At 36.9% G+C, this 72089-nt stretch overlaps 2 protein-coding genes across 5 annotated transcripts in view; one reads left to right on the top strand and one right to left on the bottom strand.

Annotated features, from left to right (window-relative positions):
- The first annotated feature begins 25754 nt into the window (after positions 1-25754).
- adcyap1r1a (adenylate cyclase activating polypeptide 1a (pituitary) receptor type I) lies at positions 25755-66216 on the top strand. 4 transcript variants are annotated; one of them, XM_081374801.1, is made up of 15 exons: positions 25928-26271; positions 28649-28752; positions 33120-33225; positions 44911-45018; positions 45611-45711; positions 46426-46523; positions 47546-47678; positions 52735-52888; positions 53119-53179; positions 54451-54520; positions 54633-54724; positions 55690-55773; positions 60136-60265; positions 61296-61337; positions 62709-66216. In XM_081374801.1, exons 2-15 carry the CDS (start codon positions 28657-28659, stop codon positions 62910-62912), a joined length of 1479 nt encoding a protein of 492 aa, XP_081230927.1. In that variant the 5' UTR covers positions 25928-26271; positions 28649-28656; the 3' UTR covers positions 62913-66216. The 4 variants fall into 4 exon arrangements, with proteins under 4 accessions (XP_081230928.1, XP_081230929.1, XP_081230927.1 ...); XM_081374800.1 differs by having other exon boundaries at positions 62696-66216; XM_081374802.1 differs by lacking the exon at positions 55690-55773 and having other exon boundaries at positions 25755-26271; positions 62696-66216.
- A 2908-nt stretch (positions 66217-69124) lies between these two features.
- ghrhra (growth hormone releasing hormone receptor a) overlaps positions 69125-72089 on the bottom strand; it is a gene marked incomplete at both ends in the record, with an annotated part of 14425 nt that continues 11460 nt past the window's right edge. The window contains 4 exons of the mRNA XM_081373649.1: positions 69125-69280; positions 69773-69814; positions 69933-70062; positions 71933-72024. Of these exons, the coding sequence (XP_081229775.1) occupies positions 69125-69280; positions 69773-69814; positions 69933-70062; positions 71933-72024 (420 nt within the window). The remainder of the gene's footprint in view (positions 69281-69772; positions 69815-69932; positions 70063-71932; positions 72025-72089) is intronic.

The following is a 72089-nucleotide window of genomic DNA, read 5'->3' as shown; positions in this document are numbered from 1 at the left end:
AAATATACTATAACAGAGAGAGAGACCATGAGTCTTCATGGCCAAAGACAAAGCGATAAATTAGATTTGCTTGCATGCAGAGGTTGTGGCCCACTGCGTGTACAGCCATGTCGCAGGTTATTCTGACACATGGCCATGACAGTACGCATGATATCATATGTCACTTCACAGATGAGATGTTCTCACAGGCCAGAAGGACTTGATTTAGGTGGAATTTTAATCAGGTCATGCGTAGGCTGGTGTACTTACATGCGGATCCTTCAGACGGCCGTGATTACGACCATCACTGAGGTTTTTTTTCCCAAGCGCAGAATAAATGGCTCTGTAATTACAATATATCGCTGCAGGCACTGGGACGGACATGCTCTCCAGCTCAGGTTTCCATGGATACTCCGTCTGTTCTGGAACCTTTCTAATGCGAGTCATTGACTTCCATTAGACAGCCGAGCATCAGCCAACGAGAGCATGCTTTAACAGAGAGAATATACCTGTCTGCCTTCTTGTTACGTACACAACTGGGCATCCATACATCGCCACATAGAGCCAATCATGAAGCCAATCTTGATCAACAGCCTTCGTTGAACATCTAAATGAATTAAATTCTTTAAAGGAAGTATACACTTGATAAAAAAAAGCACCACAGAGATCATTGCTTGATATACCGTGCAAAAGTCTTAGGCACGTTAGCTGTAGTTTGTCAGTAGGAAATATCGGTTTACATTTCCAAGCATTCCTTTTTGCGATTAATTGTAATAATGCAGTGAGATTTTTTTTTTGCACAAGGAGTCTGACAACAGCCTGTATGACGATCTGATCTCACCATCATCGAGTCCGTCTGGTATTACATGAAGAAACAGAGACTATATCCAACGTCTCCAAGACACTTTGTGAAAATACTAACGTGCCTAAGACTTCTGCACAGTACTGGATCTCGTGATCAACAGTTTACACCAGCCATATTATACAGCATCTTATTTTCTAAAACGCTCTCTTCCCAGCTAACAGGGATGTTCTTAAAACTTCAGCTAATGTTCTGGCAAGGTTCTCTCAAAGTTATGAACAAACATTCTTCCAGTAATGATAATGGAGTGCAACAACGCAAAACAGCTTTAATGAAGGCTTTTTGAAATCCCTATTTCAAAAAAGTCTCTGTTAAAGCTTTATAAGCCATGAACCAAGCCAATCACGAGCCACGAGGTGAATCATTGTATTACACACTTTGATTTGAAGCAAAAAAGCATTTGAAAATCTGGCAAAAATACAAGGGTTCAAGACTGTGCACTTCACGGCTTTAGTGATAAAAAAAAACTACAATCCCATGAAGCTTTGTGAACAGCATAATGAATTAAAAACGGAGAAATATAAAATCTATGCATTTAAAAATTTTGATTTTTAAACAAAAATTTTATAGCTGAATATATAAACAAAATATTTTAAGTTTATTGCAAAATATGCATATATATTTCGATTATTAAAAAAATATTTTGAGAGTGTATAGAGTGATACTTCATGGGATTGGGCGGAGCTAAAGAGATCTTTTGGCGCTTGTTTCGACTCTCTGAATCTACAGCATCATGGGTAGTGTAGTTTTTCACAAAAAATGCTTGCTTTCCCCTGAGAAACGTTGCGTTTGCATTCATTTAGCATTACATTACTAATGTTTCACTGCTACATTTCATAGGCTACTTTTTGTATAGATTTTGTTAAGAAACTTTTGCATTGAGTTTGGCTTCCTCATGTGTCCCATTTTTGCTGTGTCCCTTTGAGCCATGGGTCCTAACAGCAGTGAACACATAAGTTGTGAACACAAAAATGTTATTCTATACTCTGTTCCAGTGAATGAAAAATTAAATGTATTAGTTTTTTTCCCTGTCTGTTGCAAGAGTTAACAGTCACATGACATTTACAGCTCAAATGACTGACTTGCATGTTTCTGGAACTGGATTCCCATGAAGCAAAGAGAGAAGCATCCAGCCAGTTCGCATAATTCTGAATGTGCCACCCAAGCAACTACCTTTGAGATGAATGAGAATTCTAACAAATAGTTATTTCCATGTATATTGGATTTACTTGAATTATGCACACAAAAAGGTCATGTAATACCAATATGGCATATACTATATGAAATGCTGCATATTGCATACTGCTTCACATACTATTTTTAATGTTTTTTTTTTATTTTTTTTTATTTTTTTTACCAGTATGTAGTGCTTCCATTCTGAACATTTTAATGAGTCTAACTTTGACATCTCGCCACTGCACTCCTACGTTCAGTTAGTGGAACAGGTGCATCACTCCCCACCTGCTCTCAGTAGAGTTAAAATATCTAATTGAGAAATTACAGTAGACATTAACCCTGATAATTACTGGGATTTAAACCTTGCAGATGGGGCACACATTATAATCATTTAATTTGTCTGACATACTGACTTAAGAGGAAAGCCATTTTACTTTCCCTGAACACTGTCGCCAGTTTTAATATGCTTTGATGCATCAGATATCGCATGCTGCTGTTTGATATTGCATGACTTTGTGTTAGATTGTCAATATAGGTACTTACAAAGTGGCTGAACTTTCTCACAGGGTTTCCTTCTCGATCTGTGCTGAAGACTGGAAAAGAAAAGATGTGGTTGGATCTCACAGTCCTGATTGAAACAAAAGTGGGGTAAGTAGTCAATTTAAACTGATGCACAGAAGTCAGATTGTTTCAAAGCAGCCTCCCAGTAATAAACAGGAAAATAACAGAATCAATAACGCAAACTTTATCAAATATGAGACAAATTCAAATTCTGCTGTTAAGCAGCTGTAGAGAACACAATAGTGTCATTATTCAGATCAGTGTTGGTTCAGTTCAGTTCAATATCTGTCAAGTTCATCAATTATGAAGCTCAATTTAGTTATAAGAAGCTTTACAGAAGACAACAGACTCTTCATTCAGCTCAAATCAGTTCAGTGTTGATTCAATTCAGTTCAGTGACAATGTCTGTATTACAAAATGAATCAATTCTCAAACAAATTCGATTCAGCCATAAAGCAGCTCGACAGAAGGCAATAGTATCATCATCCACCTCAATTCAGTTCAAGTTTTGTTCTCATCCGATATTGTGAGTGCAGTCAAATCAATAATATCGCTGAATATTAAGGCAGTGTCCGAAATCACCCCCTATACCCTTAAATTAAGAGGACAGCCATTTGTAGTGGTGTCCAAAACCATAGTGGACATTATCGAGTGCACTCATTCAATCCCATAATGCACCCCAATAACAAGTGTTCAAACGATATTCGCTCAACCAGAGATTGTCTTGTTATTGGGAGATGAGAGGGTCCGTGGCTCTGCCATTGGAGAAAGCGTAACGGCTAACTTGGATCACATGTGCCTTGATAACCAATCACATTACAGCCGTGACTTCATTGAATTTCATTCAGAGTTGTGCGACAGGCAATGTCCAGAGGTGGACAAAGTACACAACTTCCTTACTTGAGTGAAAGTACAGATACTACTAGTAAAATATTACTCTGTTATAAGTAAAAGTTGTAAAGACCGATTTTTACTTAAGTAAAAGTACAGAAGTACTTATTTTTAAAAGTACTTAAGTATCTAAAGTAAATGTCAATGCATTTTTTTTTTACTGTTGCATTGTTCTATGTAATAGGTACCTTATGCCTCTAAATCTATGCCTGCCTACCCTCATATCAATATCAAATTTATTTCTAGAACACAGTTCCATAGTGGGATTGAATGTGAGATTGAATAAGTCACTCAATAACGTCCACAATCGACACCCAAATGGCTGTTCCCTCAAATAGTGCCCTATTAAAAGTGTTTTGGCTTTTAGTATGAATATATCTTAGCCTTACTGTTATCTATAAGCTAGTGTGCTCCAAAACAATGACAAAATTCGCATTTACAAGACCAAACCCAACGTTGAAAATGAAAATCAGGTTGATGTCAGAATCCAACGTCAGATTGACGTTAAAGGATAACTGTCGCCAAAATGCAACCTAGGGTCTTTTTGTGAATCTACTGCAAACTTTCGTTTAAAAGCATAATTAGGATGGAAACGCCACTTTTAAGATTGACCGTATTTTCGTTTTTTGGTCAAATTGCCTGTTGAATGGGAGTGCTTGGGGCATTAATATGATAGCATCATAAATCGCTATTTTTAAAACACTAAGTAGGCTCGACACATACAAAAGGCAATTTGACCGAAAACGAAAATACGGTCAAACTAAAAAGTGGCATTTCCATTCTGATTATGCTTTTAAACGAAAGTTTGCCTCGGGTAGATTAACAAAAATACCCTAGGTTGCATTTTGGCGACAGCTATCCTTTAATCTCCAAAGTTGCAGACGTTGTATTGTGGTTGAAAATGAAAATCAGGTTGACGTCAGAAACAAACATCTGTCAGGTTCTGATGTCAACCCGACTTTCATTTCCAACCACAATGCAACCCCTGCAACCAAAATCATCCCCATTTAATCCCATCATTTAATGTTGATTCATTAAATGATAAGCCATTTTCCCACAAAAGCAGTTTATTCAGTGTAGTGAATCCATTGAAATACATAAAATAAAATAAAACACCTCTGGTCCAGTATCCACAAAAATCACCTCAGCGTTAGTTAGCTAGCATACGCTTTTTTCAGTAAAGGTTGCAGGCTTGCCTTCCAATGGCTTTGGCTCAAAGGCTAGAGAATTCCCATGATGCACTGTGAGAGTCGCATGCCAAATGAATACATCCATCCATTTTCCAAACCGCTGGTCCAATGTGGTTACAGCGTAATATCATTCAGGTATAAATTCCTTTTTACTTGATTATTAAATTGTTTAATTAAGGTTTATACATGCTAGTTTCCATGACAGAGTTCAAGATAAATTGTTTCATCTCACTCCTGGAGTTTGCTTTCAAATGATTATCAAACAGCCCTTCCTGCACACTCAGTGTCCGAATTCACTCACTCGTTTTCATTCACTCCCTCAAGTGGATTGTCTTAGTGGACTAATGTAGGGAATGGTGAATAGTGGGCGATTTCGGAGTTGTAATTGTGATGCTTTCTGTAGGACTTTTTACTGAAGAATAGATTGTCTGTAAAGCCACTGCTGGGATTCGGCTGGGAATCTAACAGGACCGATAGAGTTCTCAATGCAGACAGGTGTGTTTTGGATGAAGGGTCATTGAATCTCTCTTCACACTTTTCCGGAGTGAAGGGTCCTCACACAGATCTCACGCTCTCGGCAGGAGCACGACTCCCGCTGATCTCTGCCAGTCATCATTACTGTATGCCTGAATCTGACCGCTGAGGACCGCTGAGTTTATACAGCGGAACAGACCAACTCTAAGCGGAAAGAACAGCGTGTCCTCTTTTCCGTTGGTTTTCAGTGATATCTCAGTTTTTTGTTTGACATGTCACTCACAGCTCATGTTTTACAGCTGCAGAGCTCTTTTTGAACTTTCTCTTTTGGGTGCTTTCACGGTTACTGTTGATTTGTTCTCATGGTTATTTTGGGTCATGTTTGTTGATGTGATGTGTGCAACATCTTACACTCCTAAGAAAGGTTCACTGCAAGGAACTGTGTTCTTTTGCAATCATTTCACATAGAGAACTTTTTTGGCATACAGATCCCAATTGAACCTTTGTTTTCTATGGTGGCAAGTTTGCACAGGCAAGAAACACATTTATTAAATGTAAAAATCTAGTATGTTTCTCTCATGAGAAGATGGCATGTAATGTTTAGTTACAACCTTTATTTTTCCGTAAAATAGATATGATTCGTTTTAAAGTGTGTTGTATTGCTTCATGAACAATCAAGAAAAACCCGCATTCAAATTATGAAGCAGAAAATGGCAAAACATATTTTAAAAAGTAAAATGAATTATTTATTTATGTGTTCTGCCCACATATTATAATTAAATAAATATTAAAAGACACATTAATATGAATATTAAATAAATATTAAAAGAGAAAATAAATACAATTTAAATAAGTAATTGTTAAAATAAAAGATATGTATTTGTATTCTTTATTTTATATGATTAATAAATAATTAGAATTGTATATTTTGACATTATAAATACTATATATGTAACATGCAATTTGTAAAAAAATGCATGAGATGTTAACATGAAAAGTGTCAAAATATTCTAAACTTTTATTTGTAATTATAACTTTATTAACTATAATATTCTGCTCGCATATTATAATTATAAAAATAATTATAAAATGAAATATTTAAAACATGAACACATGTGTGAGGTGTGTGTGTAAGTGAGTGTATTAGTATTTATATATATATATATATATATATATATATATATATTAATATTATTATTATATTTTATGCACATAATAGCAAACTACATATGTGTATTAGTTTTATCATAATGGATCATGAAGTCATGAACCGTCTGTGCTGGAGGGGTTCGTCTGATCTGCATGAAGCTCTTTGGGTTTTTATCTGATGAATAGAGGATCTGGTCATAGTTACCATGGAAATTGTAACCATGAGACCTTTGTGATCTGTTGCTGAGACACAGGGGGCAGGTAAAACTTATTTTGGTCAACTGATGGCCGAAGAACAGTGAAGTGTTGACAGCTGGATGTGAAAACCCACATGAATCCATATTTTGCCTGTAGATTACGGCTTCTTGTTCCTTCCTCGCCTGCGCAAACAGATGGTTTTTATCTAAATGACAAATATCTGAGTTTGATTTTGCTGACAGAATGAGGCTGGGATGCGTGTGTGATTGTAATTAGTGATGTTTCTAACTACAAACACACATGATCCTAGATGCAGGAAATGATCTTGCTGACTGAAAAAGGGTACAGTAATAGCATTTACTTTATTCAAAGAATAGTGTCCATATTGTACTTCTCCTGTGCTATATACTCCAAGCCTTCTGAAGTCATACAATAGTGAACAGAGACATCAGGTTATTTAAGTTATTCAAAACTGGGCATGATTTGACCTCACTGTTAAACCCGTTTCTGGAATGCAGTGAATTTGGAACAACAATGATGAATTTAGTGTCTTAAATTGGGACTCTAGATTCGGGAGCTGACCGGGCCAAAATAACAAACGAAACTTTACTTTCCTAATCTCTAAACAAAAAATAAATCAAACATTAAAGGGCCCCTATTATGGATTTTTCAAAATGACATTTCATGTAGTGTGTAACAGCTCTAAGTGAATGAAAACATCCTGCAAAGTTTTAAATCTGAAAGTGCACCGTAGGCTATATAAAGTTATTGTTTTTCAAAAGTAAGAGTCGACTCTGAGTCAATTAAATGAATAGTTTTTCAAACGGGTCATAACAAGCCGTTTCGTTGTGACATCAAGACGAAACATTAGCATATTGCCCGCCCACTTATTGCGCACGCAGACACGAGGGAAAACTTGAACCTCAAACCAACAGTTGGCTCCTTTTGTCTCAAAATTGTGCCCCTCTCTGATAAATGTAAATAATAATTATTATTAAAATAAATATTATAATAAATAACAATACACTTATACACTATTGCCACGAACAATAATAATACAAATATTAAATATTATTTTTTTTGGCGGAAGCATTTGGCGGAGGTGAAGTGGCATAGGCGGAGTTCTTTTTTTTCAGCGCTATGTACGCAGCAGTTCGCCGCGAGTCTTCAAACTGCACGGGCAGCAGGTAATATTAAGCTAATATGGAAAATTTACATTTATCCTACCATGCTACTGTAAAAGTTGCGGCAGCATGTGAGATATGCTTAACAATCATAAAAATATAACTGAATTTCAGCCGCATTCTGAGTCTGACAATGTCATTCGTTTTTGTCCAGGCCATAGCAAGTGTAATTAGCTTGGGGAAATACATCTAGTGAAAGGAAATTTCATGTCCAAGGAAAAGTCCATGTCCAGCTCTAAATTGTAAGGAATTTATGTCTTTGATTTCATAGTAGGCCTACACTTTACAATGAGTTTTATTTGTTTATTATTCATATTAACTAACATTAACTAATTATGCAAAACAACTAAAAACATTACAGATCATGCACAAAGTAAAAAATCATCAATTGCCAGAAAGTATCCAAGGGTTGTTCACAGAAAGAGAATGCCAACATGACTCAAGGGGAACTTGTACAATTCAAAAAGAACATAGGACCAATGCAAAATACCATTGCATTTCAGTTAAAGGTGTAAATATATGGAATAGCTGTCATGAGGAACTAAAAAAAATATGTGGGGCACTTAATAAGTTAAAGAAACTATTTAAAAATAATGCACTGAAACTATATGAAACCATTTAAAGAATGTTAAATGAACAAGCTGCCTTTGTTGTATTTGGATTGTGCAATGGTATTGCATAGGAAATACTAATGTTTTTGTATTCTGTTTATATTTGTTTGTCAACATTATAATGATGTAAGACGATAATTATTTTTATTTTTTATTAAAATATGAGATGTTTTAAAAAGGTAGGCATTATAAGCAAGAGCTTCAGCCTACACCTGTTTCAGACTGTGCTGTTGTTTGTTAGCTCAACTGTGTCTGAAACTAAACTAAACATTTGTTAGGCTACTGTAGGCCTATTTGTTAATCTTAGTTAATAATAATACAACTTTTATTTGTTTGTTCATGTTATGTCACAGTCAGTGCATTAACTAATGTTAACAAATACAACTTTTGATTTTAATAATGTTTTAGTAAAGGCTGAATTTAATATTAATTAAATTAATAAATTGTGTAGAAGTGTAGTTCATTATTAGTTCATGTTAAAAAATTTAACTAATGAAACCTTATTGTAAAGAGTTACTGATTTCATGATAGCTAACACTTTATTGAATACATAGGCCTACAATTTATAACATCAACATAACTAAACATGAATCCCTTATAATTACCAACTTGATTCTCTGTTTTGTTTGGTAAAGTAAATAATATTTAGTAATATTATCATCATTTCCAAGAGAGGCTCTCTGACCTACTGCTGCTCTCCATCGAGTGAGATATTCCAAATAATTGTGAGGAAGTCATTAAAATATATAAAACACAACAGACAGACGGATACTGCTTTAAATACAGGTGATTTATTTTAAAAATAAATGTTTTTTTTTTTAAAAAGTGCCCTTTTTGGTCCTTGCGCCCCTGCCCCTGAGGAGGTCTGTGCACGCCACTGTGCACTGTTATTGATACAGTTTCCACGTGTTCACCGCAATATATTTGAAAAATACTCAGTAAATAAATTAGTACAAGTAAAATAATCGGTTTGTTGATGGACATGCACTTGTTAATGCTGATGGTGAGGAATTCCAGTTGCAACATCTCATAATGTACCTCAAACTGAGTAAAGTGTATCACTGAGAAACACTGAGTCCTGCTCGAGTCGTCTTTGCGATGGAGGTTCGGGATGAATTACAGTTCTTCCAATGTTTCATCATCGGACTCGCGCTCGCATTGATATGGTAAAATCGACGTCATTGTTCGTTACTGTGTTTAGTTTACAGTGTAGGAAGCCTCAGGACAAGCAGAGCTGACGTTGTTATGGCAATGTGCGGTTTTGTTTTCGATGCGCTGTACACGATAGACCAATCACAACAGACTGAGCTGTCTGGCCAATCAGAGCAGAGTATATCGCGAAAAGGGCGGGATTTAGAGAGATTGATTCATTTGACGAGTCGTTTGAGAGTCATGGAAAATGTGATGATGTGCAAATGTATATTATGAGGAAATTAATGAGTTGTTTTTTTTTACCTTTGATGTATGTAAATGTGTTTGGAGACTCCATAACAACATTAGGAAACTTTGAAATAGCATAATAGGGGCCCTTTAACTCCCTAACCAAAACAGAGACCAAACTGTTTACGATAAACAAAAGTTGATTAAAGTTTCCCACTTCCTCAATTTAGACTATATTTACAAATCTATTTACAAAGACAAACAAAATTGAAAGGGCAATCCAAAACCAGTATCAGAAAACAGGCAAAGGGGTCAAAAGCCCTAGTCACACGGGATTAGTGTTATCTGGGGACCTCGTGTGATTTAGAAATTACCCCCCCACATCTGAATTTCGTGTGGCGAATTCGCACGGGATAAGGGAAGCCTGGGACTTTACTCAAATTGACTGACTTATCTCCCGGATATGATGTCAGTTGGCTATTGCTTGGAAATGTCTTGTCGTTATTACAGGTCTAGCTGTATGATATATCATAAACAGAAGAATGTTCCTTACCGCATGCTGCTATATATGTAATTCATCTCCATCTAATCATGGTTTTCAGCTTTCTCTTTCTGCAAATTGTATAGTTGTATTGTGTATAGAGATATGACACTCAAACGCAGCCTCCATTCTTTGCGAAAGATGGATAAAAAAGCGCACAGGACTAATATTATCACAGGACCTCGGTGTTCGGCGAAATATGGTAGGTCATTTGCGGGGGAATTTTTACTTTACAAATTACAGACATGGCCGATTCGCACGGGATTAAGACCACAGACATCCTCCGCAATTATTACAAATGACTAGAGGTCACCAGGTAATACTTATTCCGTGCGAATAGGGCTAAATACACCAACACAGTTCCTCAGATGCAAGCAATTTTCACTTAAAACAAACAAGCAATTTCACAGTCTCTAATGCTCTACACACATTCAAACTCTCCTAACACACACAAACTCTGCACTATAGCCTACTCTCTCTCAGCTCAGACTTTACTATACTCTCTCTGCTCAGAACACATGACTCCAGATGAAGTGAAAAGTTCTGTGCACCAATCAGGCCATAGCATCAAACAGCCTGCAGGAACCAATCAGACGACGTTCCTAGACAGACTTGGGATGCGTCTGAAATCACATACTCTCTTAAATACGTGCTTTTTTGAATATAATTACTTATTGACCACTAAAAAAGTATGTTCTGTATAGTATGCATGTGTGGAGTATAAATGTAATCCCGGACGTACTACATCCACCATGTTGTCATTATCATGTGATCTACCAGCTTCAGTCACTGCCATTCATAAATCCTCTCCTGTGGCCTCATGGGATAGTAAAGTGTCCATCATATCACACTTCAGAATCTCTCCAGAAGTAGTAGGTCATCTGGGTACTTTTTGCCTACTTTTTTTATGAGTACAGTGAATTCGGACATACTACTTTTGTCACTTTTCTTTTTGCCTACTATATAGTAGGGAAGTATACAATTTCGGATGTAGCCTTACACTCACAAAACAACATAAATATAACAAAACAAACCATAGGGTAACAACCACTGATATAAAAACAAGTGTAATGCATCATGAGTCTCAAGGTGTGAAAGAAACGAATGAGATTTGAAAACTATGGTGACCTGGAAGATTTTCAGCTTTAACCCTTGTGTTATATTGGAATTCTGTGCACTCCCCTTATGGTCCGGGTCAAATTGACCCGCATTCAATATGCCTACAATTCCTCAATAATCACACTATGAAAAACAACAAAGATTCAGGTTCAAACTGTAAACTTTTAATATCAGCATTTGTCAAATATTCCAAAAAATATATATCTGAAGATATGATTTAATGAAAATGTTTTTTAACCATTTTTTAAAACTATTTAATATTTGAATATAATATATATTTTTTAACTATTTGCATATACATTTTTTTTACTTTTTTTTTTTTTTTTTGCTTAGAACATCATAACTGAGCAATTAATCAATTAATCTGAGCTAATTTTACCTGCTGTCTATGTCGAAGTCTCAATATATTTCAGATATCTTGAATATATAAATGAGAGCTTATTTTACTATCTGTGTCTGTCCAAAATTTTCATTTGTAATTTGCAATTAATTCTGAACACCATGATTTAGCTTTTTCAAGTGTGTTTGGTTTGGGTTAGAGCACTTTTAGATACACTTACACTTTAGAACTGGAGTTGATGCCCTGACATACATAAAATAAATGTTTTCATGTTGAAACTTTGCATGCATGTTCATGATGATAAATGTGAAAAAGTCACAAAATATCAAGAAAAAAAACATAGGTTAACCTGTATTTCCAGCAACTATAAAATCTAAACGGGTCAAATTGACCCACAACATAACATAAGAGTTAAAAGACTTAATAAATAGTGCATATAAAGTAGTATGAACTAATTGTATGGTTCTGCAAAATTTCTTCTTTAGTGCCATGATAAGAATAATTAAAAGATAATTTGTGTGTGTGTATTATATATTAACATTTTTATTCAGCAAGGGCATTAAATTGAACAAATATGACAAATAAATGTATAATGTTACAAATATACAAAGAATTTCTGTTTTAAATAGAAATGCTGTTCTTTTAAATTTTCTATTCATAAATGAATACTGATTTTTTTTGTTTATCATGGTCTCTACAAAAATATGAATCACAGTTTTCAACATTGATAATAATCAGAAATGTTTCTTGAGCAGCAAATCAGCATATTATAATGATTTCTGAAGGATCATGTGACTGAAGACTGGAGTAATGACGCTGAGTAAATTCAAATATATTCAAATATACAACAGTTTATACAACATTAATATGTTTTTCACATTATTACTGTTTTTTTTACTAAATAAATGCAGCTATTGTGAGCAGAAGAAATATTTGTTCTTTTAAAAATGAATTTGTCACACCACTGAAATACTAAATTGAACTGCAAAACGGTGTTAAAAAGTTGAAAAATAAATTGAAAATGGCGAGCACCTACAACAGTTTAAAGATATAAACTTCACCTTGATTTAAATCAGTTTTAACATGAAATCAGTGATATTGTTGTGTTATTTCAGCTGCAGGGATCCAGTCTGCAGGACTCCAGGGAAATGTGGGATTAAACGGAAGGAGACCCGAGGTGGCAGTCGGGTCATATCCTGGAAGGAGCTTGTCATGGTATTTTACAGGTACATAAATAATGCATAATAACTCAGAAGACAATCTGTGCAAGGGCTACATGCTTTTTTGCTGCTGACAGACTGTAGACAGACTATTTCCAACTTTATCTGAATAGTGACAAGCTGGTTTACCCAACAAAGCAGTCTTTCTTATTTCATTGTGCGTTGCATCGTCAATGTATTTTCCAATTGAGCGATTTTCTCATCTCTCTATCTCTCTCTCTCTCTCTCTCTCTCTCTCTCTCTCTCACCTCCCCCTCAATCTCTCTCTCTCTCTCTCATGCTAAGAATCCTCAGGAAATGACAGGGTACATGCAGAACGCCCACTTGACTCCAAACTCTTCCCGGCAACAATGTACATCACACTGTTTTTTTGGACAGTGTTTTTTCACTATCATAACCATAAAACGGATGCGCTTATCATGTGACTTCTGCGTTTGAGTGCAGCGTAACCATGACAACCCCAAGACATGCTGCATGGTTTAATCAATGCTTTTATCAATTCCGATATTATTAATAATAATAATAATATTAATTCGTTACATATATAGTGCCTTTCTGGGTCCTCAAAGCGCTTCACATATGGAAGAGGGGAATCTTCTCAACCACCACCAATGTGCAGCATCGCCCTGGATGATGCGACGGCAGCCATATTGCGCCAGAACGCCCACCATACACCAGCTTACTGGTGGAGAGGAGACAGTGATGAAGACAATCAGTAAATGGGGATTATTATGAGGCCATGATGATGGACAGGGGCCAGTGGGCAAATTTGACCAGGATACTCTTTTTCGAAGGACATCCTGGGATTTTTAATGACCACAGAGAGTCAAGACCTCGGTTTTTTCACCTTATCCGAAGGAAACATCTGGACTCTGTTAAAATGATAAGCTTGATTGTGAAATGAAGCAGAATGCTTACCATGGCGCGATCAATGGAATGCACTGCCTTTCCCCCCCATTTATAACAGGAAAGCCACAGAAAAATAACACTATTGTTAATAAGTCTGGGGTCCAAGATTTAAAGACATTAATACTTCTATTCAGCAAGGATGCATTTAATTGAACAATTATGACATAATAATGACATATATAATGTTGCAAAATATTTCTATTTTTCTAAGTAAATGCTGTTCTTTTGAACTTTCTATTCATCAAATAATCCTGAAAAAAAAAACAATCATAAAAATATGAAGCAGCGCAACTGTTTTCTGCATTAATAATAATCAGAAATGTTTCTTGAGCAGCAAATCATCATTTTTGAATGATTTCTGAAGGATCATGTGACACTGAAGACTGGAGTAATGATGCTGAAAATAAAGCTTTTCATCACTGGAATAAATTATATTTTAAAATATATTAATATAGAAAACAGATTAAATTGTAATAATATTATTTCACAATAATAATGTTGATCATAGAAATGCAGAGGAGCAGAAGAGATTTCTTTCAAAAATATAAAACAAAAAAATGCTTTTGCATGGTACAGTATGTATCAGGCTGCACCAGTCCTCCTCTTCATTGTTTTGCACGTGTGTGAGTGATCACGTCACACTCTGCAAGCGATAAACACAGCATTCACTTAGAACTATTAACTTTTCATTGGCTATTAACCATAGTGAAATCCTCTAAAAGGGTAATAATGTGGAATCTCATATTTGTTGTGAGAATGGATACAATTACTCCCATATGAATTCAGGCCTTTGATGAACATGAACCCAAAGCCACATGTGACTAAAACTTGGATCCAGACGGTAAAGCTGGAATCTGACCATTTCTGAGAAACTCTGCCAGACCACATTCGTCGTGGGAGATCACCAGCAGCGGCTTGATTTTTTGTGCTATTTTGTAAATAGTTGTTCACATGAGAACAACTAATGACATGTCTGATGGTTTTGAGGTACAGTATTAAAGGGTCCATGCATTTTCAACTAATTATTTTTTTTTTTTTACATCAAAAGACAATGTGTGAATATTGCTGTATGGAATTGTATGGTAAAGTCTATATTTAGTCTCTCATTGAGTCTCATAATCATCTCAGCTGGATGCCAAATGCTCTTCCCACACAAAACATCTTGCTTCACCCACTTTTTTTTTTTTGACAGGAGTATTTTCTTCTTGAAAGACTGGACATAATGTTCCAAAGGAAAAATAAAACTGCATTTGCAATCCATTTGACTGAAGTAATGGGACATTTCCGATTGAAACAAGATAAATCAAGGAGGCAGAAATGTAGAGCTGGACTTATTCATAAAGACATGATTGTATGGTGAAAAATGTTGGTAGTTTGAGAGGGAGGGGTTGAAAAATAAGAGGAATTGGTGATCATCAGCCAAACATACTCACATTGGACCCAATTGACTTTCAACACTAAAACATTTTTCAAAATATCTTCTTTTGTGTTCCACAGAGGAAAGACAGTCAAACACCTTTGACTGGAATGACACGAGGGTGAGTAAATGACAGAAATGAATTTCTTTGCGTGAACTGTCCTTTTAAGTGTCAGATTATTATTTTTATTATACCTATGAACCTCATTGTGCATCTACTTATATATATATATATACAAGTTTGTTGTTCTTTAGAGTCACTTTTGTACTTGTAATCACTCAGAAAAGGTGTTGAATTTTTTAGCTGGGATGCACTACCTTTATTTGCACTCATTGGAGATGAGTTTCGATTTCTGCTGTGACGTTCAGATGGTCGGGTCAGAGTTTGGCGTAAAAAATACGTGAAAACTTGGATCCATCCTGTCTTGTATCAGCGTTTGGCTGCTGCCGGTGCAGAGGTGGACATAGTACACAACTTCCTTACTTGAATGAAAGTACAGATACCACTGGTCAAATATTACTCCGTTACAAGTGAAAGTTGTAAAGACTGATTTTTACTTAAAGGGATAGTTCACTTTGAAATTAAATTTTGGTATGTTTTAGCTTACCTGAAGGGCATCCAAGATGTAGGTGTCTTTTTTTCCGCAGTAGTTTCAATTTAGATATTTTTAGGTCAAACCGTTCTTGTCTGTCAGTCATTTAATGCTGGTCTATGGTCACCCCCTCAAAGAGCAAGCACAGAGTCCAAATTAAAACAATTCCCCATCGTCCAAATTAAACAATTCCCCATCATAAGTACACATTGATGGCCTAAGACACGAAACGAGCAGTTTGTGTGAAAAAAACGAACAGTATTTATATCGTTGTTACCTCTTGAACACAGCCGCGTGTCCAAGTGATCTGAGGGCGCGGGCGGGTATAGATATATACATAGATGTCGCCTTGGCTACTGCAGTTCATTGGAACGAAACCGAAGCCAAGGCGACATCTAGTGTATATATCTATACCCGCCCGCGCCCTCAGATCACTTGGACGTGGTTGTGTTCAAGAGGTACAAGACACGAGGACTTAAGACACGAAGACTAGCAAGATGTTACCTAATAAAGTGAGTGTATATATATATATATATATATATATATATATATATATATATATATATATATATATATACAGTGTTGGGCAAGTTACTTAAAAAAAGTAATTAGTTATAGTTACTAGTTACTTCTCACAAAAAGTAACTGCGTTAGTAACTGAATTACATCATTACAAAAGTAACTAATTACCGGGTAAAGTAACTATTGCGTTACTTTAAAAAAAAAAAAAAAAGTGTAAATATAAGAAATTTCTTGGATACCCCAATATGAAATGTTAAATGAATTAAATAGACACTAAATAGAACATGCTTCTTAAGAAATGTACCAAAAATAAATAAATTGTCATAGAAAATATAGCCTTCTTACACATACACTAGTGCATATCATTAAAATGATAAAACTCACACACCTTTACAACTGGTAGACTGTATTGCCTACTTGAAGTATTTTCTTCCTCACAATATTAAGTTTAACAAAAAGTGCTCTCAATATAATACTGAACAATGTACCAACATAAATAATGATAATAAAATATAATCTTTTGGGGCTTTATTTTTATAACCTACAGAGAACGTCATCATCAGAGGTTAGCCAAATTCTAGTCGTGTTAACAACCGGTCAAACAAATAGCCATGTTTGAACGTTCCCTGCAGGTTATTTTGGAGTTTATGTTAGGCTATATAAACTAATTAAAACATTGCATATGATACCAATATGCTACAGAGATTATTCTAATGCTGAAATGTGTAATTTATTTATAAAGTAAAGTATTCAAGTATTTATGCTCGTTGTTCGGACACATTCGGTCTCTGTCGCGCACTGTCGAGCGCGTTCTCGGACACACTCGGTCTCTCTCGCGCACTGTCGAGCGCTTTCTCGGGCACACTCGGTCTCTCTCGCGCACTGTCGAGCGCTTTCTCAGACACACTCGGTCTCTCTCGCGCACTGTCGAGCGCTTTCTCAGACACACTCGGTCTCTCTCGCGCACTGTCGAGCGCTTTCTCGGACACACTCGGTCTCTCTCGCGCACTGTCGAGCGCTTTCTCGGATAACGGTCTCTCTCGCGCACTGTCGAGCGCGCTGGCTTAGAGAGAGCCTACTCGGATGAAAACCGCTTCAGTGAGCTCAATTATAGTAACGCCGCATTTTTATTGACAGTAACGGCAACGGCGTTGTAACGGAGGAAACAGTAATTAGTTTGATTACTCGTTACTGACAAAAATAACGCCGTTAGTAACGCCGTTTATTTATAACGCCGTTATTCCCATCACTGTATATATATATATATATATATATATATATATATATATAAAACATTTGCACACCCTCCTGACACTTTGACGTGAAGCGATTTGTTCTTTGAAGCACAGAAAATTGTGAAAACACAATGACACGCGTCAATCAAATGCCTATGTATGTCACTTGTTTTAGGCATGCTGTAATTATATGAGAAAAGCTTTTCACAAAGCTTGCGCTGCCAGACGACTGCAGAACAGGCCTGTCAAAGACAAATGGAACAAAATGAAACTTTTGCTGTGAGCCTGAATTGCAAAAAGATTTTGCAGCCTGGACTCGAGGGAAGCTTTGCCCTGACGTGTGTCATCCGCTCCAAACCCTACAGAGAGCGACCTCGCCGTCTACATAGGCAGCTGCCTTCTGAAGCAGCATTCTCAGTGCACTGTACTAAAATGTCATTTATAGCCAGCAACTTGTGCAGCAAGGTACTCTTTATAAGTTAAGTCTGATGTTGGCATTTCGCTAAGACCAAATTAATAGGCTACATAACACAAATATTGAGTGAAATTAGAACTATTTGTATTTATTCCATTAAGACTAAAATTTAGTCGCTTTACAAAACATGTTTGTATTTGTAAATATGTACATTTAACAGCCTTTTGACTTCTTGGCATTAAAGAAGGAATTTGCATAAGCTAATTTTCTCTAATTCTTTCCTTTTTCAGATCAACTACTGCCAGGACAGAAGAGAACTTTGCTAGGTTAGTTAAAATGTGTTACACTATATGTTTAGAGTTAGATCCCTGAACATATCTGGTTTAATGGCACCGAAACTGAACACAAGAACACATGCTATTCTGTATAACCGCACACTTGCAGTTCGTTGGATTTGCATCCAGTACGTTTCTGACTTCAGTAATCACATATTTAGTAAAAACAGTATCTTGACTCTGAACAGAGATCTGGTACAATCAATGTTTGCAATATTGCAAACTTATTTCATAAAAAATACAGTATTAGGGAACTGTTTTCTATGTGAATAGATTTTAAAATGTAATTTATTCCTGTGATGCAAAGCTGAATTTTCAGCATCATTATTACTCCAGTCTTCAGTGTCACATGTTCCTTCAGAAACCATTCTAATATGATGATTTGCTGCTCAAGAAAAAAAATCGGATTATTATCAATGCGAAAACAGCTGTGCTGCTTAATTTTTTTGGTGGAAACTGTGATTCAGGATTCTTCAAATAGAAAGTTTAAAAGAACAGAATTTATTTTAGAAAATTATTTCTGAATAAAATGGATTCCTTAAAAAAAAAAATACATACTCACCCCAAACTTTTGCACAGTAGTGTACCTCAGCCATGTGTATTTTAACTCTTAAAGATAAAGCTGTATTGTGTTTTTACATTGGCAAACTTTATTGCAGTGAGGGTTTTGCGCCTGGCATCATCTCACGCGTGTGAGCACCAGTGCTCTCCTCTTCTTAATGAGAGTGGATGTTGATGGCCGTTATGGAGTGCTTCCGTTCTCCTCCCCGCAGTGCGCTCTTCACAGGGGGCCGCAGGAGTTCAGCGCTCAACCCTTCAAGCATCTATCGGCTCTGCGTCACCACCAAATCACCATGGCGATAGCGGGCGCTGAGGGCCCTGAATGAGGCACCAGCTCTGTTTGAGACGTCTGCTGGGCCGCGAGGATGGGGATCATTTGCGCAGTGGAACAATACAGGGAAGTAGACATAAAAAAAACCCTTCAATTTAAAATTCCTTCTAAATAATTAGAACGCTGTTTTTGATGCTTTATAAAGTGCTCTGATGTTGAAGGACATCTGATTCTGGCGAGCTCTTCAATTATGAGAAGTCTCTCCTGCTGCTATATTGCTGGAAATTGAGTGTTTTGTATTTTTTTCCCATGGAAACTTCTGGCAGCTATTGATTTTGAGCTGTCTTTGGAGCACAGTGTGATATAAAAATAACACTTTCCACAATTATGCTATGTTATATAGCCTACTGTATATAACACAGCACTCTTCTTCTCTGCGTGAATGTGTGCATATGTTGACCTTTAGAATCTCTGCAGATATTCTTCAGTTTTTGTGAGTTAGTGTTCTCCCCCTCACCTCATTTCAGACAGTATAAATGATGGTGAACAGATCCCTGCAGGACAGTGGGTTGGAGGGGTGAAAGCCCCTGCAGTGAGCTCTGAATGCACTGTCATCTCCGGCGCTGTGTATCATTGCACATGCGGTCAGCGGTCATGCGGTCATCCGGCCGGGGTGAAAGCATTTGGCTTTTGTTATTCTGCTGATTATTAGACAAAAACCTGGTGTCTGGTTTAAATACTTACAGGGAGATCTGACAGACCAAACTGAGGAAAAAACTAAACACTTTTGGAAATTTAAAGGAATAGTTCACAAAAACTGTCATTATTTACTCATCCTCGTGCCGTTCCAAATCCAAATGCTCTTTTTTTCAGAGTATTTTCATTTTCAATGAACTATAATCTGTTAACACACTCCTTTAAGCTGTTAACAGACTGCCAGACTTGAGGCAGACTTTTCCCAGAGGAATATTTTATTGCTCAAAGGTTTCTCTTTTAATTTCAGGAGATTTACTGGATATGTTAAAGGGTTAGTTCACCCAAAAAATGAAAAGTCTGTCATTGAGTGCGTTTACATGCACGTTCTTAACCAGATTATGTTTAATAAGCTGACACTGCACATGATCATGTAAACGTGTTCACCCAATTTCAAAGCACTCGCATCACTTCATAAAATTGAGGTTAAACCACAATGGAGTCACATGGATTACTTTAATGATGTCTTTACTACCTTTCTGGGGCTTGAAAGTGGTAGTTGCGTAGCTGTCAATGGAGGGACAGAAAGATCTCAGATATTATTAAAAAGGTCTTCATTTGTGTCTGGAAGACGAAAGTCTTACGGGTTTGGAATGACATGAGGGTGAGAAATTAATGACTTTTAATTAATTTTCATTTTGGGTTGAACTCACCCTTTAACATAGTCTCAGATGTTTCTCGTAAAATGGGTTTGGATGAATAAAAATAGACACAACTTGTTAGAGTAATATAGTAAGATTATAGATCTATAAAATGTGTATAGCATGTGATAATTTGTTTAGATCCATGTTGAGATCTTTTTATTGTAGACTTTTCTTAAAATCTAGAGCAATGTTTTTCAACTGGTTTTGTTTCAGGAAGTGACCTGTTTTTTGTTTTTAACCACAAAAACCTCTAGACACATCTGAAATAACAGGAGTCCGGAAACTCTATAACAAAGGTCTATGTTTGCTTTCTATTGAGTCTAATCATCTAAACAGCTGTCTAGAAGGAAAATTTTTTATAACCTAAGATTTAATTTGTGATTTTTCTTTCCTGCCGGTCTCTTATGCTCAACAACAGTGCCTTATTTTCTATTGAAAACAATAGAATACTAATCATCGGAATCCATGAAGGCGATTTTAAAAAGATGGGTTATTAGCAACTTCTTGAAACTGGCTAATGTGGCAGCGTTTCTAACAACAAGAGGAAGTGCATTCCATAACCTGGGTGCAGCGACAGAGAAAGCTCTCTCCCCAGTAGATTTGAATCTATACGGAGGCTGCTGAAGAGTAAGAGAATCAGCAGAACGAAGGGAACAAGGAGGCATGCACAGGGTGACTTAGTCAAGTCAAGTCACATTTATTTATATAGTGCTTTTTACAATACAGATTGTTTCAAAGCAGCTTTAGCACTTTTAGCACTATTGCACGCAATAGGATAGCGCTACAACCAACCAGAGCGTTTTCCCAACAGCGGAGCTAGTTGATAGATTAAACTTTTGCTGTATCCGGTCGGCAAAACTCTGAACACATCTTCCTTTTTTTTTAAAGAATGACTTAAGTGCTGTTCTATAACTCCAAGTCATCCAGAGTCGCCTTGAGGCCTTCACTGGGGAGCGTCTAGTTGACACGTTGCGTTGTGTCTAGGCGCAGGTCCACCATCTGATCTGGATACGGCCCAGATCCAGCTGATTACAGTAAACTTCGGAATAAGCAGAAAGCCTAACATTAGCGTAGATGCCATTCTTCTTATGATGTAACGAGTACATCTGGTGTTATAGGAAGTGTTCCCGGTCCCGGCTGACCTAATTTATGCAGCCTAATAATCATTTAACTGATTTGAATAATAGAAATGCATAATTTTCTCTGTGTATGCCAGGTTAAAGAGATGTGTTTTTAGTCTAGATTTAAACTGAAAGAGTGTGTCTGCTTCTGTTCCAGAGTTTTGGTGCTAAATAGGAGAAGGATCTTCCGCCAGCAGTCGATTTTGATATTCTAGGTATTATCAACTGGACAGAATTTTGATCGCAATAGATGTTTTGGAACAGCTGTAGTTTGTTTATTATTAATAAACTTAGTCACAACTTAAACTTAGTCACTTAGTCACAGATACAGTATAATAAGGGGCTATTCCATGCATACTGTAGCTCTGTATGTTAGTGTAAGAGTTTTAAAAATGCAATGCAAATTATAATAAAGCACGCCTGTGATGTGCTGGTGTGTAAGAATATGTGCAGCTGAATTCTGGATATATTGCAGCCATTTGATTGATTTAGCAGGTAAACCAACTAATAGTGCATTACAATAATCAATCCTGGAAGTAACAAATGCGTGAATAAGCCTCAGCATCAGGCAGTGTGAGATAAGGCCTAATTCTAGCAATGTTTCTGATGATGGAAAGCAGATTTAATATGTGAGTCTAATGTCAGATGAGTGTCAAAAATCACACCAAGGTTATATCTTGAGTAGATTGCAATACGACACTATCATCCATAATCAAGTTAAAATTGTTCCCTTTAGAATAGCTGCTGGTTTGCCGATGAGTAGAACCTCTGTCTTGGAACTATTCAATTTAAAACAATTACGGTGCATCCACATTTTTATTTCCTGCACACACTCCGAGAGAAGTGACAGTAATTTCAGATTGCCAGGAGCTAATGTAAATATGGGTATCATCAGCATAAAAGTGATAACCCTAAGCCATATTATTTCCCAATGATTTTCCCCAAAGGAAGCATATAAATGCTAAACAATATAGGGCCCAAGACAGATCCCTAAGGAACACCATTTCAAATTAGTTGTTTCCCAAAGACAACAATCTGGCAACAATCAGTAAGGGTAAGGTATAGATTTCAACCATTTGCACAGTACCAGTGATTTAACAGGATAGAATGGCACACTGCGTCAAATGCTGCACTCAGATCTAACAAGACCAAGATGGTAGAGGCTCCAGAGTCGGCTGAGACAAGCAAGTCATTTATAACTCAAACCAAGGCTGTCTCTATCTGTGTCCCTTTCTAAACCCAGACTGAAAAGGTTCGAAAGGCTTGTTGCATAACAAGTGGGAATGGAGTTGTCACAACGACACGTTCCAACCTTAGCGAGAAAGGGTAGATAGACCTGTAATTTGATAGGTCAGACTTATCACATCCAGACTTTGTAATAGCTGCAACCAAATGTTCAAAATGACCGGATGACAGACACCTCTGAAGAACAGATGTTGGGATTAGGTTGAGAGTACATGTAGTTGTATTCATTGCCATCACTTATTTCAAAATACAATCAATAGTGACTATTTTAAAGCTACATAATTAGGTTTCAGGGAAAACTCAGTGGATATATCAGAAATTGCAGACCAAGGGACTGACTTATGAATGCTCTCAATTTTTTCCAGAAAGAAACTAAGAAACGTGTTACACTCCTGCATAGAGGAACAAATTGATGGCTTAATTGGTGTAAGAATATTGTTCTATAAGCTACAATTCTATAAAAAGTGACAAGAATACTTTTTGTGTGCAAACCCCCCCCCCCCCCCCAAAAAAAAAACTACTTAATTCGACCATCTCTTCTCTTCCATGTCATTCTCCTAAGCTGTTGACGTAGTGTAACAGCGCAACGCTTCTGGGTGGTACGTCAGGACGTAGGCTCACTATTGGCCGACGCTGGTCATGTGTGTGATGCGTGTGATGCCGGCCAATAGTGAGCCTACGTTCTGACGTACAACCCAGAAGCGCTGCGAGTTCACTACGTGAACTCACTCAGAGGCCCACACAGAAGAACATGAAGAGTTGAATAAGAGTTATTTTTTTCCGCACAAAAAGTATTCTCGTCACTTGATAAACTTAAGCCACTGTAGTCACTTGGACTATTTTAGCAATGTCTTTACTAACTTTTCTGGGATGGCAGATACCTAGGAGCCTATGAAGGAGTGAGCCAGCTCTCAGATTTCATCAAAAATATCTTAATTTGTGATGAACGAAAGTCTTACGGGGTTGGAACAACATGAGGGTGAGTAATGACTGACAGAATATTTATTTTTGGGTGAACTAACCCTTTAAGTCTTAAAAATCTTGTTGCAGTTTGCAGCACCATTACTAGCGATGGATGAGTAGTACTTTGTTCTTGCCACTTTAAGTGCTTCAGTGTATATTTATAACATTGCAAATGTCTTAATTCCACTGTTGATCAGTTGAATGCATCATCACTGAATAAAGTATTCATTTCTTAAATAAAAAAAAATACCTCAAACTTTTCAATGCTGAAGGTTTTTTCCAGAGTGAGAGACAACAGCACAGCTAGACAGAACTTAAAGAAGACAACAGTCTCTTATGACTGATCAGAGGCGATGAAGCCCGGCCGGAACGCTGTGATCTGCTCCGCTTCTCTCCACATGATGGATTCCTGCTTGTCCAGATCGTACAGCTTCTTTATTCTTGGCCTCAATGGTGGAACAAATCCCAGCTCATACATCAACCATTTCCAAAAGTATCCTGAACTCTTCTGTAACTAGACCTCACAGAAACACACACCAGAAAACATGCACTGCTAACGTTTTATGTACAGTAGACCCATGTTTTGGTATGAAAGCATACAAACTGACTATTCTAGTTACATTTACAGTGTTCTCACGCTGAACTGTGCAAACTAATTTTAACTTGTCACAAGACAAGATTATGATTTTGATAAAATGATTTTTACTTCCACTGAGGCATCAATCATCTGTGTTGAATGACGGGTCACTGATTGTGTGTAATGGCGAGTGATGGTACTGTATGGGATCTTCAATGATGATGAATGATATAGTGATGAATAATGGTGTGTGAGTTTGAATTATGTTTTGTGATGGTTAATTTTGATAAGTGTTTACTGATTGGTGAATAATGTTAGTGCTGGTTACAAATGGTTCAGTGAGGGTTAATGATGGTGTGTGATGATTTATCAATATGAGTGATTTTCAGTGTTGGACAGTGATATTAGTGATGGCAAATAATGATGAATAATGGTAGGACTGATCACTAGTTATGGAGTGCAAACCACAATTAGAAACTTGCAAAACAGCCTCCAAAGAAAGAGTCTTTAGTGAAATTTGGGTGCAAATTTGTGAACGATTGTTTAATAATACAAGTGAAGTTCAGTGTTGGAGAGGAATATCAGTGATGATAAGCAATTGTAGGATTGTTCACTTCTTAATGGATTACGAACCACATAAAAACAGTCTTCAATGAAACTGCATATGTGCATTAAGCTGATTGGTCAAAAACTGTGAAGTGGTCACTGTTGGTGATTAATAATTAATAATGATGAGTGATTGTTTATTAATGTAAGTGATGTTCAGTGTTGGAGAGCAATATTAGTGATGATGAAGGCTGATTGGATCGATCACTAATGGATTATAAGCATGACTAGAAATTGACAAAACACAGGAAGAAGGAAAATGCATAATGCCAATTATGGTACAAATTGTGAAGTGATGTGTTGTTGAATGATGGTGAGTGCTGGTTCTTTTATATAAATGATGTTCAGTGTTTGAGAACAATATTAGTGATGATGAATAATGATCGTTTCATTAATGGGTTATAAACCTACAAAACAAAGAAATACAAGAAAATACATTTAATGCATCATGCAGGTTAGTGAATAATTGTGAAGCGTTCACTCTTGGTGAATGATGGGTGATGTTGAATAATGTTGAATAAAAGTGAGTGATGGCTTATTTATATATAAATGATGTTCAATATTGGAAAGCAATATTAGTGATGATGAATAATGGTATGAATGATCACAATCACTAAAAACCTTGATTTGAATGAATGATGGTTCATGAAGTTGAATGAAGTTGGTGAATGATGGTAAATAATGGTGAGTGATGGTTTATTTAAAAAATGATGTTCAGTGAAGAGCGATTTTAGCAATGATAAACAATAATCGTTCACTAGTTAGTGGATTATAATGATGTTCAGTCTTGGAGAGCAATCTTAGAGATTGACTAGTCAGTGGTAGGATTAGTTAATGGATGCCACAGTTAGAAATTCACAAAACAAAGACAAGAAAATGCACTGAATGCATAATGCCAATTATTTGTGACATGTTGACTGTTGGTGAATGATGGTTCAGTGATGATGGATAATAGTGTGTGATGGTTTAATAATGTGAATGATGCTGGTGTTTCTCAGTGCAGGTGATTGTCAGCAGTGAGGGAATCACCGAGCACACACAGACACGCGCGCGCGCGCGAGCTCTCTTCAGTCTCACGCTCCTCTAGTGCTCTACAGACCTTCATTACTTCAGTCTGTCGATGTGAGACGCGGATGACAAAGTTGCAATCGTAGGTGCACGAAGCGAACCGTCCATTTGCAGCCGTTATACAGAAGAAGGAGGATTACATCGCGTGCCATTCTGTGATGGTGAGTTTGCGCTTCTTCGCGTTTCTTCAGTCATTGATCGCTGTCTAGTGCTCCTGCGATACATTGAATGTGGGCGACCTCCGTTCACAATAATACACGATTATCAACGACATGTTTCTCAGTCGGTTCACGCGTGTTTTCTATAGACGGATTGATCATGAATAAACGATAAGTGAATAATGAGGGACCGCAGAGATTATTGGGCTTTGCTTTGTTTGATATATGTTCAGTTATGTAATTTAAAGATGATTTCTGTAATGCACCGATTCATCAACATCATCACTTTAAAATGATGCATTTCAATGCATCCCAACATGATTGACGCAAATCGTTGCTCAGCATGAGCGTTTTTTTTAATAAACTATAATGGGTGAATCTCACGAGCTCGTCCAGAACATTTTACATTTCACATCGCAATTAAAATATAAAATAAAAACGTTTTTTTTTTCAACTGCGACCTTATTTGAATGACAATTCATCACATTTTAATTGACTGTAATGCAGAAAATATTTATATATTATTTAAACAGTAAATTGTTGATACATCGAGGCTCTGTTTGTTGTGCTACCTTTAACGTATAGCCTACTGATCTAAATAAAAAAAAACTATGCAGACAGGTTGATTTCATTACTCTATTACAGTAATGAGAATCTAATGAGAACCATCATTAAGAATAATGAGAATTACAGTCAAACTCAGAAGTAAAACCTCTTGAGGCTAACACTGACGACAAAGGGAGTAAAAATGTGTTATAGTGTAATGAAAATAATTCAAATATCTTAAAGTGTGATAAACATACAGTATATTCAATAGCATTATGCATATTTGTTTTTAATTTTGGGGTGAAATATGATCTAAACAGCAATACACTGATATTCACCTCATGAACCAAACGCATTAGCCAGAGAAATGTTGCCAGTGTCATTTAAAGCAAAGCACCAGTGTAAAGCCATGCAATAATCAGACAATTCTGATGGATTCTCTCATGCATCATCAGTAAATCAATCCAGATTTCTGCAGTGAATATGAAGGCATGCAGTGAGTCACAGCACACGTTAATGCTGCCTTCACATCCATGCAAAACACTGTATACTCCCTTTCAAATGGTTGCCTCAGAACGAATCAAATGTTCAAAAAGTGCATGTACTGACCTCTGTTTTATTCAGCATCCTTACACACATTTGACCTTGTAAAGGTTTGGCATTATGAACCATATGAAGAACATATGAAGCACTCTGTGATGGTCTGGTGCTGAAAATGTGATGCTTTTCTCTTTGTGTTACAGTGTATCTTTTTGTGTAGTGCAAAAGATGCCTCGCCATTAATAGGCTACAGCAATACAGTAGATCACAATAGCATTAGCGTTATAAAAATATACAAGAACATGCACTGTTAAGTGACCGTCGTTGTTATTGCCAGATGCTGTTTTGCCTTTGCTTTAAGACACAGAGCCCATTCAAAACAGAGCCGTGTTCAGCCCTGTGCTTCTCGTTATGATGGTTATCAGAGCCTCAGTGTGTTTTGCATCCATATATATAAAAAAAACCCTTCTGTTTGATTGACACTCTTGTCTTTCTCTCCTTGAAGTTTGCGTCCCATAGGGTTACAAAAATAGCATATAAAGAGTGTATTTGCAAGCAAAAGATGTACATTTCCTACAAAAGGAGAGCTCAGTGAATGTAAAGCATTCACATTCAACCAGAACAAACCTTCAGGGGTTCGGTGTGAAATCAGATTATTTTACTTTTAAATCACTGGTGTCATAGAATTCTTGTTCTTCTGATCATGCAAGAAAGGAGTTCTTCGGCTGCATGTAATTGAATCTGTGGTCGTTCTGTGTGTTTTATTCGCTATGATTCATCCATTTATTCATTTTTTGAGGGAACTAATAAAGATGAGTAAGACAGCGGGGGCTCGGAGACCGCTCACTATCCTCGCACAGGTCTCGTCTTAAGGGTTATTATACCTCCTTAGATTCGCTGTGGATCAGTAAATCTGGTCGACACACATTTCCTGTAAACCCCTCCCTCCCCATCGTTCCTGCGCACTTCAGCGATCAGAGATTTGATTATTTGAGATGGGGTTATAATAAAGAATGTAAGGGTGATTCAGTGATGGGTTGGCTGTGTTGGGTAGTGATGGTTAGGTCCAGACTGAACATCAGCTACTCTGGTGCAGTGTGTTATGATGTAGCCAATAGTACTGAAGCAGCTCTCTCTCTCTCTCTCTCTCTCTCTCTCTCTCTCTCTCTCTCTCTCTCTCTCTCTCTCTCTCTCTCTCTCTCTCTCTCTCTCTCTCTCTCTCTCTCTCTCTCTCTCTCTCTCTCTCTCTCTCTCTCTTTCTCTCTATTTTAAAACAATGTACCTTCTCTTTTAGGCTTTATAATGCTGCGCGTGAGATCTCTGGGAACAATCGTGAGCAGAATGCATAGACAGGCGGCAAGAGCGTCCTTCCTCGTCCTCTTCCTCATCATCAGCTTGGTAAGAGCAGAGATGATCATGTATTTATGTGTTCTTTGGGCCTGTATTCTCATAGATTCACATGGTTATATTTTTACAAATGTGACGATCAGTGAAGTTTTAAATGGCCAGAATCACTATTATGGTTTCTCATTGGAAGTTAGTGTTTTGAGCAAACCCCTAAACCACAGACACCAGCTTCCAATAGAGAGCAACAGTCGGGTTCCAGAGGTAAAAACTTTCCATAGGGAAAATGATTTTAGCAATAAATCATACGCTTATATAGACAGCCTTACTGTGACCTACAAGGTTCTTAATCAATAGTATTTGCTTTTGTTGAAGCCTTTGGCCCACATTGTTTTAAAATAATCATGTTTAACAGCAGAATTCATGGTAAAAAAAAACATTTACCCATTCAACCAATCAGAGGGTTGAAGCAAGCAAGACACACCAAAATATCTCTTTAGCTCCGCCCACTGCCAAGCACTGCAAATTATGTAATTGTGTTGATCTACCTACACTCTCAAAACACTGAAATATTTAAATATATATGCATATTTGTGCAGTAAATTTAAAATATAGTTTTTTTTATATATATTATCATTTTTATATGAGTAGTTTTATATTTCTCCATCGTTTTTAATTACGCTGTTGTCAATGCTTCATGGGATTGTAGTTCTTTGTAGTCTTGTACCTATGCATTTTTGTCTGATTTTCAAATACTTTTTTGCTTCAAGTCAAAGTTTGTAATGTTATGATTCACATCGTGGCTGATTGGCTTGGTTCATGGCTTACAACGCTTTAACAAAGACTTTTTTGAACATCATCGCTGAACAACAACACACAAGCATTGATTAAAAAAAGAAAAAAGGTAGAAAAGCATATCCTGTGGTTTTGAAGATATCTACTGTACAGCTACAGTTCTGTGAAAAATATTCTGTTAGTTCTCTGTAATTTCCATACAGTGAGGTAACAAGAGCATCTGATCTTTAATCTTTCATCTATAATGTTTTTTTTTTTTTTCAGTCAAAATAAAGATAAAAAGATGTTTGAATGGGGGAAAATCACCTGTTTTTTAACTGTAAATGATAAGCTTTCATGACGGCAAAGCACGGCAACGTCACATGAGCATAACCGCCATATGAGACAAAGCAGTATATCACCCACAACTACATGAAGCGTTAAATATTTTAGATAAATAAACTTTCTGTATATATTTTGGTCACCCTCGATCCCTGACCATTAGTTTTGCCTTTTGGGACATTCAAGGCTTAGTTGGAGGGGTCACTGCAGGGGTCAGACCTCAAAATCTCCAATCTATAAAGATCCTGTCTGCTGTCATCCAACAAAAATAAAATCTTCCCTGAAACACAAATAATTCAATGAGTGATGGATCCATTTTTGTTTTTTGCTGACCACACTGAGCCATCTGGATTCTTTCTGTGAATCTACTGCATTTAATGACTCAAACATGAGATTTTACTCAGCATGTCATTCATTTTACTCAGTATATCAATAAATACATGCATGTGAAATGTTGAGCTTCTGCCTTTAGAATGAGAGATAATACACATGCAAAAGGGGCCATTCATATACTCTTTGTCTAATAGCACAAAGAAAAATCACAAATTAGAATCTTCTTTTAGACATCAAGAATATGTTTGCTATAGTCTCCTGTTTCTCAGATGATTTTCTTGAGACTAGTAATCTTACGTTTTAACCCATTGAAGTGCAATAAGCAGCGAAAAGGAACTCATTTCGGTATATACAGCGCGCGAGTGCTGAAATTAGTTATTTTTGGCAACTTAATGAGCTTGAACGGTCAAATAGACACATTGACGTGTCAAAATGCCTGTCTTTGCGTTTGCAAGTATCCTTGTAAACAGCCATTTATGTTTTAAATGAATGTAAATAGTTGAGAAAGAAAGCGCATGTGTATCAGTATATTAGATCCATAAGGTCTTAAAGTGATGGCAGCCTAATAGATCTGCTTTGTAACTTTAATAAGAATATATATATATATATATATATATATATATATATATATATATATATATATATATTTAATTTGCACAGTAAAGACTATGCAGTTGTACTAGATCCACTGGAGGCGAGTGTTGTGAGAACCCAAGTGCAGTTTTTATTGATCCAAAACATAAACAAATACAAAAAAACCAAGACTTAGCTCGACTTGAAAATTAAACTTGACCATAACTTGACATAAAACTCACCGCACAGCAGTTACGGGGACAATACTACACAAGGGAACAATGAAACTAAAGAGCAAACACGGGACACGTGCACAATCAAACCAATGAGAACCAATGACATAACATAAAACAAGGAGGCACATAACAGGATCACATGAGGGCAAGGAAGTCACATGACAAGAACCTGGAACAAAACCTAAAAGATAAAGGATATGAAACAAAACTCAAAACTAGACATGACAGCAGTGTGTTTTTGTGCATTTATTTACATTATACAATTCATGTAGTATGTAGTTTTTATATCTAGTGCTTGAAGTTTTTCAGGTAGGTCTATTTCTTATATTGTGTCTTTGTTCTATTGTAGTTTTGCCCTATTGCTTTTAATTTGTTTCTTTGTTCTTATTTTATCACTGACTGTTTACTTGTCTTCAGTATAAGTTTGAGATTTTTTATTCTTTACTTAGGCTAGAGTATTCGTTTTTTTTTTTTTTGTGATATTGAAATTGGTGATGAGAATTATGAAATTTCAATGGTATCAAAAAGTTGTTATATAAAAATATATTGCCGAGTTCACGCGCGTGATCATTGGTAACGAAACCTATGCGCGTGAACTCGGCAATCGACTACTTTGGACTTCAACCGAAAAACAGGATGTAAACAGGTATTTGCGCTGGCTTAAATAACATCATTTTTATACATATCTTTCACATCTACTGCAGTCAGATCCACTCGTGTTCACTCAGAAGGAATCACTCACATTTTCTGTGCACTTGTAATGACACATCAAGGATGTTAAGAGCCTAAAAGCAGGTTTAAACATTGCCCCATTGAAGTCAACAGGGTGCAAATTTTAAAAATAGAATAACTCGGTGTAGGCAACATCGATTTTTGTCGTTGTTCTCTGTATTGACAGCACTCCAAATGTACAATAAAATGAGTTCAATGTTAAAATTGACCGGAGTTCTCCTTTAACTAAAGATTTATAAAAACCTATAAAAAATAACTAAATTGTGATATATTGACGTTATTGTGAAATAAAATTAATTTTATAATAAAATTATATGATTTTCATCATATCGCCCACCCCTATAGCTACACATTACAGTCGAAATGTTAGGATTTTCACAGAACGACGTTTGAGTAACCACAAGATTACAAGTTACTCAGAGCATGTATTTTCCCTCAGTTGCAGTCGGAGGTAACCATGGCAACAGTTGGCTGCTCAAGTGCCTTCCATTAGGATCAATGGACAGTACATCAGTTTATTTGGAACTTTATTATAGATTTAAATGAGCAAAATCTGCAATATCCTTGTATGGAAGTAACTCTTTTATATTGTGTTTTTCATTGCATGTCTATAGTGTACTGTACTTTTTAGTTCTTATTTATTGTGTGTATAGCCTTAATAGCTCTATTAATTAATTATTTCTTTATTTTACTGTTGATTCTAAGAGCTTTGCTCAAAAATTCCCATGCACTCGTATTGGATGTGCTTGTACAACTAGCAAATAAACTTCAAACTCAAACTCATTTAAATTGACCCCCATCAATTAGTAAATGCCGTATAATTCACATCCAACTACAGACAAATCATTGTTTTTATATGCATACTACAAGAGTTTGGCAACAGAAATGTGTCCAAGAAACCTCAGCTGCACACATTGCTTTACAATTTAGATCAATTATATTTATGCTTTCTGATCAACAGGTATCATATCACAAACATCATTGGTACTCCATGTCTTCTTGTTGGTTACAAATAGATATTTGGTTAGATGTGGATTGGACAGTGATATCAAACCAGGTTATACCAGCTTAAACTGGCTTTTGAAATGTAGCAGCTGGCTTGGGGTGCTGGTTCTTGGTGGTCAAGGACAGCTTCTAACCAGCTTGATCCACTTATAACCATTTAGACCAGCTAGAAACCATGTAAAATGACCTGTTTTAGCTGGATTTTTACAGAGATGGACATTCAATCCAACTTGGTATCAAACCATGTATGGCAGAGACAGAAATAACACAACTTCTATAAAAGATAAAGTATGTGAACGTTTTTTTTTTTCTTTTTACCCCCAATTAGTTTTTTTTTTTTGGCGTGAATTCATCCTCTCCACTGCTGCTGTTTGTTGGTATTGCTCTTGTGTGGTTTTGGTTTATTTTTAATCTTTGTTGTTCCAGATGTGCCCCATACATTCTGAGATCCCCAACTGTGTCATCAAGCGCGAGGAGGAGAGATGCTTGGAGCGAATGGCTCTACATGACCGCAAAGATGACGAAAACTTTGGTAAGAGACATGATGTAATGCGTTTGACTTGACCTTCCAATTATAGTGAAAGATGAACAGGAAACAATATCAGTGTTATTGTTCTCTTTCTAGACAAATTTTTGTCGGACTGCGTAAAAACAGAACCGTCTCTTTTGCGCATGTCGAACTCAAAACGAGCCGTGGATCAGTAAGCTGATAGTGAGAGGATTTTAAATGAGCAAAGGATTTGACTGATGTGGCAAAAAATAAGTTACTTTAAAGCTACAATATGTATTTTTTTCCGCAGCTGGGGTCGCTAACCTCTTAGGTCGCGATTGTTAATGAGAGACAGATATCAGCGCCACACGCGAGTCCCGCGGATATAAAGGAATAAGGACATTTCATTCTACCGAACTAACTTACCCGCAAGTGCAGAATTACTACTCACACAGGGCAGTTTATAACGAATTAAACTTGTGAGGTAACACAGCGCTGTTTCACTTGCTCTACACTATCACACTAAACAGCATTTGAGTGTGTTGAAAGTTATAATGTTATTCTATGTGTTAGTTTATCTGTATGAGACTAGCAGTAAGCTAGATCAACATTAGAATAACATACTGATCATATTCTAACATTTCATCATGTTGAGCTATATAACATTGATTAGTTTTATGTACATTTGCGCGTCTCTGTCAAGTCGGAGTTAGTCGCGGACATGAGCTCTCGGCATCTCGAAAACGCCACACTGATATTGATCCTCGTTTTAGTTCTCCTTTTGTCCCAAAGTCTGCTTGCCATGGTCCATAATGTTTGAACTAAACAACAACAGCGTGAGCGTGCCGCTAGACGTAACACAGTTGTCCACCTCTGTCGCCATGGTTACTATGGCAGTACGATATACTATGGCAGAAACCAGGGATAACGCGGATATTACGTCATTGACAGGCGACAAGTGTGCAGGGACGAGCCATTATTTAAAACTGGAATTTCTCTGAAATTAAAAATCTTTGGGAACTTTTGGGATATTTTAAGTATTCAATTAATTTTTTGATATTCTATTACAAAAATCATACATATTGTAGCTTTAATAGCTGATTACAGTTAAAAATGTTATGTAGCATTTTTTTAAAACTTGCTAACCTTTTTGGTACACTACCGTTCAAAAGCTTGAGGTCAGTGATGTTCTTGAAATAAGTCTTTTCTGCTAACCAAGATTGCACTTATTTGGTTAGAAAAAAACAGTAATATTGTAAAAGCTTCTCTAATGGATTGTTTAAGGGCCTGTAATATGCCAGGCGGGGATGTCAGGGACCATGCAGGAGAACTTTTTTTTAACCGATTCATTGAATTGAGTAATTTGATCCATGGAAATGATTCGGAACAGATGCAGTGCAGCATATCAAGTCGCATGTATTCCATTCTGTACTTCATAGCTCTTTCTTGCTATCAGCCCTTCTTTAAAATGAATTAGTCATGATTCTCCATCTCTTCCTCACTGACTTAACTAGAACTTTCATATATTGGGTTCATTTTGCTCACCATACACTAAATGTGTCATCCGTCCCCATAGAGGTATTCAGGTGTTGTGGTAAACAGGAAGCAGGGCTGTGACACCCGTCAGCAATTACACAGAAGATAAGTTATTTCTGTGAGAGCTGGAGGACTCATACAGCGAGATGTGGATAAATGGGCCGAGGGGGGAAGAGGAAGATGGAGAGAAAGCACTTTGACTCTGACTCATATGTTTACAGCCTCAAGGACACTCCAGATATTTCGGATTGTTTGGAGCAGAAAATAACAGATTATAAGGTGTGAAACAGCTTGAGTTGCTAGAAAGACTGAACAGTGAAAGTTTGCATGTGGAATTTCAGCGCAAAAACCTGCATGTTATTCAATAACCACCACAATGCAACTTAACCAGATGCGCAGTGCTGTGCCATTTGCATTTAATGTATATTGTCAGTGTTATTCTTTTCAGAGCAGACTCAACTTTTCTTTTCAGACATCAGCGGTAAATAGAGTTGATTTCCTTTTAGACTGGTTTTAAGCTGTTTGTTTCCACAGCGAATGGATGTGTTTTTTTGGGATGGTCCTCTTTAGACTTTTTCAGATGTACAAAAATGAGGTGAAATCTGTGTTTTAAATGTACACTACTATTCAAAAGTTTGGGCTTAGTATAAGAAATTCATATTTTTGTTCTCCAGGGATGCATTAAATATCAAAACTGACAGTAAAGACATTTAGAATGCTACAAAATATTTTTGTTGAAATATTATGTGAAATTCTTTTGAACTTTCTATTCATCAAAGAATCCCGAAAAAAAAATGTATCAGCACAACAGTTTTTAACATTGATAATAATCAGAAATGTTTGTAATGATGCTGAAAAATCAGCTTTGCATCACAGGAATACATTACATTTGAAAGTATATTCAAATAGAAAACAGTCATTTTGAATTGTACTGTTTTCACTTTATTTTATTTTTTTATTAAATAAATGCAGCATTGGTGAGCATAAGAGAGTTGTTAAAAAAAATAATAATAATAATAAAAAAACCAAACTTTTGAATGCCAGTGTATGCGAACCTAAATGTTAAGTAATATAAAAGGTTTAGTAACACTTTATTTAAAGCCTTTTTATATAATGCATTATGAATGTATTGTATGCCTTGTAATGCACCTTATATTGCATTGTATGATCTCATGAATAATTGTAACCACAGTTATAATGCATTATAATTCTTATCTATAAATTGAAAAATCCATTAGACAGTATAATTCATTAAAACACATGCGGACAATCAATTTCAGATGCAACAAGGAATGTATTTTTACTTTGGTAACAATTATTCATGGTAAGATATAGTGCATTATAACATATATTATGAATGTACATAAAGGCTTTGAGTAAACTGGTACCAAAGTTTTCCACAACAGTCTTAAATTAAAAATGCTCTGTGAAGTGCAAAATAAACTAGCAACTTTAACAAATTTGATGTACAAGTAGGTAAAATGTTTGGCTTCGTGTGTTGAGGCACATCTCCCTCACGTTTCACTTCAAACCCATTAAACTCTTGGCAAATTTTAGCCGTCCAATCAGCATCCTCTGGGGGCGGTTAAGCTAATTAGACGACAATAGTACCCTCAACCGCAACGGAGAGCAACATGCTTACCAGCTGAGAATTAGGCGTCAGTTTCAAGATATGTGAAAACCATTAAAACTGCAGTAATTGAAGACCTTGTTATATTGAAAGCTCTTACTGGGGAAGAAAGATGTTGTAGCAGCAAAATACTCATGCTCACTTATCGCTGACTGACATGGTTTTAGTGAACTCAAGGTAAATCTGAGTACAGAGACCTGCAATTTAAACCTTTAAATGCATTTGATCAATTGACATGGCCTAATAAACTTCTGTTGTGAAATATTTAGTTTGAAATGTGTGCTTATGTAATCCATCTTTAGAGTAAATGGTTGGTTTGATATTTTGTGCATATAATGCAGTGACATTTTTACACTCGAGTGACTTTAGTATCCGCATACTTTCAGGGGCCACGTCTCGGAGTATTTTGGAGGAATGACCTCTGTGTGCAGCCTGTTTACATCTGCTTCATTGATCCTCATCCTCTCCTGTTCCTTAAAGCACAGCAGGCTCATCGCTGCGCAGGCAGAAAATCATTTAGCCGGAAATAAAACAGCCACGTTTGCAAGAGGGGGGAGAGGAGGAGATTGACAGATGCAGACAGAAAAATCAAGTGTGTGAGAGAGACAAAATGAGACAGAGAGAGAAAACAAAAGAGATAGTGAGCGAGAGTGATACTAGTGTCATTTGGACTATTAGCGTAAGCAAGACAACACAGCTACAAATAATCATCATTATTGGTCCAATTTTGGTCCAAGAGATTTGATCACTTTATATGATGAACAGGTTTAATTTAGGCTTTTATTCACATATAAACATTCATCAACTCACACATCATGTGATAAATGGATGCTCAAGCATGTTCGCTTGACGTACAAGAACCAGTGAGGTTAATTCTCGTGTTACGCAGCACGTTTGAGCTTCTGCAAGAACCAATGAGGTTCATTCTCGTGTTACGCAGCACGTTTGAGCTTCTGCAAGAACCAATGAGGTTCATTCTCGTGTTACGCAGCACGTTTGAGCTTCTGCAAGAACCAATGAGGTTCATTCTCGTGTTACGCAGCACGTTTGAGCTTCTGCAAGAACCAATGAGGTTCATTCTCGTGTTACGCATCACGTTTGAGCTTCTGCAAGAACCAATGAGATTCATTCTTGTGTTACGCAGCACGTTTGAACTTCTGCAAGAACCAATGAGGTTCATTCTCGTGTTACGCAGCACGTTTGAGCTTCTGCAAGAACCAATGAGGTTCATTCTCGTGTTACGCATCACGTTTGAACTTCTGCAAGAACCAATGAGATTCATTCTTGTGTTACGCAGCACGTTTGAACTTCCTCAAGAACCAATGAGGTTCATACTCGTGTTACGCATCACGTTTGAACTTCTGCAAGAACCAATGAGATTCATTCTTGTGTTACGCAGCACGTTTGAACTTCTGCAAGAACCAATGAGGTTCATTCTCGTGTTACGCAGCACGTTTGAGCTTCTGCAAGAACCAATGAGGTTCATTCTCGTGTTACGCAGGACGTTTGAGCTTCAGCAAGAACCAGTGAGGTTCATTCTGGTGTTACGCAGGACGTTTGAGCTTCTGCAAGAACCAATGAGGTTCATTCTTGTGTTACGCAGCACGTTTGAGCTTCTGCAAGAACCAATGAGGTTCATTCTGGTGTTACGCAGGACGTTTGAGCTTCTGCAAGAACCAGTGAGGTTCATTCTTGTGTTACGCAGCACGTTTGAGCTTCTGCAAGAACCAATGAGGTTCATTCTTGTGTTACGCAGCACGTTTGAGCTTCTGCAAGAACCAATGAGGTTCATACTCGTGTTACGCATCACGTTTGAGCTTCTGCAAGAACCAGTGAGGTTCATTCTTGTGTTACGCAGCACGTTTGAGCTTCTGCAAGAACCAATGAGGTTCATTCTTGTTACGCATCACGTTTGAGCTTCCTCAAGAACCAATGAGGTTCATACTCGTGTTACGCATCACGTTTGAACTTCTGCAAGAACCAATGAGATTCATTCTTGTGTTACGCAGCACGTTTGAACTTCTGCAAGAACCAATGAGGTTCATTCTCGTGTTACGCAGCACGTTTGAGCTTCTGCAAGAACCAATGAGGTTCATTCTCGTGTTACGCAGGACGTTTGAGCTTCAGCAAGAACCAGTGAGGTTCATTCTGGTGTTACGCAGGACGTTTGAGCTTCTGCAAGAACCAATGAGGTTCATTCTTGTGTTACGCAGCACGTTTGAGCTTCTGCAAGAACCAATGAGGTTCATTCTTGTGTTACGCAGCACGTTTGAGCTTCTGCAAGAACCAGTGAGGTTCATTCTGGTGTTACGCAGGACGTTTGAGCTTCTGCAAGAACCAATGAGGTTCATACTCGTGTTACGCATCACGTTTGAGCTTCTGCAAGAACCAGTGAGGTTCATTCTTGTGTTACGCAGCACGTTTGAGCTTCTGCAAGAACCAATGAGGTTCATTCTTGTTAAGCATCACGTTTGAGCTTCTGCAAGAAACCAATGAGGTTCATTCTTGTTACGCATCACGTTTGAGCTTCTGCAAGAACCAATGAGGTTCATTCTTGTTACGCATCACGTTTGAGCTTCTGCAAGAACCAATGAGGTTCCTTCTTGTTACGCATCACGTTTGAGCTTCCTCAAGAACCAATGAGGTTCATACTCGTGTTACGCATCACGTTTGAGCTTCCTCAAGAACCAATGAGGTTCATACTCGTGTTACGCATCACGTTTGAGCTTCTGCAAGAACCAATGAGGTTCATTCTTGTTATGCATCACGTTTGAGCTTCTGCAAGAACCAATGAGGTTCATTCTTGTTACGCATCACGTTTGAGCTTCTGCAAGAACCAATGAGGTTCATTCTTGTTATGCATCACGTTTGAGCTTCTGCAAGAACCAATGAGGTTCATTCTCGCGTTACGCAGCACGTTTGAGCTTCAGCAAGAACCAATGAGGTTCATTCTCGTGTTACGCAGCACGTTTGAACTTTTGCAAGAACCAATGAGGTTCATTCTCGTGTTACGCATCACGTTTGAGTTTCTGCAAGAACCAATGAGGTTCATACTCGTGTTACGCAGCACGTTTGAGCTTCTGCAAGAACCAATGAGGTTCATTCTTGTTACGCATCACGTTTGAGCTTCCTCAAGAACCAATGAGGTTCATACTCGTGTTACGCATCACGTTTGAGCTTCTGCAAGAACCAATGAGGTTCATACTCGTGTTACGCAGCACGTTTGAGCTTCTGCAAGAACCAATGAGGTTCATTCTTGTTACGCATCACGTTTGAGCTTCAGCAAGAACCAATGAGGTTCATTCTCGTGTTACGCAGCACGTTTGAACTTTTGCAAGAACCAATGAGGTTCATTCTTGTGTTACGCAGCACGTTTGAACTTTTCAAGAACCAATGAGGTTCATACTCGTGTTACGCATCACGTTTGAGCTTCTGCAAGAACCAATGAGGTTCATACTCGTGTTACGCAGCACGTTTGAGCTTCTGCAAGAACCAATGAGGTTCATTCTTGTTACGCATCACGTTTGAGCTTCAGCAAGAACCAATGAGGTTCATTCTCGTGTTACGCAGCACGTTTGAACTTTTGCAAGAACCAATGAGGTTCATTCTTGTGTTACGCAGCACGTTTGAACTTTTCAAGAACCAATGAGGTTCATTCTCGTGTTACGCAGCACGTTTGAACTTTTCAAGAACCAATGAGGTTCATACTCGTGTTACGCAGCACGTTTGAACTTTTGCAAGAACCAATGAGGTTCATTCTCGCGTTACGCAGCACGTTTGACCTGTTTATGTTTGCTGATCAATGTTTATTGTGAGTCAAAGCCTAAATTAAATCTGTTCATCATATAAAGCGATTGAGTCTCTTCAGATAGCCTCTCAATTCATATGGATTAGTATTACGATATCTTTATGAACCCTTTGAAGCGTCATAGTTATAGTTGCGTAGCTTTCAATGGAGGGACAGAAATCTCTCAGATTTTATTAAAAAGATTTTCATTTGTGTTCTAAAGATGAACGAAAGTCTTTTGAGTAAATGATAACAAATTTTTTGTAATTTTTGGGTGAACTAACCCTTTAAGCCTAGTCCCAAACTGTTTCTATTGAAAGCAACTTGCACTGATACATCTTTAAATATATAAGTGCCATTGTTTTATCTCAAGATGCACACACGTAAGTTTTCTAAGGCACGTTACTTAAATGTCCTAATTGAACTACGGCCTAATCCCAGTTTAATCGAAGCTCTGTCTGTGAAACCAGGCCTAAAATAGTTCCTCAATGATACTAACACTGCTACCAAAAGATCAGACATTTTACACAGAATCGGGATTTAAAAAAAATCTTCAAAAGATCTTAATATATAATGTCAAATTTGAAAGATGATAAATGGGAACACATTTGAATTAAATGTATGCAAAATGAGCTAATGTGACTGTTATTCTGGTATTATTTATATAGCCTACTATTAGTTTTATTATAGCCTACTATTGTAGAATTTATTAATATTTTGATTTAGGTTTTATTTTTAAATGTGTAATAGTGTTCGTTTTTATTTCTTTAAAATATGTTTTATGTAGCCTAAGTGTATTTTTATGTCAGTTTTAGTTTGAGCGGTTTTAATACTTCAACTTATGTATTTTAGTCAGTTGTAAAGGCATCTTTCCATTGTTCACTTTAAAAGAAAAAAAGTGTATTTTATTTAATTTTATTTCAGCTTTATTTCAATTACTGAAAGAGATTTTTTTCATCATTGCACACTGAATACTTCTTTGCATGCTTTTTTTTTTCTTCAAAAATAGTAAATGCATCAGTATACTAACAGCTTATTCTATATTTGTGTTTGGTTTAATCCTTTTTGAAATGTTCTTTAGCATGAATGACGCTCTAATGACGTTAATGCTAAAACAGCAGTATGCCCTTTGGGCTCATGACTCATCAATGACGTCACACTTTTAATTAGTCTTCGAGTCCAATCGGCAAAATCTCACCAATAAACTGATTACGATCTTAGCAATGACCTTTATAGCAGTGAGTCAGTCTCTGATATGAGCAGATGTGTTCATCTAAAGCTGATCGCTTTAGAGAGTTTTCAGTAGAAATGATTCAGAGAGTCAATATTCCGTGTCAATATGAAGACTTTTATCTGTGTCTGGTTAGTTCACTATTCTTCCGTCTCTCTCTCTTGCTCTCTCCCGCTGGTTTAGCGAGCTCTCGTTTGGCCTTTCACGTAATTGGCTTTATGTCCAGATTGGTTGGAGATCTGTGCTAAAGAACATGCGCCGCCTGACAGACAAAACCTAGTGCTCTCCACTTTCACTTCGCATATTAACTCTCATATAGAAACAACAGACAGGCTGTGTGTGTGTGTGCGGAGAAACTGAATGTTGCTCTAGAGACCCTAATCAAACTTTATGTACAACTTTTAGTTAATCAGGCTCTTGGGTCTTGGCCAAAGTAACTATGACTTCATTCCATCCTCTGAACAACAGCGTGATTCATTGTTCTTTTCTCATGTGAGTTAGCAAAACATCTAACCACATGTTCATGAATTATAATTATGTTAATATAAGTTTTCACTGATCAGTTTTGTGAAATGAGCTGTAGAGAAATGTTATTTTTCCATGGAGAGTTCCCAGAAGAAAATTATTTCTTGAATGTTGCTTCAGTTATGATTCAAATGAAACAAATATTAGGGATTTATCATATTAATCCGGATTGTATTTTTATGTGTGTGTGTGTGTGTGTGTGTGTGTGTGTGTGTGTGTGTGCGCGCGTGTGCGTGTGTCTGGCTTAGGTAAAACCTACATTTTGGCAATATCTGAAATCCTTGTCCCCATTTTCTGGTCCCCATGAGGAAAGCAGCTTATAAATCATATAAGTGATGTTTTTTGAAAATGTAAAAATGCAGAATGTCTACTGTGATGGATAGGTTTAGGGTTAGGAGATGGAATATACAGTTTGTACAGTATAAAAGCCATTATGTCTATGGAAAGTCCCCATAAAACAACCCCAACATGTGTGTGTGTGTGTGTGTGTGTGTGTGTGTGTGTGTGTGTGTGTGTGTGTGTGTGTGTGTGTGTGTGTGTGTGTGTGTGTGTGTGTGTGTGTGTGTTTATTTTTTTGTATTTATAGTATTAATAGAATTGATTTATAGAATTAGCTTACTATGCATTCATTCATTCATTTAGTTCATATTTGTAGTCTTCATTTTGAGACTCAGATTTATATTTAGTATTTATAGTGTTCAGATCTCTGCCTTTAGTTTGATATCTGAGTCTGAGACATAAAGGTCTGTTCTGAAACTCTGGAGATGTTTGTTTTCATTTCTCCTGTTGAAAATCAGTTGAAATAATGTTTCAATCTTGAATTTTTCTTTCATTACAATAGAATGAAATGGTTTGCAATAGAATAAATGAATGCGTCATAAATGCTTCTGTGTTAATGAACAGAAATAGACACATTCAAATCAAAATCTGCCGACGTTTCATTTCAAAAGCTGTTGTCGATGTTCTGACAGCATCAAGAATCTCCACGTTCTTTCCTTCATCTTTTGCATCCTCTCTTTGCCACTAGATTGAGTGGGAAGCATTTCTGTAATTAATTCTAGAATCATTTCTGTAATGAGCTGAGGGAAACGAGGAGTCAAATGCAGTTCTGAGTGTGATGGATTCTGATCCATATCACATATTGATCATGTTCACGTCCTCGGGCAGGCGCTGAGTCACAGGAACCCGTGCTGATGCCCCCTGCTGGTTACATTCACATTCACCTTGGCTTCCCCTCAAGAGCTAATCTTAAAAGGCCTCGGTATAATTGAGAATTAAACGGAGACATCTGTTATAATGTCAGGAGTCCAGATGTAATTCGGCATTAGGGTTTTCAGGAAGACTTGGTTTTTGATGAATGAAACCTTACTGTAAACTCTTACTGGTAGGCCCATCTATCGAAGGTATGCTTTCATTTGTTAACATTAGTTAACTAGTTAACACTGCTGACGCTCTCGACATGCACATTTACGCACCATTTTAAAAAATATAGCAATACCAAAATACAAACAATGTAGAATAGCTTGAATACAGTGTACGTCTCCCTCAGACTGTAAACGAAGCTCGGGCGCACCAGATAACACGTCAGCAGCGTCACTGCGGAGTCGTGAACATTTTTTTATATGTTCAATATTTGCAATCACGTTTTTCCCGAGCATGTTATTGGCCAAGACTTTCCGTCCCTGGAACGAGCTTCTCATCTATTACAATCCTCTATAATAAACAGTATATGGCATCATAAAGCCTGTTTTTTTTTTCACCAATGATTGCTTTTAAAATATATTAGCCTATTTGGGGCTTAATCCATTTTGCACAAATAGAAGAAAAAAATATTAGGTATTATCTTTAATGAATTATGAGACCTTATTGTAAAGTGTTTCCTACAGTGCTATGCATAAGTTTAGACACCCATGCTAAAGTTGACTAAAAAGAGGAATAAAAAATCATCTTTTGGAAATTGAACTTAATGCCTTAATTTAAAAAATTAGGAAAAATCCAACCTTTAAGGACACCAATTTTCTTTGTGAATGAATAATGTATCGTAAATAAATAAATGTTCTTCCTTGAAATACAGGGTGCATACGTTTGGACACCCCTATGTTAAATTCCCATAGAGACAGGCAGATTTTTATTTTTTAAGGCCAGTTACTTCATGGATCCAGGATACTATGCATCCTGATAAAGTTCCCTTGGCCTTTGGAATTAAAATAGCCCCACATCATCACATAGCCTTCACCATACCTAGAGATTGGCATGGGGTACTTTCCATAAGATCATCTCTCAATGCAAATCAAACCAGCTATTAGGCTAACTGAAATAAAACCATGCCAATCTCTAGGTATGGTGAAGGCTATGTGATGATGTGGGGCTATTTTAATTCCAAAGGCTAAGGGAACTTTATCAGGATGCATAGTATCCTGGATCCATGAAGTAACTGGCCTTTAAAAATAAAAATCCGCTGCCTCTATGGGAATTTAACATAGGGGTGTCCAAACTTATGCACCCTGTATTTTAAGGAAGAACATTTATTTATTTACGATACATTATTCATTCACAAAGAAAATTGGTGTCCTTAAAGGTTGGATTTTTCCTAATTTTTTTAATTAAGGCATTAAGTTCAATTTCCAAAAGATGATTTTTTATTCCTCTTTTTAGTCAACTTTAGCATGGGTGTCTAAACGTATGCATAGCACTGTATATAGCAATTTGCTTTTGAATTATTAATTTCAAATTATTATTATTACTTGGGACTCTAGGGTAGTTCAGATAATACCATGGTACATGTTGAAAACAATATTATATATGGTACAATAATAAATAATTTGCAAACATTGTAATGAGATTTATGCAAGCTGTTAACTGTTTTATTTTTATTTGAGTTTTTTTTTTTTTTTATTACCATACTTTTTTCAAAGAGGCCTTTAAATCTCTGGTAAAAGCAGTCCCTACACTTAAAAAACAACTAGCTCCTGTCAGATGCGATGTGTACTAATGTGAAAATTGTTGTGTTGTTCTCAGAGTGTCCATGGGAGTGGGACAATCTGACTTGCTGGCAGCCGGCGGATGTCGGTGAGGTCGTGGAGGTCAGCTGTCCCGCGCTCTTTGATTTCATGAGTCCAGAGGAGGGTGAGAGACATTCATAGTAATGTATTTAAAAACTCTATACTTACAAGTACAAAGTATTGAATAAATACTGCAAAAAGATGAATAAATACTGCTCATTATGAGACCTTATTGTAAAGTGTTACCAACATATTTTGGTATACCTAATATATGTAATTTATTCCTGTGATGCAAAGATGAATTTTCAGCATTATTACTCCAGACTTCAGTGTCACATGATCCTTCAGAAATAATTTATTTTGTGGAGAATAAATAGTATAATAAAAATAAGTTAAATATATAAACATAAACAAGAGTTCAACTGTAAAACTCTATTTTGTATCTTGTCAAAAATTTGAATGTGTTTGCCCTTATTTATGGTGCAAAACAGCACCACTGCTAAACCAGGCATAACAGACTGAAACAGTGAACTTTAGGCTATATGTGAGATCATGAGTCAGTCAATATAAATGTATGCGGTGATGTATGTACGCTTTTGTTCTTGCAGTTCTGCTGACAGCAGCAAATTTCAGCAGTTGCTTACAGGTTTTTCTTTTTAAAGTGAGAAACACATTTGATTTATGATTGTTCTGGTTGTTGCCATACTGCTTTTCAGGGCTTGGCAAGCTCAGCAGAAACTGTACAGAGTTCGGTTGGTCTGAACCGTTTCCACACTATGTTGATGCCTGTATGATAGGTTACAACGGAAGCAATCCTGTGAGTATTTCATCTGACTGAAATCTTAATGATAGAAACCATTTGGATCATGATGGTCATAACCACCATAGTTATCTAGGGTTATAAGAGACCCCCATTATTTAAAGGTGCAGTAAGCTATTTCTGAGAAACGCTGTTGAAAGCCTGAAAGCAGACGCCGAGGTTGTGTAGTTTCTGCTCCAGACGTGAGTAACATTGGTTTTACTGTTTCACAGAACCAAGATATGCTGTTGTTGTGATGTTAGCAATAGTAACAGGACAGTTTTGAGTGTCATTGTTTGTCTGGAGCTAATGTGCTGCTAGCGACTAGCAACCAACTTTTGCTTGTATACACTCCAGTGTACTGATGTTCATGTTTTGTTCTTCCTTGTCACTCGTTTGCTTTTGTTTTTCATGTAGCGTTATTTTACTTGGTTTCAGCTAGAAAGAAACATCCACTCTTGCATTGTGTGTTCATGCATTTGGGAGGCGGAGCAATGAATATCAACAGTGTTTCTCAGAAATTGCTTACTGCACCTTTAAATTAGACCAATTCTTGAAGTAGTGGTAATTTCGTATTTGCATAGTATTTTACTTTATTCATCTAATTTGTGATAGGTATTTACTCTAGGACAGTGCATGCTCTGTATTCAACTCAAAGAAATGGAAGAAAACCAAAACCTTTGCAAAATGACTGCTAACCAAAAGTAATTTAGTTTTTCTCTTCCCTTCAAGGACATGTTCTACGCATCTGTGAAGGCTCTCTATACGGTGGGCTACAGCACGTCTCTAGTGTCTCTGACCACAGCTATGGTCATTCTGTGCCGGTTCAGGTCAGTTTTAAAGCAGTGTCATCACACAACATTGACCTTTGCATAATATCATGTTTCTCTTGAGAACGTAATTTTGTGCTGGTCACTTGAGGAAGATTCAAACGGAAAATTATCCAACCTGCTTGCAAAGGGGGAATCTCTAAAAACTGTCAAGAGCATATCATATTTGTCAAGAATTGTGACATTATGTTCCACAATTAAGCACATTTTAACCTCTGGTCATATATACTGTATGTATATAAATAAAAGGAAATAAATGGATAAGAAATAATATGAATTAATCGTTTGTCGATTCCTCCGTAATTTAATCGCAATCGATTAACCGAATACTTAACGTGAAATTAAGCATATATCATTTATCTTGTTTAACATGTTTATTTGCCATCATTTGCTATATCTAGCAATGTAAACTATCTGACTGAATGCATAAAGGATTTTGAATTAATCGATCTCAAAATGATCGTACCGTAACATAAAACGGTAACAGTATTTCTAAAAAATGTATTTATTGGTCAAACTCTAAGTACATGATGAATGTTAAAACATGGAGTTATCATGATATCTTATTAATACAGGTGGCATATTCTTTATGCAAAATATAATTTATTTTTTTCTCTTTTCTTTTTGCTGTGTATTATCACCCAGATTTTTTATTTATTTTTTTGTAAGATTGTCCCTATAACTTTCAAAAATACCGTTTTCCAATTACAATGAAAAAGGATTTTACAGCCTGGTTCAATTGAAGAAGCTTTTCAAGATACACAAAGTACTTTGTTTTCTTTATTTTTCTTTATTAAGAAATCCTTCTATGTAGTGGTGCTTTAAAGTACCCTGAAACCAAATAGAGTGATCTGAAGAACCTACGTATAATGTAAATTATGAAAAGATGCCAAGGGCTTCAAAGAACTATTGATGAGTGTTTACACAGTCATTGATACAGACCCTCAGCTTCCCACCCAAACACATTAGAATTTCAATCTCATATAATGGCGTAATCCTTCCTTTGAACGTCTTGTCAACAGGAAGCTTCACTGCACCAGGAACTTCATCCACATGAACCTGTTTGTGTCCTTCATGCTGAGAGCCATCTCTGTGTTTATTAAAGATGGAGTTTTGTACGCAGAGGAGGACAGTGACCACTGCTTTGTTCATACTGTGAGTAATGCACATCTGCCATTTTGTTTTTAATGCTAATGAATACAATGACAAATCTGATTAAAATTATGTTCACTAATAGCCTACACAATGAAGCCATTTTATTTGACATAAAGTTGAGAGCGCATCACCAGCTAAATATTACTAATTTCTTTTTGCACTTACGGTTTTCGACACCAAGCCAAATGGCAACATGTTTCGGGCAACATCGGGCCGTTTTTGAGCGACGGCCAACTTAGTTTTTTCGTTGTGTTTCGCACCGTTGGCTCTAGTCGGACGCTGCCGGGTTTTTTGGACCGATTCAACAAGAAGAATCTGTGTCGTCGGTGAGAGAGAGAACTCTGATTGGCTGTTCAGTTTAGCAAACAAGTCAGTGCACAAGAATAAGAGAAACAGTGATGAAAGCAAGCAAAGAAGTCATGACGGCACAGACAGAAGGCTGTTCTAATTTTACGTCATCTTACCTGAGCATTTCACTGCGTGAATATTTTAATATTAATATTAATTAAAATTAGAACGTGATCAGCATGATTTATATTCAAAATGGTAAGCAAGCGTTGCTTTGTTTGTGGTTTGTGTACCTGCAGTCTTAGTTTCGCTTTCCCTTTTGGGGAATATAGACGAATATATCTGCTTAAATAGACAGTTACCTTCTTTACACGCAGGCGCAGAATGCCTGTAGTTCTTTCGGTGTGTTCAAGCACAGATTGTTTTTCCCCCGATGCAAGGTGACAACACAGTCGGCTTTCATCAGCGCTAGTTCTTTGGCGTCGGTTTTGTGTGTCCATACTGTAAGAATTGAGAAATTAGAAAATGCCGGACAGTCTGGTTGAAGAGCGACCAGACCCTGAGAGGACAAAGGACCTCTCTGGAAATTAACATTTGAACTCCCCCTTGTGCACTATCGAGATGAAAGTGCGAAGATCACCAAAAACTCACCCAAGAATATATGGTTTAATGTGAATGATTAACATTGAGTATTATACATATTTAGTATCATTTGAAATGTCTCAGTGCGTCTGGTACAAATGTCTCATTTCCAAATAAGTAAAACAAAAGGTAATAAGGTTTTTAAGAGGTTAGGGATACCTGGCACACAAAGGAAGGTGGTCTCGGGTTCGGGGCCTTTTTGTAACTCAAGTTGGCCCATGATGCTAAGAGTGACTCATACTTAAGAGTAAACTCTTAGCATCATGTATCTTAATGTTGGGTCGGGGCCTTCTGTTACTCAGATGAGCCCATGATGTTGAAGGACCTCAAAGAATTCAGCATCACGTATTTTAATGTCGGGTTCGCATCTCTTCTCTTTAATCCAGAGCTTTTGATGTTTTGTATCGATTATCTTTGAATTGATTATGTAATTGGCATGATACATTTACCTGACATAATAAATTGTTTCATTTGATTATTCTAACTGACTTTGACATTATTTTCATTAAAGAGTTAAAAGGAATAGTCAAACATTCGCTCACATTTAATGATGCACAGATATCCTTTTCCAGATAAACCTTTTCATTTATGGAGTCAGATGAAATAACGAGAAAATACATATTCAAATGTATTGCATTTAAAAAATACTTTGCAGAAAAGGAAAAGGACAGTAACACGTAAAGACCTTCCGCGCTGGTCGGATGTATACAATACCTTCAGGCCGTGTGTCCACCAAAGGACAGCATCTGCTGAAAACGCCTAGCTGTGGGCGCTTGAGAGCATTTCGGCAGTGTTGCGTTTTTTTCAGTTGAGACCCTTTGTTTGTTATGATACGGAATATCCGCAAAAGTGATACGGAATATCCGCAAAAGTGTTACTAGTACCTCATTTCACACATATTTTGTTTCTGTGTTGATTCTATATTAAAATGTCGATACAATGTAATGTATTTTCTCTGGCTTTTGTTTAAATGATTTTTATGCTGTGATTACATTATGCTTGTTGTTGTCATCTGTTGACGTTGTACACGCAGAATGTGGCGGTTGGTCGGTGTGGTATTAGTCCCGCCCCTTCTCCACTGTGATTGGTAAAAAATGACAGTGATGAGCACTGCGTTTTACCCAAAGTTGAACATTCTTCAACTCTCGGCGACCTGTAAAAAATGCTGAACGCTCAGCGCTTCAGCGTGAAAAAGACGCTCAGCGTCTCGTTACGCTCATGGCGTTTTAAAAACGCGGGTCTCCCATTGAAAACAATTGAAAAAATACGCCAGCCGCGTGAAAAAACGCTTTGGTGGACATACTGCTGCTGCACAAATAGAATATATGAAATGACCTGTAACAGATCTATACAGGTGGAGCTGGGGAAGGTGGAGGGTTTCAGAGGAAAGCGCGCTGCAAACTGCTACAGCAAACACTGACCAACTGTTTAAATGTTGAGCAGCAAGCTCATTGGCTGCAGATGCAACATGAACCAATTAGCTTGTGCCGTGTAGTTAATGATGTAACAATGTAATTCTCAGCGCCATCTAGAGTTTCATGACAGAACTTGCTGTTTATTAGTGAACCATTTAATGTCCATAGCTCAATAGTTAGCTTGAAAAATAACTCTAGAGAATATATATTATATATATTTTTCATATTCATTATATTTTTGTTTAACCTTTTCCCTTTTCATGAAAACAAGTTCTTTTACAGCTTCCATTTAAATGTTTATATTTCAACAATGAATTGTAGTAGAAATATAATTATATAAAAACTGCCGTATGTGCAATTTAATTGTTTATATAAAACTCATTATTTATTTGAGTGTTGATTATTAAATAAATTTGATGAAGCAATTGATTATTAAATATATGTTCTTTCCGGTTAAATTTTTCGGCTAAATTAAAATTAAAATTTGCTTTCACAGTGAATCGCCCACAAACGGATACATTTGAATATGAGACTGAACTGTTGGTCTTGGATGCCATTTGCATGTGAAACCCACAGACTAATAATAACTCGATCCATTTATGTTCAAGCCCACGTTCTGCAGCAACATGTTCTGTTTCCCCCATCTGTGCCTGACAAACAGCTGTAATTATCACGAAGCCGAGTTCAGCGAGCTCTGGAAATATTCCATTATTTTCATATTAGCATATGAATAGCTTATCAAAACGTGCACGCTCTCATTATACACCTGAATGAGGGCTTTGAGCTCTTTCCCCCAGCCAATCAGAGGCCGTGGTAATGACATCACTTAGCCTTGAATTGGTTCAGAGGGTAACTGATGAACATAAAGACTTCAGAGTGTTCTGACACATAGCGGGCTATATGTATTGTGAATGGAAATGTACAGGGTACATGCCATCTTTCAGCCGGAAGGATGCATCACTGATCCACATGCTTATAGCTGGTTTAAGCTGGTCATTAGGCTTGTTTGATGCATTACCTGGTTAGAGCACTTGAAGGAATGAAATGAATGAAATACACTTTATTTTCCCCAAAGAGGAAATTTGTGTTGGACTCAAGGTGTTTACATTAATAAAATCATTCGAAACATAAACAGCAAATTCTACAATACACATAAAAAAAATATAATAATAATAATAATAGTCAAAATTACTATACACACCCTTTAAAAAATATTCATTCATCATTTAACATTTAAATTGAAAAAGTAATAAAAGACTTTTAAAAGACTAAAAAAGGAATAAAAGACTAAATAAAAGACTACCTACACATCGGAAATCTGTATCGTCTTCCAGAAGGTGACAATTCAAACTCTGTATGCATGCAGAACATGCAATGGATCAGCCAAAATTTTATGTGCTTCTCTCAGAAGCGATTGTTCATACAGTGACTCAAGTGACTAAAGTTCCTTTCTCCCAATCGTCTTCATCGCTATTTTAACCAAGCGTGCAAGCTTCGACTTTACCTGAATTGTTAAACCAGCTACACATCAGCTATTATGTTCTAAAAGCCAGCTTGACCGACTTAAGCTTATTTAGCCTGAGGAGCCCTTTGATACTAATCATCTAATCAACTAATCCCTAATTCATACTAATCAAATAGCCAGTTTCAGTTTTTTGCTTGCATCATTTCAAGATGTCCTACTTTTTGTTGTTGTTGTTGTTGCTGTTGTTGAACATCCTCTTTTACTCTAAAATATGTCGGAATAGGAATGAAGGTGAACTTTGGACATTTCCTACAGTAGTGGTCAAAATATTGAAATTTCACTTATTTATTATTTTCTAGAAATTAAAAAAGGGGACAATATAGATTTTTGTATGTTTTTGTTTTCTAATTGTTGTGGGTTAAATTATTATTATAATTCATCCTTTTTATGATGTTTGCGACTGCGAGTCAAACTGACCCTAACTGGTTTTAATCCAATTCGCCAAAAATCACACTATAAAAAATAGTTAATTGCAAATAGCAAACGGATCAAAATTATACAGTATTAAACTTACGACTTCACAAAACCATTACAAAAATGAATCAAATAAATATGAGTGCATTTGATAAAATAAAAAAAAATAATTTCAGAAATTGTGAATATAGCCTACTGTATACAATTCTTTTCCAATGTTATTTTAATGTTTGTTCTTTTGGAAAATAATCTTTACTGTCCCAATTAATGCATATTATTTTGCAATTTAGGGTGATTTTAGCTCAAAGTATGTGTTTTCTGCTAATGTAATTGTTGCCAGTGTAATTTTTCAGTGGTTTTTTTTTTTCATATTGTGGTCTTTTCTGCCAAATATCAGACCTTATCTGACAATAAAGTATTATCGTATTGTATCGTATAGTTAAGACGTGTTGTTTGTGGGAACTACTGTGTATTCGCATGGCCTGTTATAAAGTACAGTATTACCTTAATTTATCATGAATAGTTAGTATGTGACTACCTTGAAACCATCTGTTTTGATCATTGATGACAGTATTGCTCTGTTCTAGTCCAGGTTTAATTCTTCTTCATGGCTAAAGTAGCGGCATGCAAGCAAGTTATTATTTACAGGGTTTTTGAACGTGCTTATAGATTTCCGGGTACAGGACACTGAAAACTGCGACTATAATGAGGTCGCCTGATGGATACTAACAGGGATCCGCTGGCTTTTCTAAATGTGTTTCTCTGTGTTCAGGTGGGGTGTAAGGCAGTGATGGTGTTCTTCCATTACTGTGTGATGTCAAACTACTTCTGGCTCTTCATCGAAGGTCTCTATCTCTTCACACTGCTGGTGGAAACCTTCTTCCCCGAGAGACGCTACTTCTACTGGTACACCATCATCGGCTGGGGTATGTCACAGCGATGCATCATACCAAAGCGGATTGTTACGGGATTGATTATGTGTCACACTCATAGATATGGAAGGAAATGGAGTGCAGCGTATGTGTTAACTGGCCACTGGCTCTTTATGATGTGATTTGTTGTGCTGGCATATGTAATACATTAATACTGAAGGTCTAAATGCATTAGAGAACAGCTTTGAGGTCTGACAAATGTCCTCTTCCTCTCACACTTTCAGGAACGCCCACCATTTGTGTGACCATATGGGCTGTTCTGCGTCTTCATTTTGATGATTCTGGGTACGTGTAATGCCGCATAAACAAAAAGTGATATAGTGTAATTGTTGCTTTGATACCTACGCAGATGCTGGCACTGAACTACACTATTAGCATTCAGTGTCACTAGTCACAAGAATGAGTCTATGTTTGGAAAGGAATACAAAAAAAAGGAATACAAGTGTAATCATAATTGCACAGTATTCACTGTATACTGCATACTATTTAAAGCAAATGTATGCAGTATGGAACAATAAATGTTTTAAATGAGATTCTACTATGTGACATAACCTCACTATGTCGCATGTTTCATTCGGCGAGTGCCATCTGATGCATATGGTTTAATCCAGGTTTGTGTAAAACAATTTTTTTTTTAGTCAGTAGTGAGTTGGACATGATCAACATGTAAAGGTGCAACTCATTTTACTTCTGTAATGTGATATAATAATGCACAATATGACATTTATTGACCCTATAAGGGCTGTATCATATCTGATATGCAAATGTTTAAGGCCTTTAAATTATCATGAAGAAAAAAAAAACTTTAGATCATGGTTCACATGACTTTTTGCTGTGAAATACTGATTTTTATAAAGTAAATGTAAGAATAACGTTTGTATTTTTATTAATATTTCACAAATGGACAGAAGCAACTTGGTTTTACTTGATTATCAATAAAAATTGGTCAGATATGATAGGCTACATCAGGCTTTTGAGGAACGTTTATTTGATCATCTCTAAAACATCATTGTATTGCATTGCATTATATGATAAAACTACAGAGCTTTGATAGTAAAAAAACGACTGATATGTATATGCATTAATTTACATTACAAGCTACCAGAATTTCATATAAATATCAGTATCTGCACCAAAATAAAATTGAGGTGTTTTTCCTCCTCGAGTTTGAGCTCCATATTCTCACTATACGAGTCATAAAAGCCTGGTGTATCAAATATGATACTCAACAAAGAACACTAAAACTTTTATTTAGATCTAAAAGTATATATATATATAGTTTGTCAATAAACTGGAATCAAATTTTCTAACTATAATTTCATATGTCAGGCTTTACAAGGGGAAGAAAATGAAAATAAATAGGGTTCAATTTTGATTCGAGCACATTGTGTTGTGTGACAGTTTTCCAGGCAGTGTGCACTGTCGAATATTGTACATTTAGGCAAATGTAGCCGGGCATCTGGCACATACTGCAAGCTATTCTCTTTCAAAAGCTGTTAAATCATGTGACCGAACGGACCAATAGCCAGTTTCTTAAATCAATTGTATTTCTGCAGTTGCTGGGACACGAATGATAATACTGCCCTCTGGTGGGTGATCAAGGGACCTGTTGTGGCATCAATCATGGTAAGCCAAGAAATTTGAATAAGACAAAAAAAGAAGCTAAATCATGGATAAATAAAACATGTATATTTATTTATGGGAGCCATAATAAGCGCATGCATGCATTTGCTTCTAGATTAATTTTGTCCTCTTCATTGGAATCATCATAATCCTGGTGCAGAAGCTGCAGTCTCCAGACATCGGCGGGAACGAGTCCAGCATCTACCTGTGAGTAGCTTGCCTCAGTCACCATGGAAACAGCGTACTGATGGTGTGTTGTGTCTGATTGGTGGCTGAAATGAGATTGAAAGTCTTAATAGTTTCATACAAAAAAGACTATAGCGCTTTATACAATACAGATTGTTTTAAAGCAATAAACAGGAAAATAACGATTTAATGATGTATAGCAGCTCTAAAAAGACAATAGCAAACAGTCATTATTCAGTTGAAATCATTTCAGTGTTGATAGTATAATCGGTAGCATTCATTTTGCATGCATACAGAATTCCTTTTGGAATTGGGTGTAATAATTGAATGTATGAATAATGTTTCAGTGTCACAAATCTCCATAGGCCGTTAATTTTTTTATTGTTGTTAGAACGGTTGTAGTTTATGTTCAGTAATTTAGTTGTGTGCCGATTCCAGGAGAGAATCCAGGAGGAATCATTGTTGTGTTGATCGAGGTGACGTGTGGCAGTGAAAAATAAAATAAAATACCTGGATAAGCCATATTGTGTATGAGGACTTATGTCTTAACAGTCACGTAAATGCATTTGGCAGACGCTTTGATCCAAAGCGATTTACATTGCATTAAAGGTATGCTTTTTATCCGTTCTTGTTTTCCCTGGGAATCGAACCCATTCAATTGGAGATGCTAGCGCCATGCTCTACTGTTTGAGCTACAGGAAAGAAACCCTGAAGTCTATTGAGAGTGAATTGATGTTTGGGGTCTTAATAGTCTAAATAATAGTGCAGAAGAAGGACCATATTTATGGTGCTTTTGCGTTATGTTTAAAGCGTTCGAAGCCCTATATATTGTAATTGCTTGGAAAACAGTATTGTGCTTGAGCTATGAAATGTCCTTGAGGTCTCTCAGTGTTGAGGTCTGTTGTGTGCGGTCAGTTTTATGAGTGTGTGTGTGTGTGCGTGCGTGTTCTGTCCTAAAGAGTGTTTGTTGTCTTTGTCGTGTTTAGCAGCTGTGCACAGAAATGCTTCAGTGAGCCCACACAGGCCGCCCAGCATTCGTGCTGGATGTCAGAGCTTTCTACCATCACGCTGTAAGTGTGTGTGTTTGTTTGTGTGAATGTGTGTGAGTCTGTGTTGGCCAACAAATGTGCATTTTTGTTTTTAAGCTGTGAATATTCCCCGCTGATAGTTTTTGTGTTATTTGCTGTACATATGCATGTTTGGCAGATGCTTTTATTGCATTGCATTCCTGTTTGTATACATATATTTCTATCAGTTGCTTTCACCTGGGAATCGAATCCATGTTCATGCTGTTGCTAGTGCCATGCTTTACTGTTTGAGCGACAGGACTTTTACCTGCTGAAAAATGCAGTTGCATCTGTGTTTTGGAGCTTGTGGTTCAGGCTGGTCCAATCTGGTTTATACAAGGTGAACTATACCAGAACTGTTCATATCAGCCAAGTAGTTATGGTTATTGACCCTTGATAAATACCGTCTTTAACTACATACCATCTTAAGGTGGTCCAGCTGGTTTTTGGAACATGGCAGATCTCTTATTGCTGATCCAAAATGGTCTCCCAGCTCAGCCAGTGCAGAACAGCTCAAACCATGATCCCAAACACAGCTGCCAAAACTTTTTGGAGCATTTTTAGCCTAGATATAAATGTTTGCTGAGCATTTTTTTTCGCTCCAAGCTAGTTATCAGATGAGACCTAAATCCATTATTAATGCATAATTGAGTTCTCAGTTGTTTTATTGCAATATCAACTTTATCTCAGATGTTTAGTTCTTCCTATGTTTTCTAAGGGGAAAAAATGAAATTATTGTTGACATGCATATGAGTGTCACCATTATGTTCAGTTTTGCTTTAGTTTCTTTTTCATGGACTTTTAGTTTGTTTCCTTTGTTCTGGTTTCCCGCCACTAATTGACATTCATTTGACGAGCACACCTGTCTATTCAGTTCATTATCTCTGTGTATTTAAAGGAATCATTCACCCAAAAAATGAAAATTCTGTCATTATTTACTCACCGTCAAGTTGTTTCAAACCTGTATGAAGTTCTTTCTTCTGCTGAACACAAAAGAAGATAGTATGAAGAATGTCGGTAACCAGAAAGTTGATGGACCCCATTGACTTCCATAATAGGAAAAAAAATACTATTGAAGTCAATGCAGTCCATCAACTGTTAAGTTTCAAACATTCTTCAAAATATCTTCTTTTGTGTTCAGAAGAAAAAATAAATTTATACAGGTTTGAAACAACTTGAGGTTGAGTAAATGATGACAGAATTAAAACATTTAAGTGAACTATGCCTTTAAGTTCCTCTTTAGTTCATATTCATGGTCCGGCATTGTTCGGGTGTTTGTTCTTGCATCTGTGGATTACCTGAGTTTTCTTTGTTTTAAATAAAAAACACTTCTATTTGAATCTTCTTCATCGTCTTTGGACTGAAACGTGACAATGAGTACATCTATAATATATACTGTATAAGTATACTTATTATTATACTGCTCTTCTGATGATAAACATTTCAGTTCATATTAACCATGAAGCCTATCATATTTGATCAATTCTAAGGCCTCTAAATTATTAACATGATCACATGCGTTCTGTAGTCTAATGTCTTTTTGCTTTTAAATATTTATTGATTTTATAAAGTAAACAAAAATATTTTTTATATTGTTATTAATATTTCAAGATGAACACTTACTTGACTAAAGTAATCTCATGCTATATATTACTGATATATGATATTTCCTTATTATATATTTATAATATAGAAATTTCATGCTAAAATGTGATTATCAAATATGATACCACAGGCTTTTGAGGAATGTTTACAGTATACGTTCATCTCTCAATTGTTTTTGTATTGCATTGAATTATGTCTTCCTCTCCACAATAAAAGCTACAGAGATTTGAAAACTATCAGATCATAAAACTAAGCATTTAAATATCATCACACTAAGATATATTACCGGGAAGGAGTTACAACTGATATTTATATGCATTTTATGCTATACTGTTATAAAGATCTAGTTGGTTTACATTACAAGATATCATAGTTGTTTTCTTCCACCTTGAGTATGAGATCTACACTCACCTAAAGGATTATTAGGAACACCATACTAATACTGTGTTTGACCCCCTTTCGCCTTCAGAACTGCCTTAATTCTACGTGGCATTGACTCAACAAGGTGCTGAAAGCATTCTTTAGAAATGTTGGCCCATATTGATAGGATAGCATCTTGCAGTTGATGGAGATTTGTGGGATGCACATCCAGGGCACGAAGCTCCCGTTCCACCACATCCCAAAGATGCTCTATTGGGTTGAGATCTGGTGACTGTGGGGGCCATTTTAGTACAGTGAACTCATTGTCATGTTCAAGAAACCAATTTGAAATGATTCTAGCTTTGTGACATCGTGCATTATCCTGCTGGAAGTAGCCATCAGAGGATGGGTACATGGTGGTCATAAAGGCATGGACATGGTCAGAAACAATGCTCAGGTAGGCCGTGGCATTTAAACGATGCCCAATTGGCACTAAGGGGCCTAAAGTGTGCCAAGAAAACATCCCCCACACCATTACACCACCACCACCAGCCTGCACAGTGGTAACAAGGCATGATGGATCCATGTTGTCATTCTGTTTACGCCAAATTCTGACTCTACCATCTGAATGTCTCAACAGAAATCGAGACTCATCAGACCAGGCAACATTTTTCCAGTCTTCAACTGTCCAATTTTGGTGAGCTCGTGCAAATTGTAGCCTCTTTTTCCTATTTGTAGTGGAGATGAGTGGTACCCGGTGGGGTCTTCTGCTGTTGTAGCCCATCCGCCTCAAGGTTGTGCGTGTTGTGGCTTCACAAATGCTTTGCTGCATACCTCGGTTGTAATGAGTGGTTATTTCAGTCAAAGTTGCTCTTCTATCAGCTTGAATCAGTCGGCCCATTCTCCTCTGACCTCTAGCATCAACAAGGCATTTTCGCCCACAGGACTGCCGCATACTGGATGTTTTTCCCTTTTCACACCATTCTTTGTAAACCCTAGAAATGGTTGTGCGTGAAAATCCCAGTAACTGAGCAGATTCAACCTGAGAGCCCAACTCAAGCAGTGCCCATTCATTTATCAATTCAAATCAAAGTATAAACAAGTCATACTATCTAAGTACAGGATGGAAGAATGTTCTTAAGTGTGGAAATGGAATTAGTTGTGAGCAATCTATTTGTGTTTTCTTTTTTTTTCTTCTCATGACCGGCAAACTAAAAAGATAATATAAGATAATAAAGATAATATAATTAAACTATTTATAATTATAAATAATTGTGGCCATTAAATGTGTTGAATTAATAACAGCAAGGAATAAAAAATAAAATTAAAAGACGTGATCAGTTGTTACTTGCAATGATGGTTTTTTTTGTACTTATTGAGGAGTCTTCTTCACTTGTCTTGCATTCAGCAGTATGGTTGTGAGGTTATATTGTTGATTGTATAGTTACTATAATAGGACAACATAATTGTGTGTCAATTGTCTTCTGGATTATAGTAAATGTATCTATTGTTTAAATATATAAAAGGGGGTAGGCTTCAATAAGCTTAAGCTTCTGCCTACTCCTTTTGAGCATCATATCCACATTTTTTTTATTTTCTTTATCTTTTTTTATTTTTTTATTTATTTACTTACTTATTAATTTGCGTATGTATCTTTCTTTTGTTCTGCCTATTGTGCTGAACCTTGTTATTGTGTAGAACCTTGTGGAACTCAGATGCTCAAATAAATAAAGATGATGATGATGATGATGATGAGATTGTGAAATACTCAGACCGGCCCGTCTGGCACCAACAACCATGCCACGCTCAAAATTGCTTAAATCACCTTTCTTTCCCATTCTGACATTCAGTTTGGAGTTCAGGAGATTGTCTTGACCAGGACCACACCCCTAAATGCATTGAAGCAACTGCCATGTGATTGGTTGATTAGATAATTGCATTAATGAGAAATTGAACAGGTGTTCCTAATAATCGTTTAGGTGAGTGTATATTCTCACTATATATCATATTGTCTAAAGGTTCAACAAACCATTCCATTGAAAACATATATTTTTCATACTATTATTTCATATGTCAGGCTTTACAGGACTTTTAATGGCTGACTTTGGTATTTTGTAAAGACATTGTTGAGATCACAGTCTATTCTAGAGAAGACACATGTGAGATTATTGGGGTTGTTTGCTCAGGAAAAACATCTGAGAAGCAGGTCTCTATTTGCTGTCTAGGAGAAACTATAGATCTATTAAAGAGACCATCTTTCCTATGGAACAAGATTGTTGTGGATGGCTCTGATCTCCAGTGTATTACAGTAACTGTGTGTTGACATGGTGAGAGATTCAATCATCCGTCTGAAGCGCTGTGTGTGTGTGTGTGTGTGTGTGTGTGTGTGTGTGTTGACAGGCGGCTGGCACGGTCCACCCTGCTCCTCATCCCTCTGTTTGGAATCCACTACACTGTGTTTGCCTTCTCCCCGGAGGATTTCAGCAAGCGGGAGCGACTGGTCTTTGAGCTGGGCCTGGGATCCTTCCAGGTACTGAGCATCTGCTTTTACAACAGCAACTTTAGCTTGTATTTTAGAAAACACTATTTCTCTGTTTCAAACCCTATGAGCTTCATTATAGCTGCGATCCCATTGATATTAGGCATCGATATTACATGCTGCCATTTTTTTGATCGGAAACTAAGCTTTTTACGGTTTAGGCAATTCCTGAATGCATTTCAAAAATCAAGAATCAAGGGAAAGCATATTATTCTGTAAACGTATCCAGTTCTGTCTTAAATATATAACCAATATTTGTGAGTATGATGTATTTATTTGAAACCATTAGCTTAACAACATGCTTATGTTAGGGTTTGCGGAGTGTAGCATGCGTGAGAGATATTTTTCTTATGCTTTTATGTAGAGAGTTTCAATTCACTTCATTTTTATTTATGTTGTTTAATTTTTAGTATGCTGCCTTAGAAGGTAGTCACCTATGTAGACATGAGGCAGCTCACTAGGTTTTGGAGCTTTATTGAATAAATAGCCACATTTTTTTGTGTACACGAACAGTTTGAGGTCAGTAAGATTTTAAAATGTTTTTAAAAGAAGCATCTTATGTTTACAAAGACGGTGGATCAAAAATACAGTAAAAACAGTAATTTTGTGAAATATTATTACAATTTAAAATGTTTTCTGTTTGAATATACAGTATGTTAATATGTATGTTGAATATATGTTGAATATATGTGTTTGATATATGTATTCCTGTGATGCAAAGCTGAATTTTCAGAAATCAGAATCCTTCAGAAATCATTCTAATATGCTGATTTGCTGCTCTTATTATTATCAATGTTGAAAACAGTTGTGCTGCTTAATTTTATTTTTTTTGTGGAAACCGTGATACATAGTTTTTTCCAGAATTCTTTTGATGAATAGAAAGTTCATAAGAACAGCTTTATTTGAAATCTTTTGTTACTTTACAAGTATCTTTACTGACACTATTAAACAATTGAATGCATCTTTAATTAATTTGAATGCACTTTTAATGCAATTTAGTAATAATATTAACTCAATGCAGGGTTTTGTGGTGGCCGTGCTGTACTGCTTTCTGAATGGAGAGGTAAGAGTATTTCATTTGAAATTCTCAAATGCATGCAATCAGTTTTTGGTTAGAAAACAATACATTTCCACTATAAATGTTCCAATATTACTACATAAACAATTATTTTTAGTTACTACCATATCCTAACCAGGCATGACGCGATAGTTACAAGCGATCAATTTCATCCATGTTACACACAAAAAGACATTTAGGGCCCTATTTTAACGATCTGAAATGCAAGTATCAAACGCGAAACGCAAGTAACTTTGTGGGCGGGTCTCGGGCGCTGTTGCTATTATACCAGCGGGATAAATGACTCTTGCGCCTGACGCAAATCTAAAATGGGTTGGTCTGGAGTAGCTTCATTATTCATAGGTGTGGTTTGGGCGTAACGTGAAATAAACCAATCAGAGCAACATCTCACATTCCCTTTAAGAGCAGGCCCGCTTGTTCCATGGCGGATGGATATTATAACGGCGGATTTGCCAGACGCACGCCAGAAGCGGTTCACAGCCGAGGAGACCGACGTTCTCGTCAGGGCCGTAAAACACAGAGAAGTGACATTGTATGGGGATGGAGAAACCCACCCAAATTAGCTTCGGTTAAACAGGCGTATAATAATTTGGGTAAATGTGTAAGCTAGATTTATGCCTATTTTTTACATCTTCATGGACACAACAATGATTTCCCTCATGTGGAATATTTTTCCTTAATATTGAGAACAGGCGCGCTCAACTCCCAAATCATTTATGGGTGCGAGTAGTAAAAAAGTTATCAAAAATAAAGATGAAAAACCGCACTCTCAAGGTATAATTTCATAAATTTATTGTAACCATGTCCCATGTCCACTGAAAAAGCCACTGACTTGACTAGGTTTTTCCTGGTCTGTGGCGGAATTGTTTTCTGAAACTGCAAAATAGCATCAGGGAACGTTTGCGCCAGAACACGCCTCCTCTTTTCGCTGAAACGCCCCCGGGAGCGCAAGTTCATTCCCTAATTTACCGACGTGCGTCTGTGGAGGGAAAAGTCCGCTGTGCGTCGGGTGCAAAATAGGAATGATACATGCGTCGGTGTACAAAGTCAATTGCGCTGGGTGCAAGATAGGGCCCTTAGTCAGTTGATGTTTTTTTTTCATCTGTTGCATTGCTGTAGGTAACCCCGCACATAGTGAAATCTCATTGGTCCGAACATAAAACAACAAATAACTTCTGATTGGCTATGATTTCGCCATCTGCGAGGATAGTAAAATTGATGCTTGAAACGTGTCACGTCACATCTGGCTAGGACATTGTGCAAAGCATGAGGGAGAGAGTGTGGACTGGTGGAGAACACGTGCACCCTTACAGCTGAGTACATTAAAAAATGACCTTTTCAAGTTTCTCCCTAAAGGTGCAGTCGGAGATAAAGAGGAAATGGAGGAGTTGGACGGTGAACAGGTACTTTGCTGTGGACCTGAAGCAGCAGCGTCATCCTTCGCTAGCGAGCAGTGGGGTGAACGGGGGCACGCAGCTGTCCATCCTCAGCAAGAGCAGCTCACAGATACGCATGTCCAGCCCACTGGCCGAGACGGTCAACCTCAACCTGCCCACCTGAGCGCCTGATTGGCCCACGTCCCTAAAGCCCCGCCCTCAACTCACCCTTTTCACCTGCAGTAGGGCCGGCCATTCACAATGAGAGAAGAACTATTAATTATTCATCAATTCTCTGGATAAGTATTTAAAGATTCCAAACAAGATCCTGAACGCATCACCCATAATCGGTTAGAAAAGATTCGTCCAGGGATATATTTAAAGTGCCAAAACGGTTTTGAGCTAATGCTAACAAAAGTTGCAGTTCAGGTTAGAAAGCTTTTTGACCATAACGCAACTTTTTGAAGGCTTTCTAATTAATCTAATAAGAAAATATGAGCATAAAAGAATGTTATTTCATCACAAGAGTTGTACGTTCTTTCTCAGTCAATAATAATGCAGAGCAGGGGAGCTGTACGCTGCACACCGCTGCCCTAAACGCCAAAATGAGATCGCAGCAGAAATTCGAGTGAATTTTCATATCGCATTATGAGCCATAGAGAATGTGAATCATTTGTTGTTAGAATGTAGTCAGAGAAACGTTCATACATTCATTTTCGTCAAACCAATAGCACATTGCTTTCTAGTTATGATGAACATTAGTTAGTGTCTAATCGGAGACAGAGAGACGGGTTACAATTCAGTGTTACGATAAGATCAAGGAAAAAATAATAACATAAAGTGCCAAAACGTGACCATTTAAGTATTGTTTTATCAGCAAGCTACTGTGTTTATCAGAATTACACTATAAAAGAAAATGTACAGACTTTGTGTTGCTCGTTCAAATGCTGTGTATTTGATTCAGTGTTCTCCACAGAGAGATTGTAAAACATATTTTTTTACAATCAGCCGTAAGTACAGAGTATGTCAATAATATAAAGACTTATGAATGACTCATGACGTTAGATTATATGTAAATGTTGTTTCGATTTAGCTTTTAGACAGTGTATTCTTCTTGTCATGCGAATGGTTTATAACTACACAGAGCCAATTTAAACAAACCAAGGATTGTCAAAAAAAACAACAACATTTACCGGAGCAAGGAAGCTATTCTCACAATTCCCTCTGATTTATTCTGAAGTGCCTGTTGGTCACAAAAATAGCTTTGATTGATCTATTCTAAACAACCAGTGCCGTGTGGTATTGATTTATTTATTAGTCAATTAGTAGTGTAGATTAACAGATTCAGTGTTCAGGTTGCTTTTACAATCTTTATTTTATACCGAGTAGGAATATATTCATTTATACGTGGTATTAGAATGCATAGTCATATCTAAAGCTTTGAGATGCGCAAATCAATGCCATTACGTTACTATCAGGTGCATTATAAATGCTTTTTAGGGCTGACAGGAGACATCTGAATGAAATGTGATAGTGTTAAAGGGGTATTTCACCCAAAATTGTAGATTCTGTCATCATGTACTGACCTTCATGTCATTCCAAAATCGGACTTTTTGAATGTTTATCCTCTTAGAATGAAAATATACAATTACGTCAAGCTCCAAAAGGCCAACAAAGCGCCGTTTTACTACCATAAACGGTGCAGAAGTCATGTGAAATACTTTTTATGGTATGGTAAAAGTATGTCATACAGGTTTGAAATGGCATGATGATGAGTAAATGATGACAGATTTTAATTCGTTTTGGATTGAACCCTTTTAAAGCTTGAGAGACAGTTAACCCCAACTCTTTACAAGTACAATCTCTGATGTCAATCTATGAAGCCAACCAAATTTACTGCATCACCACTGACTGACAATCATAATTAGTTATCCCTCACATTTTACGTTTGATCACGAGAACAACGTGCATCTGTGTATAAAGTGGCAACAGCCTCTGCTAACGGTGTTGTTTATTTCCAGTACAGTATTTTTCTCTGCTGTGAAGTCCTAGAGTGTAAATCCTCTGTGTATGTTAAAGACGCACATGTGCCAGTAAATGATGGATGTACCAGCACTCTCTCTTTACATTAGCCAACACTTGCAGTCAACATAAAGTACTAATGATGTATGTAAAACTTCTGTGATTATGAACGTGCCAATTTTGAAGTGCAATATGCTTTTGTTGCAGCTCAGTTGTCGGTGTATCATATTGGAGGCAGAGTTGAAATTATTGAAATGTACAGTGAAAGTAATGGTCGTGTAGATTGCACAAATCTTTCTGTTAAACAATGTGGAAAATGTATGTTTTTTTCCCCCTTAGTAGTTATTTTAAAGTTGAAGCGTGTCATTTGTAATCTGCTCTAGAATCACCATACAAAAGTGCAAAAATAATGACAGGTTTCATACACTCTCCCCATCTTTCATTGGCCGAATAAAAATAGCCCCACCCTGGTTGAGGCAACAATTGCAGTTCCTTTAAAAGTAATATTTTTTATGTAAAGTATACGTTTTATTCTTAATAGAGACAACTATAAGTCATTTGTAGCTAGCTTCTGCTTGAAAATTGTAAACACTACAGCTCTTTGGTGCTATAAAAAAACATGTTTGTTTTCAGCATCACAAACAGCAACATTAGCTCAAACAATGGCATGAGTTTGGGGCGGGGCTGTATCTGTTTGCCGACCAATGGCAGACGAGGGGAGTCTTTAAATAAAATATTCCATGAGTGCTCACCGGTGATGAAAACTCTTTGACCTTTCTCATTTTTGTCTTATCGTCATTTTTCAGTCTGTAAATATTAATGATCTTGAACAAGCTCTCAGTGATAGTGAACTTGTCTGTTGAAATAAATTGTGAAATCCTAACAGAGTGTCATTAACAGAGCGTCAGATGTTGCTTGGATCACGTGACCTTACGACATAGAGCTTCATATGTGTTTGGATATAGTAACGGGAGGGCCGAGCTCCCTCTGTGTCTCTTTCTTAATATATCTGCATGAAAATGAAGAACAAAAAAAAGAGAGAGAGAATTTTGCTGCTTTCTATGTTCTTGACACCAGCCGTCATTCTGAGTGTGAGCGCTCAGAAGGTAACGACCATGTCTCAAAGCTGTTACGGACGTGTTTTCTTGTGCTTGTAATACATCTATCTGCCAGTAGATGTCGCTTTTATTTCATAGAATAATTGAGCGCTGTATTTTTGAGGAATGAGGATTGTCTGTCGTGTAGGTCTGAAGTTTCATTGTGTCTTTGAGATGTCTTCATGTTGTGGACTAACTCATTTCAGTCTGAATGTAACACCCGGACAACAACTGTATTGTACATTCAGCTGCTCTGTAAAGCTGCCTGCTGTTTCTTCTGCTTTGATGTAGAGATGATGTCTATGTTTGACCTGTGAACATTTTTGTACGTGTCTGAATTCCATTCTTGACATACAACTCTTGAATTTATGGAATTTGTGTAGTTTTTTTATGTATGTATACATGTGTCTTCTTTAAATGTGTGTGAGAGAGATACAGTATAAATATGGTTGGCTGTTAACTCTACTGTGCAAAGTGGAAAAATGCTAAACTCCCCTGATTTTATTTTTGTTAAAGGTGCAGTAAGCGATTTTAGAAACACTGTGTGTCTGCGTTTATCTTACCGAGCGGCTCAACACACTTGTAGCCAATCAGCAACAGGGGGCGTGTATACTCGTGTTGGGGGCGGAGATTAAGTGAGTCAATCAGCAACATGGGGCGTGTCCACTCGTGTTGGGGGAGGAGAGTGAGTGAGCCAATCAGCAACACGGGGCGTGTCCACTCGTGTTGGGGGAGGAGAGTGAGTGAGCGAGCCAATCAGCAGTAGGGGGCGTGTCCACTCATGATGGGGGAGGAGAGAGAGTGAGCAAGAGGGAGATTTGAAGAAAGACTGTTGAAAGAGAGATGGCTGGGTAAACTGGTCCACACTCCAACACAGTAGGTGGCGATAATGCACCTTAACGTTGGTGCCACCCACCATAAAACCGAAGAAGAGAGAGAGAGATAGCTGAGAGGCATTACAAAAGAGAAAAGGTCAGAGGAATATCACTGGAAAAAGAAGGGTTATGATCAGGCAAGAGCTTCAGGACCCGCGTTAATATTAGAAAAGCTTTCCAGCGCTGGAGAGACCGAAGCAAGAAAGCTTGAAAACAGACGCCGAGGTTGCGTTGTTACTTCTCCAAACGTGAGTAACATTGGTTTTACTGTGTTTCATAGAACTAAGATATGCTGTTGTTGTAATGTTAGCTATAGTAACAGGACAATTCTGAGTATCATTGTTTGCCTGGAGCTGGTGTGTGCGGTTGGCAACTAACAACCAACTCTTGCTTATATATACTCTTGTGTACTGTATGTTCAGTTTTTTTCTTCCTTGTCGTTCGTTCATCATCGCTTCATTTTTGAGCATTATTTTGCTTTGCTTCAGCTATTATAAGGAGACATCCACTCTTGCATTGTGTGTTCATGGATTTTGGGGGCGGAGCAATGAAGGGAGGGGTGTGTTCGTTCGAGGTGATTTCAAATATCAACAGTGTTTCTCAGGAATCGCTTACTGCACCTTTAAATTTGACAAAAAGACAAATGTGTAGGGAAGGTCTACACCTCCATGCAAATGCATTTTTTTATTAGAAATTAAAAAAAAAACAAGTAAAATAGTAAAATAAGTAACAGTAAAATAAGCTATGCTACAGCCTGCATAGTCAAATTAACTGGATACATTTAAATATTTTCATAAATATATTAAATATTAAAATAGTCAGCTGTAATTTGATCTAATACATATTGCATACAAAACCAAAACATTTAAGAACTGTGTCAGTCGGGAAAAACATAAAAATAAACTGTCAGCATATCTAAAAGGGGTACTAAGTTAAAATAAATAAATTACGGTACAATACATATTTTTAAAGCTGTAAACATTGTTCTCAGTGTAACATTACAACATAACTGTTGACATTTCTGAAGATTCCCTTTTTTTAAAGTCTAAGTGCTCCAGTTAATACTGTACGCTATTGGTATTCAGCTGCAATGTCTGCAGACGTACAATACCATTTAAAAGTATGGGGTCAGTAAGATTTTCTTTAAAAGAAATTAATAGGCTATTTTTATTCAGCGAGGATGCATTAAATTGATCAAAATTGACAGTAAAGAAGACATTATAATGTTACAAAAGATTAATTTTTTAAATAAATGCTGTTCTTTTGAACTTTCTACTCAAAAAATGTATCACGGTTTACACAAAGATATGAAGCGGCAGAACAATAATAATAATAAGAAATGTTTCGTGAACTAGAGTAGACTAGAGTAATGATGCTGAAAATTCAGTGTTGACATCACAGTATTAAATTACATTTGAAAATATATTCAAATAGAAAACAAACTGTAATAATATTTCACAATATTTCCATTATTTTTATTTAATAAGGACAGCCTTGGTGAGCAGGAGAGACTTCTTTCAAAAAAAAAAAAAATGTTTTTACTGACCCCAATCTTTGGAACAGAAGTGTACACTTAAACATCAAACTCACAATATTATATCCCACAGTACCATTTAAATACATCGATATGATGATAAGCACTATTATCAGTTTCTGTCAATGTGCGAAGTGTTCATTTCAAAACAATTCTTAAGTTAAAAACAGCTATAAGTAAGCATTGGCATGTAAGAAAAACCTGTATCCTTAAGGTGATGATACACAGGGCAACTTTTTGAGCAATGTTCCTGGGCAATGTTGCCGTCAACGGGCAACCAGATGAGACACAGGGCCCAGGACCCATCTAAATTATCCAGATAGAAATGTATTGCCCATTTTCAATGTGAAAGTGCCCAAGCAACAATCGCTCGGCAAGATTGCCCATCATTAGAGTCATGGCACATCCTGCCATCAGCAATAATAAATAGCTTATTAATTACTGTAAAAATGAAATGCCTCCAAACTGATAAATATGAATGGTGTTATTATCAGTTTAGCTAGTGACCATCTAGCTCATCTAACTTGGAATGAGGATGTAAATAAAAATTCTTAACATTTTATAATCATTCTCATTTGCATACCAAAATCAAATACTGATACAATCAGACACCACCCTCAGGAACAGGCCACTTTCATTATCAACTGGTCCTCAATCAAATCAAGCCTCCACACACTTGCTGTGTCACAAACTCTAACATCTGGTTGTAGTTTTACAAATCCACAACTCCGGTGTTTTCAACATGACCTTGACGAGTGCTGTACGGGTACCTGTTTCCTCTCATGTGACCGTCTTCCACTCTCCAGAGCTGAGCGGGAAGCGCTTGAAGTCTTTAGCCTGTTGTTCCGCCTGCAACCTCCAGGTGTGTTCACACAGACGTGATGTAGCCGTTGCAGATGTCAGTCTGTGGATGAGCAGTCTCATGCATCAGGATCTGAGTAACAGTGACCTGACGCTTTTTACTGGGGCTCAGATGAGTCTGGGTCTGCCACGTCCATAACCTGCGCTTCAACTCTGCCTGTACCTGAAGGAGAAGAGAAAGCATTGCTAACACTTAATGCTCCTCTAGTCTGTAGTCGTCAACAGTTACTGCCGAAATCTGGGCAATCAGAGTTAACCGATTTCACAGAAAGTCGTGTTGTGTAGAAAAAGCCCTATTCGGACCGGACTAGATTTCATGGAGGACTTGAGTCAATACCACTTCCAAATCTGCCATGTCAGTGTTTTTCTCACACAACTTCCAGGGCAAAATACCAAAAAAAATTCTGTAAACTCAAAGATCCTCTGAGAAATCTAATCCTGTCCAAATGCGAATGTCTGTGATTGCCGATATTGTATTATAGCCCAGAAAGCGCACATAGCCTACGTCTCCAAGATGTCTTATAAAGAGCACTTTTTCTGGAAAAGCATCTGCTAATCATCTTTAAAAAGTCAGTTTAAACATTTTCTAAACGTCTTTACCATACATATTTTTATCAATATCATGTTGAAGTTTTCCATTATGGGGAATACTTACTTCTCCATTGAGAAAACAATAAAGAAGTGCCACCACAAATCCCTGGGGGAAGGGAGAAAAAAAAGACTTTCAGGAATAAAATCAGACATTTCCGCATTATTGAATCTGTAAAATAATACTTAGCAGATCATCTCTTCATGAAATATGAATTCATCTGTACCTGGAAGGAGCCCAGGCCGAGTTCGATGTAGAACCGGATAATTTCACCCGTGTTTTCCGGCAGAAAGGCAAACACAGTGTAGTGCATCCCAAACAGAGGAATCAGAAACAAGGTGGACTTGGCCAGTCTCCTGTGTGAAGATCAAAGATAATTATGAGTCAGTATTAATGCCATCACACAAACAATTCAGAGCACATCTACTAGATGTACAGTATCATGCGTGTAACATCTTTAGCACACTGCTAATTTATTTCATTTAAGAACAGTACACATAAACTACATATTTTGTAACATGCATTAAAGCAAAGTTTTATTTAATTTAAAGAGAATAGGACAGAGGCCGCACTATGCATAAACGTTTTTTATTCGTTGCACAAACGCGTTTCGGCGTGTGCCTTCTTCAGTGTGCACACTGAAGAAGGCACACGCCGAAACGCGTTTGTGCAACGAATAAAAAACGTTTATGCATAGTGCGGCCTCTGTCCTATTCTTATGTATTATATTTTTAGGCCAGCACTCTAAAAAGTGTATTATTAAAATTGAGTGAAGCCTGCTCCTATCCTCATTAATCAATTTAATTTAAAGAGGCCATATTATGCTCTTTTTACAAGTCTTGATTTGTTTTTTGGGCTCTGTAGAATAGGTTTTCATGAATTATTTTCCCATATTCTCCATTGTTGCAGCACCTCTCTTCTCAGTCTGTCAGTAACACTCAGTTTATTTCCTGTATCTATGAAGCCCCTCCTACTTAAAAGTGCAGTGTGCTCTGATTGGCCGGCTGGACCAGTGTGTTGTGATTGGTCAACTGCTTTGAGTGTGTTTGGGAAGTGTCACTCCCCTTACCATTACCGGTAAGGGGTTTATATAACACACTATAGTATACTAACGCAACTGAACCAAGCCTCATCCCTTTATTTTGATTTAGAGAATAACCAAAAGTTAGTGCGTTCATAAATGCTGAGGTTGCAAGGTCAAACCCAGTGCCAGTATGAAGTTAAATCGCACATAATCAAATCTGAAAGACGGATCTGAACTTTCAGAAACTAATAAGCCTCCGGGTAATGGGCTAAATGCAATTTCTCTTCGTCTTTGCATACACATCGCATTATCAGGAGGTACAGGTATTGAGACACAACAGGGCCTAAAATAGAAACTCACCTTTGCATGAACCTTCATGCGAAATATTATTCATGCATGAAGCACGACCTGGCAGCGTGTAAAGCCGTATTCTAATGAACAGACATTTTGCAGATATGCGTTTCACTCGCATTAACACATGCCATCTGTTTGATTCTAAACTGGTTTCATCTAGAACAGCATACATAATATGTTTACCTTTTAGGATTCCCATCATGGTATTATTTTATGAATTTAGTTTTAATTTAGTTTTAATATATTTTTTCATTTTGATTCAATTTTATGAATTAAACAGCTCATAAACATACTTTAATTCTAGAAAAATTTGAAACAACACATTAAACATGACAGTATTATGCAATCATTTAAGTGGTTTCTCCTTTTAAGCAACCTTTTTGGCATAAAGTATTCTTTAAAAACTCAGTCAAGAACCTATAGCACACATACTCTATATAGAATAAGATCGCTCTACTGTATATGTGATTCTCTAAATCCCGTTTAATGTGCATTTTAGGCAAACACTTTTTTTTTCAAGAAAATGTCAAAATATAGTTTTTATTTGACTTGCATAACTCCAGGAAATTCTGTAGTGAAATAGTCTCTGCAGTTTAACAAAATTATGATTACACTCAATATTTTTTAATGAAAGACAAGAAAACTGGCTGGTAAGTAATTCTGAGTGATATAATGTTATATGCTGTTTGCTGCAAGACTCTAATGAAATAAACAACTATTTGGTTTGACAAAAGCAAATATTTTAAAGAAAGAAAAAAGACAGTTTTTTGTTTTCAATTCACCCACAATTAACAGGTCTGGAAAAACGTTCATTTTCAGCACTCCTTGCACATTATTATTTGACTCACATGAAGTGACCCGTGTCATTGCCACCAACTCCAGGACTTTTCAATTTCTGAACCAAGATTCGAATCACATTTAGGAAGATGATGATATTAGCCTGTCAGAAAGAGAAAGATACAATAACAGTAGAGCAGGTATATTTTCACGCACGCACGCACGCAC

This window comes from Scardinius erythrophthalmus (assembly GCF_964197995.2).
Source record: "Scardinius erythrophthalmus genome assembly, chromosome: 9".
NCBI lineage: Eukaryota > Metazoa > Chordata > Actinopteri > Cypriniformes > Leuciscidae > Scardinius > Scardinius erythrophthalmus.
Note: the sequence above shows the minus strand (reverse complement) of the source record. Positions and strands in the feature narration are given on the sequence as shown.

Coding starts and splice junctions, on each gene's coding strand:
- adcyap1r1a (XM_081374800.1), top strand. CDS start 28,657: ATGCTGCGCGTGAGATCTCTGGGAACAATCGTGAGCAGAATGCATAGA. Junction 28,753..33,119: donor TCTTCCTCATCATCAGCTTG/GTAAGAGCAGAG, acceptor TTGTTGTTCCAG/ATGTGCCCCATACATTCTGA. Junction 60,266..61,295: donor TGGGCCTGGGATCCTTCCAG/GTACTGAGCATC, acceptor AACTCAATGCAG/GGTTTTGTGGTGGCCGTGCT.